Below are 72,089 nucleotides of genomic sequence, written 5' to 3' on the forward strand. Positions count from 1 at the left end.
TCTGTTGGCTTTCTATGGCCATGATTATAAATATATATATAATTACGGTGCAGTTTATGGGTAATATGCAGGCAAAGTTCGAAGTTTGTGGATTAATTACGGCCTTAGCAGTAAACTACGTATGCAAGCGATACGGAGCGTTGCAAATGTGTTTTATGAACGCAGAATTTGTGCCACTGCTCCGGCATAACTTTAAACGCTACAGAGATCAAATTTAGTAAAAGAGTGGTGGTGGTGGTGGTGGGGCATTATGGTCAATGTTATGGTTATGTTATGCAAGCAAGATTTCAAACGATGGATAGATATAAAGCCAGATGATGCAAGACACTATGAGAGGCATTCCACCTAGTGGCAGACATGAAATATGGGTAGCTGACAATGATGAATAAGTGCAATTCATCCCGTTCTGCTTGAACCACCTTGTTCGAATTATTTTTAAGTGACTGTGCAAAAAAAAAAATGGCTTCCTCAAACTGTGGCTTTGCATGAATCATATTCTTAAAATAGTGGTGCGTGTTCCAGCTAGAGCACAAGTCTCAAACTTAAGCCAGTGGCATCAGATAGGAAAAACTGGGAGGAGGAAACAAAAGATAGACCATTGATGCCAACTGTGATCGATGGTAAGAAAGCTTATGTAAAAGGAAAGGGGGGAAAAATATGCAAGCACTCCTGACAAGTCGCCATGTCGAGCTCACAATTTCTCAGAAAATCTGCAAGGTATTCCGACGAGCAAGAACGTTTTCTTTCTTTCTTTCTTTTTCTTTATTCAATACTGCAAACCTTGTACAGGTCCAAGCAGGGTGGGTCAAATGACAACAAAACAATAAACAATAATAACAAAGTTAAAAAAAACAAAACATCAAAGTGTGGCGAAAGGCAATAAGGAATCATTCCAGTCCGTTACCGTGCGAGGGAAAAATGAAAACTTGAATAAATCTGTTTGCGCAAAATACGGTGTCAGGGAATTAGGATGATGGTGGCGTGTATGCCTTGACGTTGAAAGCGACAGATATGGAGAAGGGTTAATAGCTAGATAGTTATTCCAAAGCAAGAAAAGAAATTGCAAACGTAAATTTTTTCTTCGTTGTTCAAGACATTGTATACCGGTAATCTGCATTAATTCAGAGGGTGAGTCATACGGGGAAAATTTAGAGTAAATAAACCTTACAGCTTTTCTCTGTACCTTTTCTAGGCGGGTGATATTGTGTTTATTAAATGGGTCCCAGACAACGCATGCATATTCAAGTTTAGGTCTAATTAGTGAATTGTAAGCAAGTAATTTTACGCTAGGGGGAGAACTTCTTAGCTTATGTCTTAAAAAGTACAGTTTACGGAATGCGGAAGAACAGATGTTATCTATATGTAAATTCCATGATAAAGTATTAGTTAGTGTGACACCCAAATACTTATATTTAGTCTCTTCCAGCAAAGGTGACGAACCAAGTCTGTAGTTAAAAGAAAGAGGAGCTTTTTTGCGCGAGAAGCGAAGAAAGACGGTCTTATCTGTGTTAAGTTTCATGTCCCACATTTCACACCATTCAAAAATCTTAGCAAGAGAGGAGTTCAGATGGATTTTGTCGTTAATTGAAGTTATTTCTTGAAAAAGCACACAATCATCTGCAAACAATCTGATTTGGACATTCGGATCAAGTTCAGCAGCAATGTCATTAATATATAATAAAAACAATAATGGCCTCAGCACACTTCCTTGGGGCACGCCAGAGCCGACCGGAAGGCAACCTGATTGCTGCTCATTAACTGTTACAAATTGGTAGCGATTGGTTAAATAGTTTGAAATCCATATGATTAAAATTTCCGGGAGTCCAATACGTCCGAGTTTTAAAATTAGTTTGTCATGGGGAACTCTATCGAAAGCTTTACTGAAGTCAAGAAATATTGCATCAATCTGCCCGTTCCTATCGAGACATGAAGCGAGTGAATGTATTACTGTCACTAATTGTGTAATTGTTGAGTATCCTTTTCTAAACCCGTGCTGAAAATTAGAGAGGACTGCGTGTGCATCTAAAAATTCATTAATCTGGTTGGCAATAATATGTTCGATTAGTTTACAACATGATGATGTAAGTGATATTGGACGATAATTTTGTAATAATGTGCGGTCACCTTTCTTATGTATTGGCACAACCCTGGCTATCTTCCAGTCGCTCGGTAATTTTCCATGAAGTAATGAAATACGAAATAAAATAACTAGAAACTTTGCAACAGATTCCGCATATCTCTTCAAAAACACGTTAGGAAGGTTGTCGGGACCACATGATGATTTAGTTTTTAAATTTAGTAACATAGAAACTATGCCAGGGTATGAAATAAAATTTACATCACAGGGGTGAAACACTGTGTGATTGGATGGACAAGCACCGGATTTAGAAAACACACTGTGAAAGTAGTTATTGAATTGGTGCGCAATATCCCCGTGATCGGGGATATTGCGGTTTTGATTGTAGACCAAGAATAAATATTCCAGAAACTAAAAATTAAATTCAGGGGCTTTAGGTGTCAAAACCACGGTACGATTACGAGGCACCCTGCAGTGGTGGACTCCGGATTAATTTGGTCCACTTTGGGGTTTTTTGACATGTACGTGTACCTACAAGTACACAAGCGTTGTTGCATTTCGCCCCCGTCGAATTGCAGCCGTAGCAGCCGGGATCAAACCCACGTCTCCTCGAGCTCAGCCGGCAACGGCATAGCCACTGAATTACTGCGGTGGGCATAGTCCAAAAATTGGCCAGTGGTCTATACACCCTTAATGCAGTCACAGGCTGGTCTCACTTGCGAGTAAATTGTACACACAGAGCCAATATTCAATCATCTTTGCCACGTTGCGCTGCTTACAGTTCAGGCTGCCGCAGAGTATAGGTGATGTTGGCTGCCCACACGGCCTAATGCTCCAATATACACTCGTATACAGGGACATTAACACGGCCAAGATGAAACTATTGAAGGACTCCGATGAAACGTTAAAGGGGCCAGTATTGACACAAGGGGAAAATCCATCTCCCCGTTGCAAAGGGAGTGCACCACGTGGCGACGACATTACACTCTCGTTAGACGGCACGGCTTCGTGGGTGTGCGTGTGTGTGGGTGGAGACGTTCGTTCAATGCGCTTTCCCAAACAGCTACAAATCCTCCGTCCCCTTCCACCTACCCTCTGCTATGTAACGACAAGTGCCAAGCCTTCGCACTTTCATCTGCTCAGTGGTGGCGCGAGACCACAGAACACCTAAAACCAACTTGCAGGATCTTATACGGTTGTCACATGGAACATTTTTTATCGCGATCAAGCCCGATCTGGATCGAATTTCTCGGTCGCGATTGGTTCCTTTCCGCAAGCTGCGCGAGGGATTCAATCATGGTCCACAATTTTGATCTGGATCAGGCACGATCGCGATAGAAAGTGGCCGTGTGACACCGGTATTCATCACATTAATACCCCCCCCCCTACGCTTACGTAGGGGGGGGGGGGGGGAGGGTGAGAGATGATCATCCCCGGGAGGAGCCCCCACATGAACACCTCAAGCCTCTGTAATTGTGTGGCTTCTCCTCTCAATGCTGGATGGTACCCGGAATCAAAGCTGTGGTTTGTGTGGCTGGAGTCGGTGATCGCAGTGAGCTCTAGTAACTTACTACACTGAAGCCATACAGTGCACAAATGCCATTTCAGGGGAGGGGTACATAAAATATCAAGGCTTGTGAAGCTAAAAGGTTGAAATGTGCGAAAATTCGAGAGAGCCGTGTGGATGTTCTTGATGTGCTAAGTGGATTTGGGAAGCAATTTTGCACTGGACTAGCGGTACTGAAAAATTGCACTTTATTTCATGCAACATCATAGAATAAGTCTGTCGCGGTCAGTAACTGCTCCTAAAGAGATTTGCAGAATGAATTAGCAAAATTATTGGTACATAAGTTTAGCATTAATGAACAGCAGCATTACACCGAGACTAAGCCACTTGCCGACAATTAATATATTTTTATTCAGAGTACACAATTGTAGTTACAATGGTTCACAAATAATGACTCAAAGATCAGACGCACCATCATTTCAGTGAGCATGTCTTGCGTATTCTTTCTTTTCTTGCAAAACGCACTTACAAAATGCTAGAAAAATGCAAAAATACTTGCAAATATCTTGGTACAATCCTGAAAAATCCTTTGTAGAATGCACTATATAAACAAGCATTTCACAAGCCCCAAAAAGGATGCTTAAAGCAATCTTCCTCTAGCTAAGGTAAAATGCAGTGCTGTACTTGCAATAACAGCAAGCACAAGAGCCATTTGCTAAATTTGAACTATCAAAATGCATACACACCTAGACCCACTAAGTCACTGTGACTTGACGAATAAGTGTCACAGAGGGGCCCAATTTTCTGATAAATTACAGTGTCATATATACACAGAGGCAACCAATTTTTATTACATGAGTATATCCTCGACTAGCCCGTAGAAGGGAATGTGCTTGGCAGAGACACACGAGAAATTAGTGCTTACAACAGCACTACAACAAGTTGGGTAGACTGCAATGTGGTCAGCGAGTGAGCACATGCAACAAGCCCATTTGTGACAGTTTCTCAAAAATTCAGTGCCTGCAACAGACTGCCAGAAATTCAGACTCCACAAGGAATCACATGGTGTACACTTCGCCTGTTACTACTGAAGAACGAACAGCACCAAGGTGTTACAAAAACAGACAAGGCAGGGCCTGGAACATATTGCTAAGTAAGGACTTTCACCCACAAGTGCTAATCAGCTCTCTTAAGTTAAGCCACCAGACAGTGGAAAGCAGACCCCAACACATTCATACAAGCGGCCCCCACCACAAGTCAGATGGCGATGTAAAACATTTAACATACGATTCCGCTTCATGCACATCTGAGTCTTGGCTCAGTTCTGCCATGATCCTTTTGTCAATTACATGGACAGTCGTGTGCAATATAAGTGCCAACATGGTGCGTGTGTTCTAAAGGGCCCCAAGACTGCACAGCAGCATTGATAAACTAAATATTGGTGTAATAAATCCTGGTAACTGTAAAGGTGTTTAGTTCTGCAAGTATTCATGTCAGCGCTGCCTTGTAGCCCTTTTGAACACACACGGGCACCGTGCTGCAGCCTATATTGCACGTGACTGTATTTTCAAGTTTAGGGAAGGCACTGTGCTGCTCACAAGTCTGCCGAAAATTTCTTTCCATGCTTACCTCACTGGCTCACTGCAGTGTGCAGTACTTATCAAGCTAACACCAAAAATTATAACCCTGACTGACTGCTAAACGTGAAGTGCCTTTTTTAATATCCACATGCAGAAAATACGAAGTCATCCACTTGTTCACTGACTTGCTCGCACTTCGATTCATGGTATTAGATCCAGCAAAAGGACTATGGAGGGTCAGTAAGGTTATACTTCAAAAGACCCACTGAACTACAAAGACACCCCCTCGCCAAACAGGACAGGCAAACCCGGCAGAGTAACTGGCCACTACTTACAACATGACCCACACATTTAACGTGTCACTTGAGTGGCTGCACAGCTCGAGCCCCAGATCAAGGTGGCAGTCAGACCTGCTACGTAGCAGAGGGATCCAAGAATCTTCGCACCTGGACAAGTTGCCATTGCAAACTGAGCTTGGAAACATGTCACGCAACCCTAGAGAGTGAAACAAACCTATCAAGACTGAAACATTTCTAGGCATTGCTTGGGATGTCATAGGGCTAAGTCAGGTTAGGAGGAGTGGTAAGGCATACACTGTACTGGGTAATGGTCATGTGTTCTGCTACAGAGGCCTTGCTGGCTGGAGAGAGTACGATGTAGGATCCCGAATTCATAACCAGGAAGCTCAGAAGTGCACAAGGAGTGATGAACAACAACGGCACAACAACTGACATAACACTAAGAGATAGCAATATAACAGTATGAGTTACAGAGCAAATTACATTACTATGTTCTAATGAGATTAAAAATAAAAACTAGCCAGGACATGTACTGTGTAGAGCAGATACAAGGATAACAGAATGAGTGGCAAAGGAGAGAAAATACAGTTGACAAAGGATTAGATGAAGTGAAAAGACTAGCAAATTTAGAGGGTTGGGTTTGGCTGGCTCAGAAAAAAAAAGGAATTGGAGCACTCTGTGAGAGAGCTTTATCCTGCAATAAACATAAACCAGCTGACAGTGATTTTTACATGTTATAAAAACACCAAAGAGAAACATAGGCTGATCTGTATTAGCAAGCTACCCTTCTAGAGTACAAAAGAAGCAACTCTTATCGCGAGAGGAGGATTGGTAAGCCAGATAAGCAAAAGACTGGTGACAACATTGCCTTGAAGTTTTTGCGCCAGCACACCGTAACTACGGATTTTAAAGTTGGCAGCTCAAGCCCAGCTAATTGCTTACCAGTAAAAAATGGACTACACTGTATTTTACAGGAGCCAAGAATTGAACTTTGCAAGTTTAGACAAATTTTACTGCACGACACTGTTTATTTTGATTTATTTATTTGTGATGCATGAATCAGACCACAACGGCTCTAATACGAAAAAATACTTTTAAATTTATGACATGACACTAATGTACCAGTGCTGACGTTTCAGTGTAAAATAAGGAAAAAATGGAAGTTAGATGCTAATTTCTTTTTTCTTCCAGTAATCAATCTCCTACCGTGAAGGAAATGAACAAAAATGGAGTTGCGAAAGAACACCATCTGTTTAGACACACTTGGTTTTTCTCTTTAATGTCATGCCAAATCTCCTAAACGCTAACTGAAGTGGCCACTATGGATATGCATTCAAGGCTAGTGCTCCTTCAGGCTAGCGCAGCCAAATTACGCTTGCAGTGTTTCCCTGCCGTTAGAAGGATATACATGACAAAGCAAAAGCAGCTCTGTACTGAACAATCAAGCACTGGTGCTGCAACACAAAATAAATCTGTCTATCCCCCAACTGTAATGCCTGCATAAACCCTGTGGGTACCACATAAATAAATCATAATAAATATCTATCTCCAGCCTTCATAGCATTGCCTATTACATGTGAAACAGAGTACAGATATCCAAAAACAGGAGGAATAGAGTTCTGCAACAACCTCTTACATTTTCATACAAAACAACGGAACAAGAGAAATCCTTGTGTGATGCGTTAATGAACATTACCACAAAGCGTGAAAGTAGGCCTAAGGCATTGAGTGCAAACAGCACAGAGAGGCTAGTGCACAATTAGTATAAATGTTCCTTAATAAACTGCCACAAAAGAAAAACTATAAGAAATAAAATGTACAGAATGTAGAGAAGTGAAACTCTAACCAGGCACTTCTCATTCATCTGACAAAACCACATAAGGCACCTTCTAATAGAGAAGGTGAGAAGGGGACCTGAAGTGATGAGATCTGAAATGAGATCTAGTAGCCTGCTAGCAAAAAAAGGCAATCACTTCCAGCTTGAAGTGAGTTATTGGCCATAGTGAGCCATGAGTCCTCCAGGATATAGTATGTGTTAAATACCAAGTTATGCACATTAAAGATAATCTTTATGCAGTATACACACTAACTTTAAACACAGGCTCAAGAAAATGTTCGCCACATTTAAGCCGCAAATCTGCTCTAAAGCATGGCCACAACATGGCGAAGCCACACACTATCACTAGATACACAACTAAACTTGCAACAGATTTTGCTTTAGGTTTGTGTCAAACCAGCAGCTTCACTTTCCCTGATAAAAGACCAACCATCTGATTAACATCTCAAGGCATGAAATCAAGTATTCACAGACAATATAAGACAGGCTATCAAACTCTTTAGTTCACCGTGAACCAAGACTGATGCACTTTATGGGCAAAGGAAAACAGGTTGTAATTGCAGTAACTGTTAACTTGAGTGGTTGCATTCTAATCATGCCTATGGACACACACACAAGAAGAGCAATATGGTATTCCCATTTTAGCATTAACTACATTCATTTATAACACACAGTAACTGAAAGACTGAGTGAAATGTCAGCAGCTTGCTCTTCTGTGAGTAGAATGTTTTTGGCTTAAATTTGCTTATTCTTGGCACCAAGAACTTGATTTATCACAAGCACAGACTACCATAGACCAATTGTATGAAAAAGCAAGAGGGGGGGAGGGGGGTTGTAGCAGATGCTTCCTCAGTAAACATACTGCAGATTATACAATAACAGCAAGCAAAACTTGTAATGTCCCAAAGCCCACTGTGTCGACATTTCGTCATGCTTTTAAAAGACAGCATGCATACACAGGTGCACTACACTCAGTAGCAACATCAAAGAATATCAAATGCAAAGCCATTCCAATCGTAACGAAATTTTGGACTGCATAAAAAGCCTAGTTTCAAACAGTGTAGGTATAAAGCAGCCTCCGAGCAAAAGTTTGCTTTTGCAATATCAGTACATGCATCACGAAAACCTTGCAAACACAAACATTTTTCAAATGCAATGTCAACTATATTGTGAGCATAAGACCTCCTGTGTAAGTTCACTATAGCGTCGAGCAGAATTGTTCACTTATTGCTTGCAATATCTTATAGGTACGCTTTAAAATGTGCGACGATTTTCATTTATTTATCACAATGAGCAGAGGAGGGTGCATGAAATTGCTTTCTTACACCTGCTTTTTTGATTATTGTTGGGTTCATATCTTTGTGACAACAATCTTTCTTTTTAATATAATAAACAGAACTTGCTAGATGCTAGGCAATGCCTGTCATTCCTCAACATCTGAGCTAAGATTATTCCTGTACTCATAGACAGAAGCCTACAGTTTTATTCAAAAGACTGCCTGTTATTTTCGCAACTCCAAGCTAACCATTTTCATTTGCATACTCCAAGCACATTAACACGATGGTAGTCAGCTGGAATTTTTTGGATTTTATTCCTATGCCTTATCAGAACACAAACAAAGAAATCACATCACTGATGAGGTGGTAGCAACGTCTAGCGGCAGAGGATGTTACCACAGCACTGATACTATATACAGTGATACCCCAATAATTTGAATTGTCTTAATTTGAATTCACAGATAATTCAAACAGTTCTGTTAATCCTGGCACAGTCCTGTGTATTTGAATAGCGAAACAAAAACTCAAACAACGAAACTCAAAAAACTGTACAACAGTTATTTATAAAATTTCTTGCTCCCACGGGCTGCTTTTCGTAGAAACCCAAGCTAAAGGCGAATGCTCGATGCATCACTAGCTACTTAATGTTACATGCCATAAAAATGAAGAGGAAAGATGCGCGAGAAGCCTAGACTAAACTGGAATAAGCCGAAAGGTGCGCGCTCTCCTTATCTGGCTTAAAAGGAACACCTAGTGTGGACTTGATCACGTTACAGGGCGTGCTACTTTAACAACAAGCTGCCGATGTTTAGTCACTTGACCTAAATTAATAAGACTAAGACGCATGAAATTGAATTCTTAGCTTGTTGATGAAATTATGCTCAAGAGAGTATACAGAGCGAGTAGGTATGCACACACCTTGAAATTTCGTGCTCGTGTTGTCTCCTTTTTATCCTTGTCTTCATTTAGTGCTAAAGGTTTAACATAAAGTTATGCCTGGTTCAGTGCAGAATTTCTAATAAAGTCATTAGTCAACAGTGTGGTGGATTGTTCTGGGCTAAAATTTTGCCTTCTTCGAAAAACAAAAATGAATTTGTAGGGTGTGCCAGGCAGAAGAGTGTTACATTCACTTTTGGCAAGGAAACAATTTTATATGAAGCTACAATCCTTGTCAGGTTGACGCAAAATGTCTTAATCCACAGGTGGATACTGCTGCATAAAAGAACTATAGGGCATCATTGTGTGAGAAAAACATTCAGGTCATTCTGGGGTACTCTTTTACACTTCAACTTAAAGTAATAACCACAACACCAAAATCTCAGAAAAGAACAGGCATTCGCATGCAAAACAAAATAGAATTACAGTGCATGCAAAGCCCTTGTTAAAGGCAAACTATAAAGCAGACAAACGTTTGTAAAATGAGGTATACCGTACTTGGTTATCTTAGTTTATAAATTCAACACACACTTCGTTGCTGCAATTGGGGCGATATGCAAGTGGGCAGGTCAATGCATGGGCTAGTTGTTCAGGAACTAGTTTTCTCACCTGTTTTACATTTTACCGAAGTATTTAAAAAACCCTGGAGAGTGCCATTGGTTTCCCTTGTAGGGTTCTCAATTTGATCTTTATAACATGTATACAGTCAGGTGTACAAATCTGTCATACTTTGTTGCAAAACTATTCTAATAATACTGCTGTAAGAGTGCATTCTGCAGTCAGCCTGGACATAGAAATCACTCACAGGAAAGAGGGGCATACATATTCTGTCGTGACATGAACAAGTTGATGCCTGCCACTTTACATTCATCATCACAGACAGTGTCAATAATAATTATTAACTAAAGCTGAACATGGGCTTAACAACACAACTTCCTAGATTAGGTGCGGCGTCAATTGCCGTCCTCGATGCCGTGAGACTCCAAGAGGCTTGCATGCTTCTCTCGCATCTCCTCGGTAACCTTGAACATGGGCCCGTGGCCGGGTATTATGTAGTCAGCTACGTCTAGGATCATCTGGCGGCTCCTGCACTGCTGTTGCGGGTCCTCGCTGCCACCTACCTCCTTCCACAGCTTGGGGTTGTCAATGTCTTCCTCCTTCTCAAACAGGTCGCCTGCAATTGAATAGGTGCCAAGGAAAACTCTTGGGAAACGCTCAAAGTCATCATGCCACTTTCATGGCTGTAAGGCTTTCGTACTAGGACCACTCTAGAAACTGCTTTGTCTATTATGTGCTTTGTACCATTACGTCCTGTGGCCTTCACGGTCACCCCCATGGTTAACATCAGAGCCAATTTCTGGCTTTACGCTTCCGTCTTGTCTACTGCAGAGTGTACATGCCTGAGCTGGTGCACTTTAGATTTCATATTGTTGCATGCTGTTTTGAATTGTGGCCACTGCGAAAATTGGTTTGCATCTAAGTGGTGGTCCAGCCAGTTTAGTATTTGGAGCAATTTTTGGAGCAGGAAAAATGTCGTCATGGAGCAGTTTAGGTGCAGCCACACCAGCATTTTGGAGCAGTTTCGGGGCAGAAAAACTTGTCTTTTTTGAACATTTGGAGCAGAACAGCAGTAATCTGTACCCATTTGGTGAAGCTTGTTATTGGGACACAAACTGATGGCAAATGTCTCACGTGCATTCCAACTGACAGATGTGCTTTGATGTGCTTTACCGCACTAGACAAAATGTGTATTACGCCCAATAACAATGCTAGAAGCTCGACAAGACACTATGCGTCTATGAATGGTGCCAAGACGAGATGCCTCCATACGGTGTGTCGCAGAGATGGCGATCGAGAACAACATTCGTGCCATCCTGTACACTCACTTTCATTGTGAGGCAGTTTGCCGATTTCCTGTGTGTCATGTGGCCTTTGAAAATAGACACGAGTTGATTAGGCGTAAAACACTTTTGTCACCGATACCTGACCGACCTTTCGAAGCACTACCTTTTACTGCCCCCAAGGGCTCAAATCATAACAGGCACATCCAAAAGGCATGCCAGTACAATTATTAGACATATCGGTGCTCATACTGTGACACGAGACGGTGGGTGCACGCGTCTATAATTAAGGAATACAGTCGCCGACCATTTATTCGGACCTCACGGGGACTGCGGAAATGTCCGAATAAACAGGTGTCCGAAAAAGCAGATTATGAAAAAAAAAAAAATGAAATCCTTTATTTCCACGCACTTATTCGGGCTCGGCAGTAGGCTTGAAGAAATCGCGAATGCGCCGTTGCACGCTGTTCCGTTTACGCGCAATCAGATAAGCCTTAATCTCGGAGAGGGTCGTACGGTCACTATAGGCGGCTGAAAGCACAGTCACTGCTTGTACACGCTCCGCATGCGACGGCAGCGTAGCACATGGTGCGTCAACTTCCAACTCGGTCATCGTCCGGCGGTGCAGCAGAAACCTGACGAATGATCTCGCCATCGTCGAGTTCTGCGCATGTCAGTACAGCAGTGTCAGCACCTGTGAAACTGTCAATGAGACGGTGTCCGGAATCTCAATGCAACCACTGCGCAAGTCTCGGCAGAACATTTTCCGCGTCGGTAGGGAGCACATCGGAAGGCGACAAATCTTGGGCCTCCCGGCACCCGCTTGCCGGCATTCCGCAGCGCAGTATGCGCGGGCACTGTCGGCGCCACTAGACACTTGACGAGATGTTTCCGTATGCCGCATTGGATTGCCGAAACCTCGACACAGCACACAAAGCAAACACCACCGTGCCGACACCAGTCGCACAAACGAAAAAACGCGGCAAGAAACAAATCAGCTGCTGGATTGTCTTGACGTGGCTTACTAAGCTGAAACCGGAACTGCTGCAGAGCCATTCTATTGAACTTATAGGCAAAAACGATGACGATGAGCGGGGATTTCCAGTAGCGCCACTTCGTGGAGCAGCAAGGAAGCTCCGTTCAAAACAAAAATGGCGTTCAGCAAGTCGAACCATGCAGCGGTCAGAGTCGGTGCATGGTGCCCTCGACCGAGTTGGCTCAAGGAGTGTCCGAAAAATCAGACGAGAGGTTGCAAGGTGTCCGAACCTTCGGCAGTTGTTATACATTATGGTCTATGGGGAGAATGGCGGTGCCGCGAGGCTGACCGAATAATCGGGCATGTCCGAATTTTTGGAGTCCAGAAAATCGGTCGGCGACTGTATGTATTGTGTACCGTGACAATTGCACTTTCACACTCTTGGTACGCTTCACCGCAATACTTTGCTTTTGCTTCGCCGCGTAGCACTGCTGTATTGAGGCGAAGCTAGCTTTCGAGAACCGCCATCATGCACCGCATTGTGCTTTCCGAACTTCGAAGCCATTTGCGAGGATTACAAAGGCGGAGTCGGCACCGTTGCTAACAGTGACGAATTGTTTTAATGAGGACCACGACACCGAACAGCAAGAAACGTGTTCGCGAACGTCGATGTAGCTAGGCTTAGTGTTCCCGCTGTGGTGGCTACAGCAACACACGGATCTGTGCGAGAGAGTGCCTGTTTGCGGCGGTGAGGTAATAAAAATGACGGCGGTGGTGGCTTCGATCAATGCCGTTTTGGTCCTGTGGTCATGGCAAAAAGTCCGGAAAATCGGACGGCAAAGGGTTTATGCGTCCGAAATTTCAGACGTTCTTATTTGTTGATTCTATGGGGTACGTGGCGGTGCAGCACAGGCTTCAGAATTATCGCACTTGTACAAAAATTCAGTTGTTGACTGTAATTGAGATGCATAACAACTTTTGGCATGGAAATTTTAGTAATTTGCGTTTTCGCCAAGAAAAAAATTTTTTTTTCAGTCCCTCCATTGCAATATTTTGGTTTACGCTTTGACTTCACCTCACAGCATGTTGGCGAGAAAAACAAACCAATTGATTTTGATGCATAAAAAAATGGGTAATGTATCCGCAGCACGTGATTTTTGGTTCTTTTTTTTCGTACTGTATTCTTTGTATGTTATGTGCAGGGTGTTTCCGCAAACACACAAAAGTTTTTTGAAAATTGCTTGTGGCAGGCAACACAATTCTGGTCCATGAGCTGGTCCACTCGAACAAGCGGATATTACTTGCACAAAAAATTGAAATGCATAGTCGGCTAATCAAGAAAAAGATCATTATGTTTTTAACTAATTACTTTATGGCACGTACTGCAATGTACAAATTCTAGCAGGTGAGACTGCAAGGCACATCCACTTGAAAAGAATTGTGTGCATTACAACATTTACGAGGTATGCGTCATAAAACTTGTGGTAAAATGCACTGTCATTCCACTTACTTTCTCGACAAAACGTCATTTTATGCATTGAAGCAGAAAAGTGACTGGAACGCCAATGCATTTCTCTGAAAAGTTTGGCAATTATTATCTAAAAACTGGTGTCATCCTGAGAATTCGTTCCAAACGGATCCGCCTTGCAAACTCCTTGGCTAGAATTTGTGAATTGCAATATGTGTCGTAAGGTAATTAGTTAAAAACTTAATTCGTTAATTTTTGTTGGTTAGTCGATCATGCATTTCAGTTTTTTGTGCCAGTAATGTCCGCCGGCAAGAGTATCCAGCTCATGGACTAGAGTTGTGCAATCGGCCATAGGCAATTTATAAAAAAAATTTTATGCCCTCAATAATAAACAGCTGTACTTGTTGGTTTCTTCAGGCTTCACATCTCAAATGTACTAGGCTGCGTGTCCCAACGAAAACTTTGCTAACTACTGTCTATGTGGCCCCAAATAGCTGAAATGACACGAGACATATCACGGAACTAGGGATATGCTCAACAAAGGTGCCTATCAACAGTATTCACAAGATGCATTAGTCTTTTTTCGCTGGTTTCCCGGTGACTGAACGCGTGTCATGCAAGTGGTGCTCCTAGTTCACGCTCCTGAATGCGATCAGAGGCCCGCTCTATCACTTCACACATATAGGGCCGCATACGTATACTTTCATATGCACAGAAGTGTGCAATGTCGATCTACCTTGAGTAAGCATACCTTCACGATTTAGGTTCTTACGAACCTATGGTGATCATGGTTTTTATTCCTCTCCAAACACACCATCATCTCTGCCACCATTGTTTGTATTTCCCGACAATATGTTACGGGGTGTAGTTGAAGTGCGAACCAAACTAGTACTGCAAAATGTGGGGCTCAATTTTTTTTTCCTCAGTGAAAATGCAAATTACTTCGATTAAAATTTCCGTGGCAGAAGTTGTCCTTCTCAATTGTATCTACTTTTCTGCATATTTTTTCATAGGCCACCCTAGTGTTTTACCAACATCTAAACATAGGCCAAAATAGCATTTCTGACAAATTTAAGCTTTCACTTCGAGCTTGTGCACAGCACAGAGGCAAAAATAATATTTTAGGAGATAGTGAGTTTTAGGAACAGATCTATGAAAATAGTTCCAGATTTTCTTCCGTGACCATTTCTTGTTGAAAAATTCCTCAAAAGGCTATAATTTGTGCATTTTTACCTCCGTGATCAGGGTTAAATAACACAAAAGTAGTTTGTGAAACTGTTTTCTAATGAAAAAAATGTTCAGACAATGCAGAAATGCAAATTTTGAAGAATGCACGAGACAGTTAATTTCTGGCAGATTTTGCTCTGCACCTGCTTTTCCACCGTTTTGTGAAATTCAAATCGCCCTCATGTACCCAGTAAATTTTGCAACTAATGTGCAACTAATGCTTTATTTTTTCAAGTTTTTGAGGGAAATTAGTATTAGTGTAGTGCCACGGTTGGCGTAGCATGGCCCTGCATGAAGCGTTTTGGTGTTGCTGTCATCCATGTACGATTTCACTGATGACTATCACGATGCAGACTGCGCCGCTTCGTTTCGATTGGAAGCTGGCACTGTTTTTGATCTTTGGGTTGCACATTTGCAATGCCCTGCACTCACCGAGCTCCGAAAGTTGTCAGAAATAGCCGATGTGCAACCAAATACGTCCTAATTAACGAGAGTTTATTGCATTAAATGATGCATACGCCTGTTGGAACCAGAGGGCGAGTCCGAATTATCTGATTTTCCAAACAGCCTTGGAAAAAAAAAGAAGACAAAATGAAAAACTGACCAATAATGAGTTCAGTGTTGTCCCAATAAAATGTCGCACACTGCCACACATGATAATTTTTTTTTTTAGGTGTTCGGTTTGCAGCGAATTATCACCAGTATGAATTTGTCCCTTTGCACCAGAACATGCCTACAATGTCCGAAATTTCTGGAGGGTGTCATGAATTCTGTAGCAAAGGACACATGTCTGATCAGATTGTATGCCCGTCGTAAATGATGTTAATTTTTAAATGTACACGAGCACCAGCGTCTACTCTGGAATGCAAGGCGAGTCGCATAGTGGATGCACTTGACCCACGAGATTAGATTAAAAAATCGACGACTGTGCTCACCACTGTCATGATTTGAATGTTGAGTGCCCTTATCAGCACAAGTTCCCAATACATAGAGACTTAGGTTTAACGCACAGTTTTGGCAACATTTCGTTCTTCATTGTCACTACTATGTGATAATGTGGCATTACTATCGCATACTGACTAATCATGGATCACGGAACTACAATGAGCACTGCAATGTGACAGAACACAGATGAACAGACAAAGCCAACCATGCACAGTTCATGCTCAATACAAGATTCGTATACAACATACTTTCTGATATAACGTACTATTCTTCTTGCTTAGTTTAGTATTCCTATATTATCAACTGACCAACTGGACCTTTAACAAACCTGGCTATAATGGACTATTGGCTAAAACAGACATCTTTTTGGGCAAATTTTGTCTGTGTGGTGTAAATACAACTTCACTACAGCATCACATGCGTGTAGCACACTGCTGCACGCAATTATTTCTGGCTGCTTGCTGAACCTGCGAAAATGCACTCTTGCTTCTCAAGGCACGACTACACTAGAAGCAAGCTTCTGGCAACAGCGTGCCATGCAATGCCCCACTGGCAGAGAATGTGTCAACCGTGCCAACGGACCATCACCGACCACTGCTGTCGGCTTAGTGGTGAGCATCCACTGAAAGTGCAGCTAGGCCTAACCAGCTTCAAGGCGAAGTCGTAGCATATGGTGTTTTAAAAACAATGGCTGACGATCACAAAATGCACGAGTTTGAGAGTCCTTTATTTTTCAGCGCAAGCCATCAGCGGTCGGGCTTTCAGTGGTTGAGCCATCTCGCATGCAGCAGCGACGAGACGCAGCCCCAAGTTGAACTTGTCCTATACTGTGGCTCTCGTTCATGCTACAGATTTGACAGTGGTCGTTGCTTGCCACAAAAGATAAAATGCAGACTTCGGTTTATACTACCAGCCACTGTTTTGCATGCAGAATGAACAGTAGCTAATGTTTGCCATTTGCGGTGGCGACATGCTCAGGCCCGACGGCCGGATGCCTTCCTGCCACTGTGCCAGCAGTTAATCTTGCCATTGTGTGGGGTATGCATGCTCCAGTACAGGGAGACTGCCATTTGTCAGTACGCAGTGACAGGAAACTGGCGGACAGGAAGATCCTGTGCAACATGGTTGTACAATTACCACTGAACTCATTTCAGTGTAGTTATTTACTTTAGTTTCAATGTTCTTATTGATTTTGCAATCGCTTACAGGTTAGACAGTGGTATGTGCACATTTACACCATTTCACAACGTACCGCGACCCTAATTTTGGACAGAACGGACCTCGGATGTAACGAACATTTTTCGCTCGAACATCACGGTCCGCTGTAACGAGCAATGACTGTACTGAGTTCTTAATCGCTGTCACAGTAATATAGCCTAGTATGCGTACCTGTTATGGCCACTGTGCCCAGCTTTGCTGTTTTCACCACGACGCTGACATCAGTCAAGGTGTGGCCTGGTGTGGGAATGATTTGGACATCAGTTGCAATCCTATAAGGTTCGTCCTAAAAAATAAAAAGACATCAGAAGCCAGGTACTATGTTGACTGTGCACTCTTCATTCAGAGCAGAGATTATACTTCTCAAATCATTTCAAAACTGTGACATCACATAACAACATTGCAATGAACACAAAATAACTAAGCCCGTTGAAGGATTAAACAAAAATGCATAACAAGCAAAGGAAATAAACATCTCTGCCCCTTTAAAGATGCACAGTAGTTAATGACAATTGCTACCAAGATAGAAATGTTCTGTCAAAGCAGGTTTGACACCATGTCACTGCACTGGTGTGTCATAGGTGTCGTGATCCCTTGCTCTTTTCAACTTTGAACATTTCACAGCAAGCAGTAATTTTTTACGCACTCAACAGAGATCTTGTCCACTTGCCGTCTACGCCTCAGACGTCATTGTTCTTTACACCTCATGCAAAACCTCGCAGCCCTTGAAAGCCTGGTGTGAGGTCCTCAGCCCCTTTATAAAGAAATAGTTGGGTTTAACATCTGCAAATTACACAGTGAATAATGAGATCAAACGCTGTAGTTGGGGGCTTCAGATTACATTTTTATCCCCGGGGTTTCTTTTATGTGCACCTAAATCAAAGTACATGAGCATTTTTGCATTTTCTCCATTCTAAATGCAGCTGATGCAGCCAAGAATCGACCACGCGATTTTCTGCTTAGCAGGACAACATCAAAGCACAGTACTTGTTGGATTTATAGAACACACAGTGAGTAACAGTACAGTTAAATTTAATTTGAACTCAATTTTAATTTTTTAATATAACTTAGGTAATAGCCCACCTACAGTCAGTACATAAAAATCAATCTCACGCTTCACTTAGAAGTGAAGCGGAAATTGCTTTTTTTTCCCCATGTGGAATTTCAGTACTTCAGTGAGCGCTGGTTTGTCTGGTTCAATAAACTTTAAATCCTCTAAATTTTCCTAACGGACAAACTTCACTAACACTCAAGCTGCAGTAGGTGCTTGGCTTCTGCTGGTGTAATGGTGCCTACACTTGACTATTGGTTGCTAGGCGACCTCAAACTTGGGTCAGGTGTTAAGGATTGACGTAATCTGTAATCTACCAGCTGTTTTTGCCTGTGTTCTTTAGCTTGCCATATTTGAATACGGCTAAACCTCAATTTACCAAAGTTTATGCAGCCCGATAATTATTTACTTAAACTGAGATGCACTACATTGAAAACATTTAATACACTCACATGAATAACATTATACTTCAGCAAACAACAGATGTAATTTTTACCTGCCTCTGCACTTATTGTGCATATCCTAGACAGTGAGCTCATTGAGTGCGCCAAGGCTTTTCTCCATGGCAGCGGCAAACCATAACAGGCCAAAGCTGCCTGTCACTCAAACGGAAATCTGGCATACCTATATCTTCGCTATATTTCCACCCCCAAACATCATTAGTTTAAGCAAGACATTGAGTGAACTTTCCTTTCTTTAGGGTTTTCAACACATAAGGCTCTAAGATCTTGCACAGCCAAACATTGTTACAACAAAGTCCCAATTCCATTGAAAAATATCTGATACCCTTTAAAAGCATATATCAGTTGTCACACACTGCTACTGGCCAAAGAAATGTTCAATTTATTTATATGTATGTACACTGTATGTGTTGAGGAATCCATTGTGGCAATAAAATCAAGTTGAAGCTCATGAGCAGACTCAACATTTATTTTAAGCCATGTGCCTGTGTCATTTCCCTCTGCAACACATATGTGCTACCACATAACCCCCCCCCACTACAGAGGTGGAGACTCGTTTCCTAGTGTACATACTTGCATAGGAACGAACACTGCATTTTGCTAAACCTAGTTTTATAAAATATAGATTAGTTTTTCTTAAATTGAGGTGTGACAGCATGTATGTTGAAAAAAAAAAACATAATACTAAAGACAGCAAGTGAGAGAGGACACTAAAAAGCTTATTTAGCGAACCAAGCACCTTGAACAAGAGTTGCCATTAAGGTCACTAATAGCCAAAAATATTGCCAGCTTTTGCAGCAGCAGCATGGTGAGACTTGGGGCCTTATAACGTAAAACTATTCCATTACGACATTATTCCTATATCAGGACATCAAATTTATGCAACTGTCGATGCAAGCATTGGGCCTTGACCTGCAGCATTGTTTGAACAGCCCAATCAAGTGCTCTCCTCGTTTATAGGTGGTCACTTCTGTTTGCTTTCAAAGCTAACACCATTGCCTACCTTGAGAGGTTTTTTTTATCTAATTGCCTCACAAGAGGTAAGGATAATGCAAAAGTGGAGAGGTTTTCGGTGGGGCCGAGCTAGCATAGAGAAACTAGATAACCGGGTGAGGCAAGAGGTACCAGCATCTGTGGTTGGTCCGCTTCCCCTTGCTTAGCTTGCAGGGACATGTCGAAAATCGCAGCGGTGTGCAATGAGGAGCTAAGGGTGGACCCAGGTCTTTGGGACTGAAAATCGATTCAAATTTGAGTTTTCAATTTTTAACTACTGCGTTCCTGACACGCTTCCACACCTATCTCCGAAATTTGGTTACAAAATGCCGCGTCTAGACAAGAGTCAGCAAGTGCTGCCCTTTAAATTGGAGACAAATTGCGCCCGATCTTTGTCACGCATAATTCGATAACCATAATTCGAAAGCTCACATTCCTGGCTTTCTTCATTTGTTGGTCGGCAACATTGCAGGCACTACTATTGGCCAGTTTGAGGATGTAACCAAGATGGTGAGCGATGATCGGCTCCAAGGACCATGAGCGCCCAAACGACGAAAGCAGCCGACACCTTGTTTCAAATCTTGCAACTGCGACGCTAGATATGCTGGAGGTCCGACAAAGCTTACTCCGTGAATCGTTCGAAGCCGAAACGTACAAGATGCAAGAAATTTCTGAAAGCGATTCCATTGTCGCAGTCAGCACACGATACCCGGCAGCTTGCCGCTGAAGTTGTACCGCCGCTGAAAATCTACACCTCAGCTGCTCTGCTGAATCACGCATCTCCGCACGCCGGTTCCACTCACGTAAGAATTGACAGGGATGTCGTAACTGAAGAGGAAGTGGATAAGATGAGACACAAGAGCAAGCTAAGCTTGACAAGACCGTGCCTGTGCCAACCACTGAGCGAAAGATTTGGCGTTTTGTTGAAGATCCGACCGCTAATAGTGTATCAGCCTTGGTCGCGGAGCCCGCTGCTCTGTACATTGTAATCGAACTTTCAGCTGTGAACAATCTTCTCGGCGTTCTCTCATGCAATACTTGCCAGTGGTAGCATAGCAATCAGGATTACGGTCCCGCCACAAAACTGACTACAGTTTGCAAGATCTGTGGTGAAGTTGCATTGGGATGGAGCTGGCAGGAAATTGAGGGCCCGGATACATGCAATCCTTTTGAAGTGAATGCACTCGCAGTGCGTGCTATGTTGTCGACTGGCAACAGCTATGACACCTGGTGTCGACTGATGGCTTTTGATGCAGTTTTCTTAAACTTTATTTCAATGTATCAGATGTGAAATATTTCTTTTGTTTCCTCAAAACTACAATTTTGATGACAATGCCGTATCTCTAGTGCATTATTTCTGCTTGTACTTGCGCTATCACTGTAAATTTTTTTTACCAGAAAGGCATAGCTGTGTAGAGTGTAAATTTACAAATTAACTCTGTTGCATTTATTATAAAATTTTTTGATAATATCTCTTTTAGTAGTTAGATGGATTGTTGCTTCTGAAGTTTCAATGTTTTCATTGCACTCTTGGTTAGTTCCTGATAATTTTCATATAGGAATTTTTATTATGCCATATAAAGTTTTGTAAATAGCTCATCTACAAGCAAATTATGCAAAAAAAGCTGAATTTCTTCAATTTCTATAAAGTTATTTACTCTGCAGGAAAACTGATTGTATATTTAAATTTAGCATCCACCCCCGCATCCCCAGATGACAAGAGAAGAGGTGGTGATCTTCCGAAAACTAGACCGGCACATTCCCGCACGGCACCCTGCTACACGCCACGTATCCTACGAGCTATACACACTAATGCGCCTTCTGCTCTACGCCCAATACCCTCTACCACATGGTATGGGAATGTCAACAAAACGCATCGACACCGCCCATCACCGGACCAACCGTCGAGCAGTGGGAGGCCCAGCTGACAAGCTCGAGCCCTGAAGACCAGCATCGCCTGGTGAGCAGGGCCAAGCTATCAGCTCAGGCCCACGGCATCCTGGACTAGGGACGCCGCCCACCTCGGACGATTTTACCGTCGGCTCATTTCTACTAATAAAGTTTATTCCTCCTCCTAGCACGTTGAAATACATAAACTTAGCAAGTTTCATCAAAATAGATGAAGAATTAAAAAAAAAAGATTATAGTGCAGGGTCCCCCATAAAAATGTCACTACAATGAATCCACAGCGAAGAAGACTTAGCATAGCACAAGGGATCGGCAAAGCTATACTGCCATATAAAAATTCTTATAATGCAGAAAGATTTTGAATCTTCCCAACAGCTCGAGTTAGCCAGTGCAAGAGCAATTGGCATTCAGCCTTCTTCTATTCTTTTCAGAACAGAACACTCTCCGGCTATCCCCCCCCCCAAATTCAGTTGGGTATATTAATGAATCTAAAGTGCTTACGCATCACTTTAACATGATGAGCCTTTATGGGTTTGTGACCACCCATGACAGCCAGGCGAGGTGGGCAGAGTCTGAAAATGTTTTACAAACAGCAGAAGGCTAATCAGAAGAAAGGTGTAAAAGCAGAAATAATTTTTTCTTTCATTTGATCTCATCATGCATTAACAGTGTGCACATGCTGTATCAGATGGGGGAGTTTCTTGCAGCTTTAGTGACATGATATGACAGACAGGCAAGGGTGATGACGAATGTGGTGTTTTGTGGCGCAAGGGCCAAATATGACAAAAGAGCACCAGGCCGGTGTTAATGAGTTCGCAGTGGAGTTATGAATAACGAGAGGTAGATGTTACGTGACTGTAAAGGGGCCTAAAAAACAGCTGCTGTAAACTGCATAAAACTTATACGAGATAAAATTATGCCAATGGTTAATGAGCTGTACAATGGACACGAAAGATCATTGCGAAATAATGATGATATAGTAAAAATATGTCAGCGATAAACATTTGCAAGAAGCGCTACTGCCTTAACAGAGCCCTTGAGATGCAAGGGCCTGGAGGCATGTGGTATACAAAACTACTACGACAGCGGCATCCTCCGGAAGGAAGATGTGCCATGAATTTATGGGGCTAAAAACATGCAAGTCGACATCATTCAAGAATCCTACAACTGTTTTGGTGTCAAAGAATGGTTCTGCACCAAGAAACATTACAGGATGGAGAGGGGTGTGCTGGCGGTATACAAGAGGGAAATCTTTCTTTCGCTCAGCTTCGGCTTCCCTACACTCCAGGAGGACGTGGACAACAGTCAGCCTCTCACCACATCTACCACAGGTTGGAGGCTTATTTCCAGTCAGTAAAAAATTATGGGTGCCATAGGTGTGTCCTATTCTTAGTCGACAGAATAGGAAATCAGTATGTTGCGTTTTCGTTTAGGGGGGACAGAAACCTAACTGTGGCTTAATGAAGTGAAGCGTATTCTTTGTTTCCACGTCCCAGAAGCGTTGCCAGTCGCTTCACAGTTTCTTTCGCAAGAAAGGCTTCAAATCTGCGACAGGGACAGCAGCGGTAGGAATAATAGCTTGCAATGTGAGTGGTGGGGCCATTTGGTCTGCTAGCACATTACCCTCGATGCCTCTATGACCAAGCACCCAGCATATAAGGGCATGCTGGTTAGATATATATTACAACGTCTCTGTAGGAGTGACGTTTATTTAGCCCGAGTACTCGGTGTCGAACCAGCAAAGGCACACACCCGATGGTGATGATCACACACGGAACTGAAGATGAGAATCGATCAACGTGGGATTATGATGATAATATACAGATGAAGAAAAGTGTAATAAATGCCCATAATATATGCTCTACAGAGAACGGAATAGAGCTCAGTAAGTAGTGGGTTTTTGTGTTTACAGAGTGACTTCAAGGCTTTTACGACGCTTACCGAGTCTGTAAATATAATTGTTTTTTGAAGTTTTGATTTCCTTATTGGCGGCGAGGAGTTACGGAGTCGCCATCTATCGGAAGCGCCCCGCTGGCGTAGTATGAGGGATCACGTGGCGCGTTCCTCGTAGGTTTTGCTGTCAGCGCTCACTGAAAACACCTACGCGAGCTCTCCCGGACATTTCTCTAGTACTTTCGAAACGAGAGAAGTTTCTTACTGTCTAAATAATAATCTTGGGCAAACTGAAAGCACACAATCGTTTACAGATGGTATCTCTTTACCGTATACATACAGTGAAGGCCACTGCGCGCGGTTGCCGCGATGGAGTCTCCTGAACCGGCTTCTTGCGTGAAAGGTAGGTAAACGCTGAGAGCAAACTATGTGAAATATGTTCTTATAGTGTTTGTATAACTAAATGGAGTGTAATAGAACGAAGCCTCAATGCAGCGATCGCGCAGATTCACAGCGACCGACTGCGCGTCTGCATGCTTGTCCGCGCACTGTTTCGCTTTCCCTGCGCGCGCGTTTTCGCACCGTGCCACGAGCTTTAGGTCGCAGAATATGAGCATTTGACAGTATACAAGCAACCATTGTTGCGTGGGCACTATCACAGCTGTTCAAAAATGATTTCATTGTAGAGACTTCGACGCCTATGGGGACTGTGATGTGCCGTCGCGACGATTCAATCTTTTTTTTTCTTCTAAATTCTTTGACCTTTCAATACTATTTCTCGAGTTGCGTCGCACTGTATGTTTATCGGCGTTCTCAGCGTGCAATTTCCCGCTGCTTCTTTTTTGTAATCCAGTGCATTAATTCATAACACAAACATGACCATATGCCATGCTTTTTTTTAAATGTGCTTCTTACCACTGCCTTTCCACTCCACTGAACTTCCCAGTATCTATAGCATCGACAAGTTCATAGACCAAACCGTCACGGCATTAGTCGGGCAGCGGACTCGGGCGAGCGTCTCAGTGCGCGTTTTCAGAACATCGCAGATTGGGCGCCGTAGCAGAAATCTTCCTCGCGTCTGTGCTTGCTGCATACCCAAGTTGTAGCCGATGACTGTTTGCCGGTTTTATGTTTCACGAGCCAAGCTTCACGCAGCTTCTTGTCCTGCGGCTACGTGTGAATAACGGTGACACCGGCCTCCGTTACATGCGTCCGGCCCTGCGGCACCGAGCAGTAGCCTACCATGTTGCGCGCCTTCAAAGGCAGTCACTACCTATTGTAGTGCTTTCAAGCATTGTAAAGGAGACACTCGAAGCGGGAAAATTTCGCCACTAAATGAGGACCGCAGCATACGAGATAATTTAAACTCGTTTTCAGCTTGCTTTGGCGTGCCCGAAGCAGCCGATGCGGCCACTATGTCCAGGTGATCCCTCCTAGCACGTCACGCCGACGGTGGCGCCAGCTTTTCCAGTGGTGGAGCTCGAGGCCAATATGCTTCACAGTCAACAACAGTGCCTAGGCCGCAGCCACAAAGATACTTGTTCCCATGTGCATTACACCAGATTCTGAGAAGGATAGACCAACGGCTGCATAAGACACCCCGGCATGCGACTTAGAAGCATCTGTGTAAAACTCCGAGCAGAACTACTTGTACAGGAGTTCTAGGAAATGCATTTTAATATGTGCCCCTGGAGCATGCTTAGTGACCTCTACAAGGGATGTAACACATTTTATAAGCTGCCATTGCCACAGCAGTAACAGATTCGCTGGAGCCAAAGGACAATGTTCAAGCACTGGAACACCCATTTCCTCACTAAGGTTCCTCACACGCAAAGAGAACAGCCTTCTTGCTGCAGGTCATTATAGAAGAGTGTGGAAGCGGTCATATCATTTATGGACGAATGAGCGCAGCTCGGACTGCAACTTCCTCAAGGGAAGTTCGTAATTTTATTTGCCGGCATGCAACGCCCTTATCAACACTATATGGCTAAGCCGTGCATGGCTACACGCGGGAGGGTCCAACCCTCGGGTGCTAGGGTTTGTGGTGCGCAACACACCAAACGCCTGCTGATGCAGACGTCTCTGGGGGACTGGCAAGGTCGGCATGGCCCAAAACGTTTTGACTAATCATGGACGGCTAATGGAAGAAATGGAATAGAAACAGATTGCCACAGCTTTACATTATAGCCACAGCTTTACATTAGAGCACCTTTGCAGTAAAACTATAGTAGTCTGTTTCTCTCACAACCTGAGCAAGTCAGCTGACTCAAGGTGAAGAAGGATGAATATATTACGTTTTCAAATGTGCACAGCTGGTACACGTCTCCACTGGACACTGTGGTGCCAATGATGTGGGTGGCCCTCTGGAACAGATTTAGGTTTCCGACATGGTCCGAATGACCATGGGTGCAGACCACATAGTTGATTTCATCACAGGACACACCGAGCCTTGCGAGACCTGGAAACAAAAGTGACCATGCTCAAAAGTAACCAAGCATGGAAGGTACCAGTCATTAGCAAAACTAAACTTTATAAATTACTGCTGCAGTAGAATACATTCTGACAAGCCATTTGCAAGTCAAACAGGGAACCGGTGAAAAAGCCATAAATTATTTTTGTTGTGTAAAGGCTGCTCTAGATTAAAATGCCAGATTTGTACATAGAAAATGTATGTTTACACTACCAACTGCACTGGCTGTACACATGCATTAACTGTTTATTGAATATCCACACTATATAATCTGGCTGTTGAAATCTGTGCACTCAAGTAAGCACACCAAGAAATATTTCATTTTAAGCACAAGCAGGTTCTGCAGCAACAATTTCTTAGCCAATGTCTGCTGCTTAAACAGTGGAAATGAACATGAGTGTCCTTCTGTGGTTAAAAAAGTTTTCATTAAATTCTGGGGTTTTGCATGCCAAAACCATGATGCGATTGTCAGGCACGTCGTAGTGAGGGACTGCGGATTAATTTTGGCCACCTGGGATTTTTAATACACCCAATGCACTCCCTATGTAGCGTTGCCTTGGTGAGGGCATAGTCTGAAATTGCAAACATACTCATTTCAAACAGTACACACGTGTTAAAGTCAGCATGAATTTGGCAATATTTTTAAAGGAACCCTGAAGTGAATTTGAATTACAGATGCGTGTCTCAGACCATCTCACAGAGGCCCCCACTGTTCTATAAAGCCACATTACAGAGGCAGTTTACACATAAAATGCAGAAACAGAGCGGATACACGACAAGTGGAGTGACTAGATCTGTGCTTGTGTAAAGTGCCGAGTGTGACAAGCTAATAACATGTATGTGCTTGACTGATGCCCTTAGAGCTATATTGACTTCATTGAAATTGAACTGACTAGTTTAATGAGAGTTTATCAGGTACACGAGGTGCCACAGTTGACAACTGTGGGTTAATTTTAACCGGTTAGTATTTCTTAACATGCACCTATAAACTTGAGCACATCAGTGGTTCTGCATTGCATATTTGAAAGCAAAAGCCCGGGCTGGGAACAGAACCCAAAGCCTCACGTTCTGAAGTATAATGCCACATCTGCCAAGTCACCAATAATGGAGGCATACATGGTGAAATACACAGCAATTGTGTTTCGTTACCTATTTCATAGAAAGCGTGCTTATGCTGCTACCTGTATGAGCGATGTCGAAAAAGAAAGGCAGTTTAGTAGGCGCACAAGTCCTATTAAGTAGCTTGCCAACAGGCCTCTTTATGAGGAACTACCCTTGGGTTACTTTCAGTATTGTCTTTAATGGCTTACAATATGTGCCCTAGAAGGTGCCACAAATGCACCTGCATAAGGCAAGTTAAGCTCAATGTCAAAAGAATCTGGTGATCTTGAAGAAGACCGACATGCACAGAAGTCAGCATCTGAGCAAGCTGGAATACTGAATGCCAGTCCCCTGTGTGCAATCGAGAGACTGAAGCAGAAGCTTGATGTGGGCAAGTTGGTTTAACATACTTGAAGAAAAAATAGTGCTACAAAGACAGGATTTAAAAGAAGAACATGTATGATGGTGCCTGTCTGTTGTACATGTTCTTCTTTTAGTCCGTGTCTTTGTAGAGCTGTTTTTTCTTCAATCAGGAGATTATACACTGAGTGCAAGACCTATATGTCAATTTAACCACAGCACTGCTGTTCAACACAACACAAGCTTGGAAATGTGTGGAATCGCTTGCACATCCTTATCCACCTCAAGCTTGGGTAACACTATATACTTTGTTTCATACTTAGCAGGCAACGCTATGAAAGCTAGAGAGACTTCTCTCACTGCTCGCATTCACAACCAAAAACAGTGCATCACATATGAAAGATATAGGCAAGCATCACATGATTTTAATAATAATAATATTTGGGGTTTTACGTGCCAAAACCACTTTCTGATTATGAGGCACGCCGTAGTGGAAGACTCCGGAAATTTTGACCACCTGGGGTTCTTTAACGTGCACCTAAATCTAAGCACACGGGTGTTTTCGCATTTCGCCCTCATCGAAATGCGGCCGCCGTGGCCGGGATTCGATCCCGCGACCTCGTGCCCAGCAAGCCCAACACCATAGCCACTGAGCAACCACGGCGGGTCATCACATGATTTTATGTAACATTAAGTGCCACACATTTATGCCACAGATCCGAACATACTGTCACAAGACTGAAGGGGCTGGCAGCATCGGTTGAACAATGATGACAGCAATGAAGTGGCCAGAGGCACAAAAGAGCCTTGCATCCGTTGCAGCTACTTGTGGTTACTGTAGAATTGTACATAAGCTAATTGGAATTTCAAAATATACGCTATCCTCATAATTTATTTCTTTGTGAAGGTGCTGGGTAGCACAAGAATATAGCAGGTGATGCGGAGACTCTTCACTTGTTCAAAGCGTTCACAAATTTTAAACAACAGCATTGACCGTGGTACATTCCATGAAGACAAGTAGATTAAACACATTGTCTCGTTCCCTTCCGAGATATGAGAAATCTTGTGGGATTCGGTCATTTCGGTGTCAACTTTTCGACACAGGCTTAGCACATCCTGTATGTAGGAAATGTACGATTCAGTCGACGTCTGGACGTAGGATCTGAGCTTCTCTTCAGCCTGCCAAACTCATGAGGCTTCGCTTTGCAAGTGTGTCAACTGGTCAGATGCTCTTCCTGCATTGAGTACCACACGCGTACCATTCCTTTCAGGTAAAATATCACGTTGGCTAACCTCAGCATGGGGTCCCACCTGCTGTGGTTGCTGAAGCAGTCATGTGTGGCAATCCAGTCTTCAACATCCAAGCCATCTGGACCAGAAAAGGTTCCCGAGTCTCGTGGGTGCGAAAAAATCACAGGTGCCTGTGGCTGTTGTGCCATCATTGCTTCGTCGGTCATCGCGGAACAATCGAGACGGCAACTGCCTTGAAGTTCCATGCGTGGTTGACGGAGTTTGCACAAAGGGCAGGCTTACCCCTAGGAAGGTCAACATGTGGCATCAAACACAATTGCGAGTAGTAAGAACGTTAAAAAAAAAAAGCGATCTAAAACATTCCCTTGTCTTGTGGGCAGACATACATTGGACAGATTGGTCAATGTTTGAATGAAAGTGTACGAGAACACAACCAGTATGCTTGCATAATGTGAACAGCATGTGGAAACTTCACTGCGCGCCGCTCAAGGACTGCTTGCAAGCCAGAACTTGAAATAACTACCGTCAGCAAGTGCCACACACAACAAACAGACAGAGAAATCTTTGAAGCATTTCACATTGTGCCACGATAAAATGGCATATGTTCTAGTGCACTGACCATAGCACTAGATGACAAAGAAATCGCACTTTCAAAAAAGAACTTTACGTGCATGCAACTTGTTGTAAAGAGGAAACACCATGCAGCACCGTGCATTTCGCTTATTCTCACTATTTGTGCTTTTCTGTCACTCATTAAACAGTTGATAGACTGCACTTCATGTGTGTCCAGTGTCCAGGGCTGGGCAAAGATACTTTGCAAATGTATCATGATACGATACAAGATACTACCGCAATTATTGTATCCGACACAGTACTTTTCATTTGTATTGTAAGATACTTCAATAATCGATCCTCTGAGCTCGTGCTGAGTAGCAAAACCCCATAGCCACTTGGCCACCAGGGCGAGTATAATGGTTGTAGTGCAGGCATAGAGTTGCTCACTATAACACCTAGAGGGAAATCTGGCGCCACCATCTATGGGAGTTTCCTTTGGAGTGCTGGGCCGTCATGGGAATGATGGTATAAGTGTCTGCGAGGCTTGTGTTGACTGCTGTTGTAAGAGGTCTCGTTTAAAACGTAGATATGGCTATACAAATAATGCGCTCTTAAAGTAAAATATTCATACAGTGTTTTCATTCACCCATATTACATCTTCCAATGAAGTTCATTTATCTACGATACATAACCAAGCAAAGAAAAGCAAGAACAGACAATGAACTGTTCCAAAGTGAATGCGAATCTCGTCCGTCCTCAAACTTTAGTGGCCTACTGATACCTTTTATGTCTCATATACTGTTGTGCCATTACCACAAGCCCGGATTCCGAATCTGCAAGATGCGGAATCTATCCTGCGAGCGCCATAATTCTCCCTTCACAAGACAAGATGCTGCGCCGTCGTGCGGGAGAAGCCTCGGCGAGCAGCGTGTTTTGACGTGTCCGCGTGTGCCCGACAGCCCGGCGCCGCACCTCCCTTGCCTGGAGGTCACCGCGCGCGCGAACTTTGAACCGGGTGGCCAGCGCGGTCGCTGGTTGGACCCCTCGGACGACCGTCGTGTGCTGACTTTGTATTGGGCCGTTTGAGTGACAATGGGCCTCGGGGATTATAAAAGCAGCGACACGCCGCTCGAAAACAGGATCTGCCGACCCCACCGGGAGAGAGTGTCGCTCCCGACTGGGGTGAGATGTGTAACGCGTTTTCGCCGGACGTCGTCGTGCGAGAACAGTCGCGTTTGTTGTGAGCACTCGGCCCCAGTGCCGACCCGTTCATGTCCTGTATGATAACCTGTATATAATGTATAAAGTCCCTTTTGTTATTCTCATCGACGCCAGGCTCGGAGTCATCGCTACCAACGCTCTGTCACGAAACGGGTGACGAGCGCTACGGGACCACAAAGCCGTAATCGTGGTGCAGCGGTACAAGTTCGTAACACTGGTGGCACCGGTTGGGTGTCGTAACACTGGATGGCAGCTACGGGATTGACCGGCATCAGCTACCTCGGCGCGGTGAGTGCCTGAAGTTTACCTCAAACACCAGACTTTCTCTGACACAGGTTATAGTAGCTTAGGGAAGGATTTGGTGTTGCATTGTGATAACCTTGAGTGTTTCAAGCCTAGTAAGAGTGTTTTGGAAACCAGGGGATGCTGAGGGGGTAAACAGGGCAGTGTGTGAAATACTTGCATATGTCTTACTAGTAGCATTATAGTAGCGTTCGGCAGGTATATTCAAAAAGGGCAAACAGCAGGAGGACAGTGTGAACGATGGAGAAGTACAAGGTGAAGGAACTTCTCGAAATTTGTGAGGAGTTGGGCATTGAGTTGGGCTCAACCAAAAGAAAGAATGCGATCCTTGAGGTCATGAGGACTGGGGACGTAACGGCTGAGGAAGCCGCAGAGGCCTGGGCGGATATCAATGAACGTCGGGAAAGGGAGGAAAGGGAGAAGGAACGTTGCGAGCAGGAAAGGAGAGAACAGCAACGTCGCGAGGAGGAAAAGGAGGAAAGGAGAGAGATTCGTGAGCACGAGCTTAAAATGAAAGAGTTGGAGAACCGAAATAACTCGCCGGCGCCTAGTCTCACTTCTAATGTTCCCAGAATACGCGATCAACTTCCACCCTTTGTCGTCGGAGAGGATATGGCCAAATACCTCGTGAAATTTGAGCACGTGTGCGAACGGAATAGCATTGAGCGATCCCTCTGGGCACAGAATCTGTTAGCGTTGCTTCCTGGGGAGGCATCAGACGTAATAACTTGCTTATCGAAAGAGGCGTTTGAGAGCTACAGTGATGTGAAGGAAGCGCTACTGCGGAAGTACAAATTGTCGCCCGAAGCTTTCCGGCAGAGGTTCCGGTATGCAAAGAAGGGTAAGGAGTCGAATGTTGACTTCGCGTTTCGTCTAAAAGCCGACCTGGTGGAATGGCTGAAGGGCGAAGAGGTTTTCGACGACCGCGACAAAATTGTCGAATGCATCGCGTTGGAGCAGTTCTACCGTTGCATTGATGAGGATGTCCGGCTCTGGCTGCAAGATAGGCTAAAGGAGGTTAAGCTAAACAAGGCAGCAGAGTTAGCGGAAGAGTATTATACCCGCCGCAGCTTGCACAGCAAGGCAGTGCGCATAGAAAAAGCAGATAGAAGAGATGGGTTTTACGGGAAGCCCGACGAACGGAAGGAAATCACGCGTGGCGAGTTTCGGGACGACGAGTCCCTTCCCAAAGAAACTGTAAGGGTTGGACAGAATGCATCTCAGAATGATGACGATGGTCCGAAACAGCGAAACGAAATGACGCGTTCTTTTAAAAAACGGAAACCGTTAACCTGCTACAATTGCAAAAAGCAAGGGCACATCGCTGCAAGCTGCCCAGAGAGAATTGCTTTTGCAACGATACAGGAAACTCGCAAAAACATACGTCTATTGGAGCCCTATGTGCAGGAAATTAAGGTAAACGGCAAGAAGTGCCGAGCACTGCGGGACTCTGCAGCAACTATGGACGTTGTTCACCCGTCTTTCGTCTCCTCGAGTGATTTTACGGGAGAGTGCGTTAGGATACGGCAAGTGGCCGAGAAGGAGAGTGTCTGTTTACCGATCGCAACGGTTATCATTGAAGGAGAGTTTGGGAAACTTAACACCGAAGCCGCTGTGTCAGCCGCCCTCCCGGAGCAATTTTCCTACCTCTTCTCAAATAGCTCGGAGCAGCTGCTGAGGGATCAGGGCAAATCATTCTTTGCCGACGTGGCGTACATGGCCCCCACGCGATCCAAAGCGCGCCCGCTGTCGAGGGAACTTGACTTAGCGTCGGTGAGCGAAAGGCGGTGCGGCACACGGACTGATCAGGGTAACTTGAGTGGCGAACAGTCACGGGAGAGGCAGAGCTCGGAGGCTGGCCTAGACGAGCGGGTCCTGGAAGTGAGTGGGAGTGACGCGTGCAGTGCTAGCCGCGATATAGACTCGACGCCGCAATTAGGCGACGCGGGCTCCACACTCGCTCCGGTTTCCGCCAGCTGGCAGGAGCAGGCTGCAGTTGAAAGGGAAACTCGGATTCGCGAACAACAAGAAGATTGTTCACTAGCCGATCTGAGGAAGAGCGTCAAACGGGGAGTGAAAAAAAAGGAGGTTTCATTTGGCAAGGAATCTGGCTTATTGTACCGCCGCTACATGGATAAGCAGGGTCGCAAATATAAGCAGCTTCGGATTCCGCGAAAATATCGCCGGGAAAAATGAATGGCCTCATTTGCTTCCTCAGAAGTATGTTTTCGGTCCAAGTGATTTCAAGGGGACCATTCTATTTGTAATTATTATTGATGATTAATAATTGTTTCTATTTTGTTGCGTTGATAATTTGAAAACTGGTTGTTTGAGCCTTGTGTACTGGATCGTACACCTGCCTCCTGTTGCAGCGGGAGCAAAAGGGGGATAGCTATTTAGTTAGGTTGATTTGAATTATGGCCTTGTCTGGTGTTTGACGGGAGACAGAGGGCACTTGTTCGTGTTGGGTGTTGCCTTTTGCCGGTCGGTTTTGCAAGCTGCAGAACGACCAAGCGGGACCAGTGGCGAGAAGCAAGGTCTTAGGAACGACCCGAGCGGAGCTGGTCAAGGTGCCTTGGCGACGACGTGGTGAGCAGAGCTCCTGTCCTGGCGAGTCGGACCTGGGCACGTGATGTTCCCTGGCGTCCCGACACTGGACGTGAACTTGGACGAGCCTGACGAACGTGCGCGCCTGGCATCCGAGCCACGTGGAGGCAGCTCGTCTTCCCGGCGCCTTATCTGAGGGCGGGGATGCTGTTGTGCCATTACCACAAGCCCGGATTCCGAATCTGCAAGATGCGGAATCTATCCTGCGAGCGCCATAATTCTCCCTTCACAAGACAAGATGCTGCGCCGTCGTGCGGGAGAAGCCTCGGCGAGCAGCGTGTTTTGACGTGTCCGCGTGTGCCCGACAGCCCGGCGCCGCACCTCCCTTGCCTGGAGGTCACCGCGCGCGCGAACTTTGAACCGGGTGGCCAGCGCGGTCGCTGGTTGGACCCCTCGGACGACCGTCGTGTGCTGACTTTGTATTGGGCCGTTTGAGTGACAATGGGCCTCGGGGATTATAAAAGCAGCGACACGCCGCTCGAAAACAGGATCTGCCGACCCCACCGGGAGAGAGTGTCGCTCCCGACTGGGGTGAGATGTGTAACGCGTTTTCGCCGGACGTCGTCGTGCGAGAACAGTCGCGTTTGTTGTGAGCACTCGGCCCCAGTGCCGACCCGTTCATGTCCTGTATGATAACCTGTATATAATGTATAAAGTCCCTTTTGTTATTCTCATCGACGCCAGGCTCGGAGTCATCGCTACCAACGCTCTGTCACGAAACGGGTGACGAGCGCTACGGGACCACAAAGCCGTAATCGTGGTGCAGCGGTACAAGTTCGTAACAATACTTGTACATGCAATAACAAGATCTCATAATTAAACCTGTTTTTGTGTTATAATGGAGCTAACACAGCTTTTTAGGTGCTGTTTTTGTAGAGAATGAGTCAGACGGATCAGTGACAGACAGAACGGCGCTTGCCAGGCATGTCTACAAGGTTTCCTGGCTCTCCTACAACAATGCTAATCCAAACTCACAATATACCTGCATTCCCATGCATACTACAGTGCAGCAGCGCCAAATTTCCTTCTAGGTAATAAGGTTAGAAACTCTATGAGTGCTGGTTTGTTAATCATGGCTTTCCAATGTTCTAAGTGGAGAAACGCAGACTTGGCAAATAAATGCAAGGCACATATTCCTGATAGATTCTCCTGCAAGCACAAACATCTGTACAAAAGACGACAGCAAAGTACCCAGATAATGCACTGATAATTCCCTCACCACAGATGCGGCAGAATGGTACTTACTTTCCACAAGGAAGTCCTTGTCCCAAGCAGACAGTGTATCCACAATGATATTGAAGCCAGGTCCACGTACGAGGGTGGATGTCCCATTAGCTACCATGGTGCGTCTATCATTGCTCAACAACGAGTATCCTTCCTTTATGACGTTTATGTCATAGTCCATTTTCTGTGAACATGAAAAAAGGAAAAAGACAAAAAAAAGATTACTATTGATGTGCACCAAGTTGCAGAACTATTACCGTACTTGAAATCTTAAGTTATACTGCACTTGTGTAAAGCCAAACGAGATGCGCGCAATAAGCATGAACTGTAGAACTGCTGTTGCCAGCGAAACTGACTGGTCGACAGCTCCTTTCCACCGTCCTGCGGGTATTAAGCAAAAGTTTTGGCTGCTGACACACAGTTGATTGGCAGACTGAATCTTCCAGTAAGGCGCTTTAAAACTTGGCATCGGCTGGTAACTAACATGAATGTGCTGTCGCCGAGTGTAAAGCTCACCGGCTGTCTCTCCCAAGCAGAGACGAAAAAATCGACGACGGGAGATCTTCCGCAACTCCCAGACTCGCTCACTAACGCTTCCTTGACAGGATCCTTGATAGCGATCGCGGGGTGAGCCGCTTCTTTACGGCAGGCGCTTCGCATCTCTCGTCTCCGCTCGGTCGCCTGCGAATGAATGAAATAGTTACATATGCGCTTATCAAGTGCTGCCGCGTGCTGTACCAGCAGAAACAGTCACAGCAATCAGCGTCACACGCCACGATTGCGGTCAACAGCGCGCAATCACGCCATCGACGGTTCGAGTAAACAATCAACAACAAAAACCCGCCAGTAGTTACAAGGGAAGAGAACAATGCATGCAGAGGCATTGGCAGGGGACCATCATTCTAGGTCCATTTGGAGGTTTAAAATATATATGCCTGGTGCATGGACTTACTTGACTGCTATGGACGCTCAAAGGCTATTTGAATCGAGGTCAGCGATGTTAATAGAGTTCAACGCAGCAACGCGAACTTGTCTCGCGGTTCACAAAAGGAGCAGACCGTGCAGGGTACACGCGGCCACTAGTAATACATTCGTTGTGGTTTCGGCCTAACCCTTTCCGAACAAGACAGGCGAGATTGACGCGTCGTTGGCGTCGCGGCGACCGTGTTTTGACAGGATTTTATTTTACGTTGCGGATTATAATTGCCCAATATTATAATCTAAACATCACGTCACGTGCGAATTATTTTAAATGCTGATTGCAAGCAATGTTTTAAACGTGTTCAAAACATTTAGAGTTTTCCCATTGGCTAAGCATGCCGCCACACTCAAAACAAAAACCATTTTATGAAAATATATGATAAAAATATTTTAGTAGTTATTGCAAAACTTGTCAAAATTGAATACTTTTACTTTCTGCGTTTTTAAGGCCTTATCTATGGCCTTACTAAAATTTAAGAAACGAACTAAACGATCGCCCGAGGTCCTTCGGTCGGTCCCGCCCATAGTCCCGTCGGTCCAATCTCGTTCGTTCTTTTTCTTTTTCTTTTCTTTAAATGCGCTGTGCGGCGAATCGAAGCCGGCGTCGCTAAAACCGCGTGAGCGTCTGAGCCCGTTTTTCTTCGAACAGCACTGTCGTATTCTGTTTTAAAGTCACATTTATAACAATGTGGTACGAAATACTGCCCTCCATGGGTATCATCGTCGCTCTGATGTCAATTCCAAATCTGACCGCTAAGCCAATATCGTGGCTTTACGACGGCAAGGTTAGTACACCGATGACCTTCGGGTTACAATTACGGAACTTGGCGCAAGTGTTCAGCCTATGAGTGCTCTCATTTTTACGTAGCTTGCAGCATTCACCTTTGTGAGAAGTTCGTCCTGAGAACAAAATCTAGAAGCACAATTGCTTTGCATCTTCGAGCGCATCATGCAGCAAACTTCCGCTACCATCGAATATGTTGCAGTGAGACATGTGGTTTCAGCGCTTGCACGTTTCAAACTCCTTGGAAGAACAGTCGTTAAAGAATCTGTGGCGAACGTCAAACGCATGGTTGTGCGCCTGTGGGAGCTTTCAGCGACGAGGACCTCAGCTCTTGCCTATGCGGAACGTCATACCAAGTATACTTGCATGCTACCCTGTAGGACAGCTCAGGTGCCTTCATTTTATGTCTACTTCACCATTCAAGTAGACATAAAATAGGATCAGTGGCCGTTTCTGTGGTTCGTGTCATGTTGAAAGCGTATCATGTAAACAACTTCACAGGATGGTTGCCTGAAGCGTGCCTTAAAAATGAGGGTTCAGATCTGAGGGTGCTGAGCGTTGGCAGACGTGCTTTTTTCTTGGGAGCAAATGTGATGTCATAAACTTTGAAGAATTGTAGTTTCCCATACCATGTGTTCCAGAAGCTGGCGCTGGCATTGAATTCAGGTAGCCCACCAATATCGGGTGTTGCGACGCGCCATTTCGTGCCTGCTGCTTGTAGTTGAAAGCAGTGAATTGCCTAGGTACCCAGCAGCCGAGTCCCGAATCGTCGTCATTGCTGATTGTTGTCTCCTCATAGACATCAGTGGATGCTAGCAATATTTTTGGTTTAACAAGCAAGACCCATAGCTGCGGGTAGCAGCCCAGGCGTGGGAGTAACTTGAGTAGTTCATGCTAATCATGCTGCTACAAATGATAGCGCCAGGAAATCGGGAGAGATTCCAAGAATTCACTGTTGTTTGGTTCCACTAGTGACGAAAGTGAGAAACAAACGTGCTCGGACACCGCCAGATGATTACAACGCACTCCCTATTATTTATCAAATTGTGTGTTTCGTCGTGCTTAGTTCAGACTATTCCTGCTTAGACACCAAGACATTGCAAACCCTGCCTTTTTGTTGCAAGGTGGCAACGACATGGGACTACAGTTTTGATATGGTCCATTCTAACACATCTGGTTTTTCGCTACTGTTGCCAGTTGAGCCTCATGATTTGCAAGAATTTGTCAGTTTTCAAGTCTTGTCTGGATGAATCATTCAACAGCCACATCATCGGAACACCGATAGGGTAAAGAGAGTGAATTTAAAGATGGAGCAATCAGAGTGTATTAAACTTTTGAGCTCTCTAACATGGATTTAAGTAAGAGTACAAGAACTACTTGTTTCTTCATAGCACCCACTGCAGTAGCCCAGTGGCTATGGTATTGAGCTGCTGAGTTTGAAATTATTGGTTTGATCACGCCTGCAGCGGCCACATTTTGATAAGGGAAAAGTGCAAGACCACTCATGTACTTAGGTTTAGGTGCGTGTTTTGTAACCACAGGTGGCCAGAGTTAATCCGGAGTTCCACAGTATGGCATCTCATAATCGGAATGTTTTGGCACAACCCCGGAAAGTTAAAGTGAGGTTTTTTGTTACATGCATTGCATGATGTACCTATTTCTTATGCATACAGCCTCTTCAAATTGTTGCAGGTTAAAAGAGAAAGATGGACACGTTGGGAGAGTGGGGGAAGATGAAGACAAAATGCAGGAAGCTAGATTAGAAGCAATGGCAGAAAATATAGTCCGCACGCGCTAGCCACGGGGGCGCACGCGCTCACGTGCCGGCCTAGTCTTTTGCCGCAGTGACAAGTGCTCACTACAATATGCTACAAATATATAATGTTGGTTTCTTTTTAGTTGTGTTACACACACCGTCTGTTGAATGCAGCTTCTTTTTTTTTCATTTGAATGCACTATAAACAAATTCAAATGTGAATAATGTGAAAACAGCTAAAATACATTGTTGCACCAGCAGCTTTGCTTCCACAGTTGTAACACGGGCTTAATTCAAGTTCATCCATGGATTTGCCTAAACTTCGTTCTTCGAGCTTCAAACAGCTTTGTGACTTTGTAAATTCATCAATTTCCACCAAGTACTGTGTTATAAATAATTAAATAAACATTAAGATTTTCCGACGGCAGGATTCGAACATAGGAGCTGTAGCAGAGAAGCCCAATATTGAAATCATTATGCCACGTACAAATGCATTGACATGCGGCATATAACATCCTTATGACTTTCTCATGGGCAAGCCAGCGCGTTGAGACGCTTAATGTGTTTCGATTTGGCCACCTCAAAATGCTGAACTACTACAATTAGCAAGAATGCGCATTTGCAGAGTCTTCTACATTGAGAGAAGTGTAGATTGCTTTGAAAGTTAGCACAATGAAGGCACATAAAGTATAACAAAAGCCATAAGAATGTCTGAATTCGAAAGCACGAAGATCAGACAAATCCATGTACTAACCATCATTCCCATGACGGCTAAACCATTGCAGCACCAGAGTTCCCTTTGCTAACTACTGTAGAAAACTATGACTTTAGGTACTCCAAGTGGTGAAAATTAATTTGGAGCTTTCCATGATGGCACCTGTTATAAGCAACTTTGCAGATTCTGGGCATAAGAACCCACAATTTAATTTTCCACTAACCTAGGTATTGCAATCTAATCCAATTTCGCTTAGCAAAGCAGAACGGCCTGCAGAGTGTCAACACCATTTTATGACATTTAGAAATATATTGAACTGCAGATTGTATGTTTTGTGACTGTGCTTGGTGAAGTGATTCACCATGTTTATTCTATTGTGGCATTTTGAATATGTTCATGCCTGGCACATAAGATGATGTTTTGCTACATTATATGTCTCACCATTGCAGCCTTACAGGCGGATCCTGCATGATTACAGATACCGGGAGGATGCCATGCGGGACGAGCGGCTGAGTGGTCATATATACACGACCATCGTAAGTCTTTCATCTTGCCTATAGATCTATGTTTCTAGTGGAACTAAGCAGACGAGCTGTGTACATAGTGAGGTCGGGAGGATTTATCTGTTACTTTGTCCAATACTGAAATAGCTGATGGTGATTCAAGCAGTGTTGGATTAGATGTAGAGGTAGATGATTACCATGTCTTCTCCTGTAATGTAAGCTCAAATGGTGTGGCACCTTGGACTTTGAAGTACAGCGCTCAGCGACTGAAACATGATAATCATACCGCATAGTGGCCGGTGTGTTTTGTGCCACCGGAGAGCATTGGGTGATTGCTGGGGAACCAGATGCAGTCACAATGCATCACAAAGGTTCTCACTTTGATTTTGCACTGCAATGCATCATTTTGGTGCCCACAGCACCCTTACGTGACGTAAAAAACGCAAAAAATGACGTCTGCCATGCACTTCAAGTATCGCACTTCATTTGCTGAGTACTGTACATGTTCCAATACAGATGCAACACTTCTTAAAAGTAACAAATGAATGTAAATAATATCTTTACATCCAGTACCTGTTGTGCTTTCATGATACTCACCCCTTATAAAATATTACTTGCCTAGATACATCATGGAGCACACAGTGTCATTCTGAAGGTAGTTGATACATTAATGTAACTTGAATATCTGCTTACCTGGTGTTCCAATTGTGGCATGCTGGTTTAGTTAGCAGTAGAGCTGTGTCACGTCTTCTTGCACTGCTAAAATTCTGACTGTGTTAGCTAACATAGTTATAAATTAGTAGTATATACTGTTAAATCAAACTTTGGAAAGCTGCAGGGCTGGTAACTGTCTAATTTTTATAATAATAGCCTTTACAAAGCACTTTAGCAGACTATGCATGCAGCTGATGGTTAGCGGATATTATACAAAATAATACAAATAGAAAATGGCCTCCGAGATTTTCAGCACACTGCCACCACCATCAGATCTTCGAAGTCATGCTCAGGCACTGATCTGGTTCTCAACAATCTGGTTTCTGCGTCATTTCTGGTGAGCCATAATGGCGCCACATTCTTTTTTTTTTTTAAGACAAGCTTTCCTTGCCTCTTCCGCCTGCTTTGTGAGTGCTAGCTGCTGTATTGCGCTATGGACTTGTCCCAGATATAATGCAAACCAAGTCGTCCCTAGGCAGTGGTCGATGTATGGAAGTGTAAATGTGAGCTCCCCTACAGACTTGCCACCATTATCATTTCATTGCCTTCATTCCATTGTTGTCACTCTCTTGCTGTGCTGTCATGTTCTGCCATTATTGCATCAACATCATCAATCTATCATCATCGTGCATGAATTCCATTGTTGTCACGCATTGTGCTACTAAGCCTGAAGATGCAAGATTGAATCCCGGCCACGGCGACTGCATTTCAATGGGGGCGAAATGTGAAAACGCCCGTGTACCGTGCTTTGTGTGCACGTTGAAGAACCCCAGATGGTCAGGGCTAATCTAGGCTTCCACACTGTGGCGTCCCTCATTATCAGAGTGTGGTTTTGGCACAACCCTCAAAATTAGGTTTTTTATTTCATCAGTGTCCTCGTCTGCTGTGTACATGCATGCTTTGCGTATGGTACTTCTTATGCATATAGCGTCTTCAAATCGTTATGGGCTAAAAGAGAAAGATGAGAGGCTGGGTGAGTGAAGGAGTTTGATGGTAAAATGCAGGAAGAAGCTAGATTAGAAGCAATGGGGGCATAATAATGTAGTCTTTTGCCCCAGTGGGAAGTGCTCACTACAATGTGCTACAATATGTACAGTGTTGCCTTCTTTTTAATTGTGTTCCCCACACTGTCCAATACTATGTTGTTAATGGCAGCCCTCTCTCTCTTTCTTCTGCTTTTTTTTAAACACTTACAGCTTTGTTTGCACAATTACAGCACTGGCTTAACTCAAGTTCTAGAGCATACATTTGTGGACTACATCGCAGTTAAGAAATGGCTATGGAGCGAGTGCATGTTACACTTTTATGTATATTCTGCATAAGTGGTACACCCCATTTCTCACAAATTTTAAAGGGAATATTATGTGAGTTGTGCAGTTGTATAGAACACATCGCTTTTTAAATCTAAGTATGGTGAGGCGTGATTGTGCGCACTTGTGCAATCATCCCAAAATGCCGTACTTACACATTTTGGGGCACTAAATTTTCGTAAAGGACATTTTTATGAGCTGCAAATCCTAGCAAAAAGAAAACTTGTAACGAAAACTCTTCATTGGCGCCGAAAAGCAACATTTATGGCTCTTCACTCGAAGCCATCAAAGGCTTCGTCCTCCGAAAGTTCAGCAATTTTGGCCTGCAGCATCTCTGAGTCACCTTCATGAGCCTCTAAATAGCTTTTGCAAGGCATTGTATGGACATTGCTGGCATTGCTTCTGTGGCACGGCGTGCTCAGAAAAAGTGAGACAGAAGCGGAACTGCACCATGTCGTTAACAGGTGTGAAAAAAGGTAATATGAGAACCACTTGCAGGGCGAGTTCAATTTGATGTGTAATGTGTGTGATAGACTCAGGTTCTTGTTGGATATGCACGCAGCGTTAGAGCACAATAAGTTTATGTTGAGCAAGGCATTTCCTGGTGAAAGGGAGTCCAATTAGGTCATGTGCTTTAGTTACTTGCAAATGGTGGCTAAACAGGAACAGCACTTCATGTAGATGCCAACGAAAGCTTCACTTAAACACATTACCACAGTGTGTTGGGTCTACATAACTAACTTTTTTCAGTTTTGGTCTGTAAAATGCCTTTTGCTAGTTTTATGTGATGCAGCCACTCATATTTCAAACTGGGAAAAACCTGGAAGTTTACGCAGCACCTACATTATATCTACACTATCTGAAATTAGGTTTCTTGCATGATCCAAAATTTCATTGCACTTGGCCTTTTATCATGACCCTGATGTTACATGACAAAAAATTTAATTGTAGTATGCCTTTAATTATGATTCTGGTGTTGCTTGAGAAAACATTTTATTGTAGTAGGCTTTTAATCATGGCCCCAAGGCCATCAGTAGCCGTTGGCTGAATAAGCCCTGTACTTGTTACAACCAACTACTGTCAGGTCACAAAGAGCAGAAGCAACGTTCGGCAAGTTAAAAGGCAAAAAAAAAAAGGAAATCAGACACTGAAGAAGAAAGAAAAGAAACATGCGTACAATGATGGGACTCGGTAGGTCAAGTGGTCCTTGTATGCCTTGCCATGCTAATGCTACAATGCAAGAAGGAGTGCAAGCATTTGGACATGTTCATGCATGTTCTACTGAAAACTCTGCAGTGTTATGAACTACAAAGGATTCTGAATCATTTGGTAAATTGGTGCAAAAATGGTGATCGGCAGCGCTCAGTGGATATTGTGAATATTCAAACATTCTGCATAATGTTTGAGGTCGGAAGCATAGTGAACCAATCCCTTCCATGTGCGGTGTGCACAATAGTGCGTACCAAGATAGGGCATCAGAAGCAAAAACATTGGTGGAAATAATTGTGCATTTAAAATGTGTCGTATACATCTTGAAACACTCCTGATTGGACCTGTGCCGCAATATTGAAGAGCATGTCTAAAAATGTTGTAGTAACATGGGTTGGGATGTGCAGCTTTGTCAAAAGTGCACGGGCCACTCTGCACGTTCACCATATATGTACGTGGTTCAGCTGTGTGGCGTGGTTCCCGTGCTGCTCCTCACACTTCGCATCTCTGGATACTGAGTTTTTTCATCCTCCAGTGTGTGTGATGTTGTGGAACACCACAGTAGCTCCCTTAAAACATTCTGTAGACAGCCTAGCGGTCGCAGGATGCAGACACTTTCAACAAAGACTGTCCGTGACTAGGTGTTTGCTATTGGTGTCAATATGTCATCATGTAGCTACTGCTTTTGCTGTTTTTCACAGTGTGTTTTCGCATCGGGCATGTTTTTCAAAGGACTGAACAGGTGCTTTTCAAGTATGATAGACATAATATAGTTGGTGTTCTCATAACTGATCTATTGTAGAGGGCTCTCATATAAAGTCCCCATTCTGTAAACTTGGTGGAACTCGCTGAAGAACTGAAAGTTCCTAATCTGTTCTGCAGCTATATGCTTTTGATTCTGAAGGTGTGACAAATGTCATGAAGCTGAATTTTCACTGTAAAGAATTAATTGGCAGCTCTAGGGGCTATACTGCTCGATACCAGGCAAGATAAGGAATTAATACACGTGCTGTCTTCTGTTTCACTTCAGTTGCTTCTAACTTCTTCATTACTGCATTTTTTTTTACTTAAAGTAAGAAAAGCTGTGTGATGTGCAGTATAATAAGCATAAAATAAAAACTAAAGCGCACCACAGTCAAGCTGCAGTGGGCAGAACATTTCCACTTCCAGAGAAAAACTAAGAGAACATGAAAGCTTCTGTGGAGAATATTGCTCTTTTTGGCCATGCTAATGCAAAACACTGTTGAAAAGTTATTTAATGAAGAGATTTCTGAAGCTTTGTCCCCTCATGTCTGTAGGGTTTTGGAGCTTCATTAGAAGGTCTCAGGACCATTTAGGATGCTGTTTTATGCAACACTAAAATAATGTTTGAACTCTAAAAGGTCCTGTGCCAGCTGGTACAGTATTTCACTGCTGAAATTGAGATTGGAAATACACTGTGCTCTGGGTGTACCCCTGCAGTCTGTCCTGAATCTTATTTGTACGAATATCATCAGTATTGAAATATTTTTGTCTAACTTCCAGGCCAAAATTGTCCCTCAGGCCATTTTAAGAATCATGCTGTGATTCTTAAAATTTGACATGACTTTTTCTCTGGTTTTTCCTTTTTGTTTCTTTTCCGTGTGCTAAGTTAGTCTACCAAGCGCTTGAGCAGGAACCTTAGAACACATGCAATAATCTATAAGTGGGCTTCCCACACACACAAGGTGCTGATTGGCCCAGTATATTGCCTCTGCTTAAACTGCTGCATTGCATTTTAGAGCGTAGCTCTTGGGCACGCGTTCCTGTGGCGAATGCCAGCGTCACTTGTAACTGAGTGAACGAGCACTGTGAAAGACTAGAGCAAACATGGCGCGCATCGGGGGATGAAAAAATGCAGAGCAAAGAGGCACGAGGAAAGTGGAGATGAAGGTGCAGTGGAACCAGGAGGCTGAAGGGGGAGGAGGGTATGGTGAAAGGGTGAGGAGGAAAGCGGAGTGCTGGCGGCAACCAGGCATGCGGCAAGCGCAGAAACAAAGCGCTGGCATGGGCTTCGGACCCACTGTGCATGTGCTATACCGCCGCCGCTAGAGAATGCGCTCTACGCGAGCCACGTGTTCCTATGTTCACGCTTTCTGTTTGAACAGTGAGCGATGCAGCCGATTAAAATGCTTCGTCGGGGGCTGCTGCTAAACAAGTTGGCCAAGCAGAGGCTCAGCGCCACTGCCGAAAGCACCCCGTCGTTCAGAATCACTCTTTGACACAATATACTGCGAATTCAAAACACCTAAACAGCTGCACTCAAAATTCGCATTGGGGAGCATCGTAATCGTCGTTGAAATTTTTTTGTCACTGGTGTTACAATAGCATAAACATTATGTTGTATTTGTCATCTTACACAAACATTTGTGTGACTAGCATTATGTTTGCATAGTATTTCACTTTGAAAACATTTGCATAAAAATCAAAGAAAGCTTTCCTGAATGCCGATAGCATTAAATCCACAGATTATCTATTTTTTTCATTTAAAGCCTTTAGCTGCGTTTGTACGCTGCTGTGTCAGGTTGCATAATAATCATGGTAATCTTGTTGCATCTTGTTTACCTCAATAACACTGTCCCCAGAATATATTTGTTGTCATGTTCCATTCTCATATACATCGTTTCATATTTGTGCGCGTTTTATGCCCATGTACTTTCTTCTCATTGTGTTGTTTAAAACTAATTTCTATACCATATTGTCATGGGTTTGTTGGGGGTAATCATATTCAATTGTGCAAAGCATTTCCTGAGGCCAGATATGGCTTTGCAGCAGAACTGGAGTAATAGCGTAGTATGGTAGTATGGTAGCAGTGGCGTAGCCAGGGGGAGCCACATTGGGCACGTACTCACCCCCCACCCTCCATAATAAAATTCTGGCTACCTCACTGTAATGTAATATGGTAGAAAGCTGGAAAGGTCAACAAGAAAGCCCATTTGTATCCAGCCTTCCATATGTCCTCATCTGGTATCACTGCAGTCGTGTAGTCATTGTTCGTGGCATTTGTTTTCTTTATTCTTTCACATTCCAAGGTGCAAAGAGGTGATTCTTGTGATAGGTTAGTTTAAAACTTGTTTGTGCGTGTGGCTTATTTGATTCCTTATGCATTCACCGCCTTACATCTACTTGCTGTTTTTGTTTGTTTTAGGGACTTGAAGGAATCCCTGATGAGGAGGAGGAGAAGAAATGAAGAAGCAAGCAATAAATTTTATGTCAAACATTGTAGTCATAAAGTCATATAAATGACATTTGTACAGTGAAATTTGCCTGCTTGTCAGGTTTCCGAATCTGCTTACTGCATTAAGTAGGCATCTCATGAGCATCCATTCCATATAAATACCGGTAGATGGCCATCTTATGTTTCTTTTCCTCATGCACATCATGTCTGCAACTGATCTAACTTATGCAGGAAGTTTGAACAATTATGCAGAAGGTGTTGATCTGATAGCACATCTGTGGTTCAAGTTTGCACTGTATATATCACTTTCATTGCTGGTTAAAGCTAGATTTGCAGCAATCTGTATGTTTATATTTTATTTAGGGGTGGGCAACCTGAAGGTGTAGTAAACAAAAAAAAAGCTAAAGATGAACGTAACCCTGCATCGTCCAGAAGTCCAGTAAAGCTCTGTAATGACCGTTGTCTTGAGTCCACAGGCTAAAGTAAGCATGCCAGTCACTTAGGAGGCCAGACCATCTTAGCAAAGGCTCCCGGGTATGTTGCATGCGGGTATGTAGCACAGTTCGACCCAGGGGGCATCGTCCTTGATGAAGCCCTTCCACTTGCTCGTAGGGGTGAGGACTTTCCACGAAGGATGGGTCTACCCCAGCCTGTATCCTAGTCGGGAAAGCTTCCTCTACCTCAGTCAGGTTGCGGGGGAGGGAGCAAGGCACACGGGTAATAAGAGCATGCATGTCATGTTGGAGAGAATTTTAGGCTTGGAGATTGGAAAATGAGTCCCGTACAAGATTTATCGGCGGATCTGTGACCGTGTTGTCGTGGGCTTTATTTGCCATGGTGAAAGGGTCAGAACTGTTCTAAAGTGAAGCTTTCTTTGCCTTTTCCTTTGACTTTCCCGCTGCTGCTGTGGCTGCTGCTGTCCGGCACATCGCGCCAGCGGGTGGTTCAGAGCATGCATATACATAGGAGCGTGGCAGAAAGAAAAGAGATGCGAGGAACTCGTTTAGACCGCACCGCGTCGGATGCGGACAATGCCGTCTGGAGCTCCCGGGTCATCGTCACATTAGCCTCTTGACAGCTGTAATTACCCTTGATACCCCACAAGCGCCTGCCCTTTTACCAACGTGCAAGTCCAGAGGGAAGCTAGATAGAATGGAAGAGAGGAAGCAGAGAATAGGTAGCACCGACGCAGTCGCTAAACGAGTGAATACAGCCTTGCCACTCTTCGCTTGCAGTTCCCATACAAATACAAGGGGGAGGTGACGTGAGAAGGCAAGACTGGATAAACTTAAGTTCAAGGTACGGTACACTGTTTCTGCTAGTTATGAAAAATAAAACCATGCAAATATGTCTAGCGGACAACTTACGCAGGGCGTGCAGAAGCAGAGCCGCCCGCATTGATTAAAGCACACTGCAGGGTCTAGGCGACATGATGGAAGCGGTCACATGTCAAATCAACACTTCTGTGCCCGCCGCAATAGCTTTACGGCTATGGCATTGCTCGAGGTCGCAGATTTGACCAAGACAGCCGCATTTCAACGGGGGCGAAGTAAAAAACGCTCGTGCACTTAGATTTAGGGACACATTAAAGAACACCACAGTGCCAAAATTAATCCAGAGTGCGCTCCTATGGCCTGCCTGATAATCCAATTGTGGTTTTGGCACGTACAGCCTCATAATCCAATTCAAGTTTAATGCTCCTGCCACAATGCGATGTGCCATGTCAGACAATGCTCAACCCTCTCAGAGGTTATGAAATGCGGCGCACAACACCACCTCAAGCAAACGCCACTCCCTTTGTGTTTTGTGTACTATGCAGACAAACAGCAGCGGTGCACGCAAGGTAATGTTTTAACATCAACTCCACTCTTATGTTGGACAAAACATTGAGGAAATTAAACATTTGCCGTTAATCACCACTGATCAATCAAAGCAAACAGCACAGAAATCTTTGCTTACATTGATTCCCACAGTGTGTGGGATCTGCATAATTTTTTGTACCCAGTGTAGAATAATATTAAAAGTCGAGGTATTGTGAAGCTTGTGTGTCTTCTGACGGAGTGGTGTAGCTTTACTGACTTGCTTTAGCTGTTGAATGGCACTCGAGAAATCGGAGCATGTGTGTAATTGTGCGATCCTCGGTAAACATGAAGCTGCCTTAATGCTCAAGTAAATGCTCAAAGCTTAAGTAGAAGAATCGTAGAGACCCGACCTTGTTGCCTGGTGGCTACGGCTTTGGGCTGCTTTGCCCAAAACCGTAGGATACGTAGATTGGTGGGATCGAATCCCGGTCACGGCGGCTACATTTCGATATGCCGTGAAGCGCGTCTCCGCCCCGATCCAGTTCGATCGCAGCGCCTTCGCACAATTTTCAGCAAAATGAATCCATTGGAGAGGCTACTGCTCGAAGCCGGCTGGCCAAGCTTTTCGATTGTTACGAGTGCTCTCCGCTTTATCAGAGTTCATGGAACACCCACGGCTTGAACGGTTCGCGCGCCGATCCAGGCGGTCGTGGAACGCCGCCAGCAGTGCTCCGTGGACGCACCAGGTGTCGCCAGGTCCCCGCCCGCCATATGTTTCATGACTTCCTTTAGGCGTTCAATCGTGCGCGCGTGAGTCGGATGGCATGTCTAAGCCTCACGCTCACGTACTTTAAAGAAAAAGTTATAGTAAGAGAGAGAGAGAAAGAAAACCGTTTTTCACTTTACTTTTTGTCATCCTTGTGATGGTGTGCCAAAACCTTTTTTGTCAGAACAACTAAGCACTTGGCACGTAGCTGTTTCAATTATTTTTTGCGAAACACTTAACTGTCATAGAATTCACTTCAGCATTTAAGAGGAAGCTTTAGCTCGGGCTCAACTCCGGCGCTGCCTATTCAAGTACGTGTAAAACGCAACAAACGTTTTTCCGAGTTAACCCCTGGAGCGATCTTAATCAAATTTGTTGCATTTGAGAGAGAAAGCTAAATTCTAGAGACTGTTGGATGCGGAATTTCTATTTAGGATCCGAAAATTTTGAAGAAGATTTTCAAAAATTCGACAGTTTGAAATAAATAGAAGCACGAAGTTTACAAATTACTTGCTCTGCATCAAGAACAGATATCGCGGTTCTGTAAACGGCATCCATTAGATCATTCAAAGCGCACAAATTCGATATGTCAATTTATACATTACGTTAATTCGTTACGTTGTGTACAAGGGTGTGCAAAGGCTGTATTTCCGTGTTGCTAAATTTTAAAGATTCATGAGTAACGTATCAATTTTGTCCGTTTTAGACTTACTATGATATGCAATTCACAGAATTGTGATATCGGTTTTCATTGCTGACTTAGTGTTGTAAACTTGATAGTTTCGTTTTCTGAAAATTTTAAATTTTTGCCAATTTTCAATAAAAATTCACGATCTAAATCAAAAATTCGAAACCAACAGTCATTAGATTTTAAGTTTTTCTTTTAAGTGCAACAGAGTTCGTCAAATTTGGTGCAGTGGTTGCAGAGAAAAACGAATTCTGCTTTTACATGTATTTAGATTGCAGCACCCGAGCTTCCTCTTAAGGGGAAGTTTTAGCTCGGGCCCAACTCCGACGCGGCCTATTCAAATACATGTAAAATGCAATAACGTTTTTCTGAGATAACCGTGGACAGATTTTAATGAAATTTGTTGCATGTGAGAGAGAAAGTTAAATTCTAGTGACTGTTGGAAGCGGAATTTCGATTTAGGTCCTGAATTTTGTTAAAAGAATTTTCAAATATTTGAAAGTTTGAAAAATATAGAAGCACGAAGTTTACAAATTCATAGCTCTGGATCAAGAACAGATATCGCGGTTCTGTAAGCGGCATCCATTAGGCCATTGAACGCGGACAAATTCGATAGGTCATTTTACAGCTTACGTGAAATGGTTACGTTGTGTACGAAGGTTCTGCAAACGCTGTATTTACATATTACTAATTTTTTGAGATTCATGTGTAACATATCAATTTTGTCCGATTTAAATGTATTATTAGATTCAATTCACAGAATTGTATTATCATTTTTCGTTGCTGAGTTAGAGTTGTAAACTTTATAGTTTCGTTTTTGAAAATTTTCGAGTTTTGCCAATTTATAATAAAAAATAAGGATCTAAATAAAAATTTCGGAACCAGCAGTGACTAGATATTAAGTTTTTCTTTTAAGTGCAATAAACTTCGTCAAATTTGGCGCAGTGGTTGCAGAGAAAAGCGAATTCTGCTTTTACGTATATTTAATTAGATACCAGCACCCGAGCTAAAGCTTCCTCTTAAGCACGGTGGTCGACATATGGAGCAAGTACAAATATGTCCTTCTGACGGGCCATAATGTAAATTTCCTTTATCATCGTCCTAATTAAAAGTAAGCTTTAGGTCGCGGCCAACTTCGACGCCGCCCATTCAAATACATGTAATACGCACAAATGCATCTATGACAGAACCCCTGGACCGATGTGAATAAAATTTGTGGCATTTGAGAGAAAAAATGTAAGTTCTGTTGACGGTGTCAAACATAATTTTGATTTAATTCACTGAACGTTTTTACAAAAAGTCTCTCATTGGCAAGTTGAAAAAAAATTAAGCGTGAAGTTTACAAGCCCGTAACTATATGCACCAAAAACATATCGCAGTGTTGCAAAGTGCACCTGTTAAGAATATCAAGCGAAAGAAGTTGATATGTGAATTAACAGATTATGTAAAATTGTCATTACTATGCATTTACGAGGGTTTTGCACTCTTGCCCACAAATTAGTGCATGTTATATTTCAAAGTGGTGTCTGATACGCCAATTTTGCCCGCTATAAACGTGTTATTATGTGCAGTGTAAAGAATTAAGTGATGTCATTTTTCATTGCTGAGGTGCCGAGTTGTGAACGTGATAGTCTACTGAAAATTTTCAGTTTTCCAGGATCTTTCTAGAAAAATTGATGGTCTAAATAAGGAATTCGTTTCCTACATTCAATAGATTTTAACTTCTTTCTTTTACATGAAATAACCGTTATCAAATTCGGTGCAGCCGTTGCCGAGAAAGAAAACGATCTATCCGATCCCACGTATCTAGATAGGAGCCCCAACGCTAAACGAAGAGAGCACGGACTCAAGAGGTCTTGGCTGTTCTGCGCCAAGCCAGCTCACATTGTGCCACTTCGTGCATTTGTATTTCCTAATTGACGTGATTGGTGTAAAATTGTAACATTCGTTCGTTGATGGGGCGGATTAATTAATCATTTCGATTATTTCATTACGAAAAAGAAAAGAAAAGCGTCACAATCGCACGTATATACTTATGTTGTGTCGACGCTAACTGTAGCTTTTCCAGATGATCGCCGCGATTCGCACTTCGTGTAGCACGGGCGCGCGAGAAAACATGTCCCCGCGCCAGTTTCCCTTACGCCAAGCACGCGGGAATGAAGCGGGCAAATTTATAGCATTTGATAAATCGATTCGCGAAGGCTTCGCGTCACACAGATTCACAGATTGGCATTTGATCTGCGTAAATTTTTTGATGTCGACGTCCTCGCTCTATTGGAAAATTCTGTTTAATTTCAGGCGGGTTTAGAATGCTTTAAACGTGACCTGTCTGGCACTCAAATAGCGCTTAACGGGACCTATTTGGCACGCAAACGAGTTTAAACAGGACCCGCTGACAGACAAACAAGTATTAACGGGTGCCTTCTCTTGCACTGGAACATGTTTAAAACGGGACCCATTTGGCAGCCATGCAGGGCCACACCAGCTTAATGCTTGATCAGCTTTGAATAGAAACTGGTATTATAGCTTGACATAGCACACAGTAAGGTGCGCACGGGGGCCAGTCCTATAAGCAGTACATATGAATCGCATTACCATTAGCTTTACCATTACCGTTACCAATGGGCTTTTAATAGAGCTGTGCATGTAGTACAAAACAAACTGTAGTCACGTCCTTCATTAACCCTTTCAGCCCTGATTTTTTTATTTTCTTTGCAGATTTTTTTCGATGCATTTATTTTCTTGTTTAGGACATAAATAACATCACCAAAAAATTTCAACTTCCTAATGTCGGTACTTACAGAGTTACAAGCATGGTGTCAAAACCGTACATCAGGGCTCAATGGTTGCAAAGTGAAATATGTGGCAGCTTTATTCAAAAGGACATAGGGCAACTCCAAATCGTCAAAGTGATCAAAGAAATGTTATACACGCGTATGGAGAGCCCTGAAGCAGTTTCGCAACACTGTTAGGCACAAGTGAACCTTGCATTTCTCGCACATTATGCGGGTTCTTCCTGTGCAGCCTTCCATCTTGCTTCTTCTTTCCCTCGTGTCAGCGTGAAGTTTGCAATGTCCGAGCTGATCAAAGCTTACATCCTGGACAGGTCTGTTTTCTGCCATTCTTGGGTGTTTTGAAGCCTGCAATGGTGAGTGAAGGCCTTCCCCTCTGGGGTGCCACATGTTTCGACCCAGCTGCTGACAGTGCCTCAATGACTCTTACAATGAAGTCAAGGAGATCAAACTGCTTAGGGATGCTCTGTTTGTCTGCGTCACGCCTGTACTCAAACCAAGCGTTGACCACTGGAGGTTCATAAAATGAAACGTCATTCTCAAGGTCCACTTTCGCCAGTGAATGGTAGTTCGATTCTGAAGAACCACGGCCACTTTTTTCAGTACTTTTTTAGTCTTCTAAGGGCACTTTTCACACCTGTTCCATCTTACAGTGCCGGCATCAAATATTTTACACAATATTTCACTGAGCAGTGGCAGAACATGAAACAGTTGTCGAAAATTGCTTGTGTCCCACACCAGATGGAATTCTGTCAGCTAAATGCAAAGCTATCGTGCCTGTAACACCATAGTGCTGTTTGACGTGGACTTCAACCTTTCTTGTGGACCCCTGATAGGGTAGAAAGTCATATACAAGGCCAGATTCGCCACAGAGCATAAATATTTCCATGCCCGATGGGTGCGACTTGCCTTTGACATACCGTTTTATGTCAAGCCACCCTTTGAAAGGCACCATCTGCTCTGCTATGCAGAGGCGCTCCTCTGCTACGAGTGATTTACACTTGCTTTGGAAAACATCAAGCAGTGGCCCACATTACAGAGGTGGTCGGTAGAGTCCGCATGATACACGGTTGCGCGACATGCCTGCAGACGCCACATGATCGCACTTCATGTTCAGCTTCCAATAAAGTCCCAGCCTCGGGTAGTGGAAAACATCCATCGTGATATGTAATGCAACTATACGCCATATCTCCGCCGCGTTGGTGTTGACGGAGCTGTCTTCGTGAATCACCGAGCACTGGTTTGTTTTTTCAGCCAGCTCCAGAAATACAATATTCGGCACATTCCCTTCGAAATACTCGGTGACAGCAGCTCTCCGAGTTCCGGTGCTTCGTCGACATCACCTACATGTGTATGTTGAGTCCGGTGCCTTGAACAATTCTCGTCTCCAGCCGCCAGATGTGTCCTGTGCACTCTCGTCATCAGAGCTTTCACTGTCGCTCTCCATTTGAGCTTCATCAGAAGCAGAATGCCGCACGCCCTTGTCGTCAGAGTCATCAAAATTTGCCGTCTACGTCGGACAAGTTGCCGTTGTCGAGCTCCTCGAACAGCGCGTCTATTGTTGCTTGTAGCCGTGCGGAACGGATTCGGTGGCACGGATAAAATGAAGTCACAGGTATACCCGCACCTGTAAACAAAAAGAAACGTGGTAATTGATATACCGCGTCAGCATTCATTCAGATATCGCGCATCTAAAACAGGCGCCACAATCGACTCGCACACCGCAATTGGCAACCGTTGAGCCCTGATGGTGTCAAAATCGTACATGACAAAAGCATGCCACTGCGACAAAGCTGCACGTGCAAACAAAATATCTCAAATGCCTTCTCACTAATGCACTACTAAGGCACAGCATACAAAAAACTGGGCACATAATGCAAGGCGATTAGGTAACTACAGCTGCAGAAAGTCAGAACTCACCCGGCTCCGCGTTCGCCATGATGTCGCCACTTCTTCTTCTTCGTCGTGAATTCAGCGTTCAAGAAAACGCGGCGATACTGATGTCCATGGCAGTAGGTGGGCCCTGACTTCTTTTCGGGTGAATAATTGCAAGTTCTTGTTTTGTTTTCTTTGCGTGGAGGTACCATTTCTCTTGTGGTGTCAATTGACACCGCCAGGGCCGAAAGGGTTAACGTTTCTTATTACACCCATGAATGTAGAAATGCTCTGTGTGCAGCCATACATAGGATCCCACAAAAATATCATTAACATAGTTGCACCACAACTTCCACACATCGTTACAATACCTTATAATCCTGAAACATGCGGACGTACACATGTTAACTGTCAAATTAATAATACCTTCCTTATTAACTACAGTGCGACGGAAAGACAACGGCCAACGGACAAGAACAAAGTGAACACACAGGGCCGCTGACTCTCAACTGCATTTATTTGAAAAAGCAACCACGAGGTAGAAAACAAAATAATAATAATACGCCTGCGTAGATTTCACGCTTAAATACACGCTTTCTGGGCTCAGGCTGCACATGCTTATGCAAACATTCCTGCCCCTTGGTTGTTTCTTCAAATAAATGCTGTTGAGTGTCAGCGCTGTGTGTGTCTCCTTAGTCCTTGTCCGTTGCCTTTGTGCAGCACTGTTGTTAATGATGAATTCACGCCCACGCACCCGGCTGTCACTTCTCATATTAATAACATTGTGCCACAAAGCAGTGCAATCAATCTACAGTCACATACCATATGTTTATTAAGCAACTAAAATATCAAACAAAGGGCCACAGATCTCTTGTAAGCAGCGCAATATAAACATAATCTAATCAAGTTCCAATATCGACTGGAAGCATCCAACGCTGTATCAGCGGGACCACTTGATCGTGAATAGACTGCTCGCTGATGTCGACGGCATGGAGTGACATCAATCTGACGACGGACGTGCCTGCTATGTATGTTTCCCTTCTAAGTTTCCGCAAGGCCTCGTGGAATGACCTGCGATTCTCCAGTCACGAGGAAGACCCAGTAAGATGCGGTAAATATATTCACCCGAAAAGGTTTATATAGGCAGCATATAGATATACATCGCAAAAATTATCTGCACGTGCAGAATACGATTTCTTTGCATACCTCTCCCCTATCCCCTCGTAAACATCGCACACGACATCCTCATGGAATGCGTACGAAAGGCCCCACAAAACGTATTCCAAAATTTGGAACGATGTCTCCGGTGCATGTGCGTTTTCGCCTGCAAAGCAGAACATTGATCTTGGGATATATATTACGTTTAAGACTTGGACGCACTTTGGACAATGCGTGTCACTGTGGATGTATACCAGAAACAAAATGTGTAGCATGTCCTCACGTATACGAAGCTCCAAGTGCGGTGAAGGACTACATAGCACTTGCTATAGAATCGAGGTTCACCGCGTTTTCGCAGTGGAGGACTCGCCTTATTATACAGCATTTGTGCAGGCCGCGAACCACAGCGTATTTTTTTTTTTTCATAGGTCGAGTGGTCCCACTGCAACATACGCGAGCCAAAAGAATCCCGAGCGCAGCATACCAGCACGCACCAGTTTCGCGTAAGCGTAAGCCTCGGACGCTGTACGCCGAGTTGCCCTTGCAATGTGTACGCAGGTTACGCGTTGCAACAGTGGCGTTTGTCCGCAACAACGCGCTCAGCGAATGAAGGCGAGCCCCCTTTGTAAATGAAAGAACAATTGTGTTGGGGGCGCCGGCGCCCTCTGAGAAGTTGTTGTCAGAAACAACGGAGAGAGAGAGAGAGAGAGAGAGACATTCACAGCAAGATGGAGCAGTTGAAGTGATTAACAGTAGCAGAGCTGGGAATGTCGCTGCCAGCGGCATACCTTGTTCTACACTGTCAACCACTTTGCTGTCAGGTCACTCAGGGTGTGCCGTCTGATTTCACGTCGAGCATGCTTCTTCGAGGCACGGAGATGCGTCAACGGTCGTCCTTGGATGTGTCAACAGCCGTCCCTGGAAAAAGATGCTGCCCCCCCCCCCCCCCCTATTTTTCTTAAATAAAGCCGACCTCCAATGCTCAAGCTCAACGAACTACATAAAGTGAGCCGCAATGACATATATACTTACAACTAAATGTTTTGGCTTTTACGTCCCAAAACCACGACATGATTATGAGACACTTTGGGGATTCCATATTAATTTTGTCCACGCGGGGCTCTTCAACGTGCACCCAACGCGCGATACACGAAGGTCTTTCCTTTTTTTTTCTTTTTTTTTTTGCTTTTTGCCTTTTCATTTTGCCCCCATCGAAATGCGGCCGCCGCGGCCTGGATTCGATCCCGCACCCTCGGACTTAGCAGCGCAACGCCAACGCCACAGCGGGTGACGTATATACTCCATGAACGCAGGTGCCTACGTCTGCGAGTTAACCACGAAGTCGACGGGTTCGATTCCCGGAGGCGCGGCCGCATTGCTATACGGGTACGAAATGGAGAAACGCTCGAGTAACGAACATTGGCTGAGTGTGCGTTAAAGAACCCAACGTGATCAAAATTATTACGCAGCCCACCGATCGCGGCGCCTCTCATAGTCCTACCAAATATATTATTAATCATGGCTAGGTGGCGTGTGCCGTCGCCCGATTTAAATTATCTAGCCTTATTCATCCATCCATCGTCTAGGATCCCTCGATCGATGTCCTCCTCCAATGCACCTATCGACGCACCCTATCCCTGTGTAGAGTTTCTGTGTATGGCTTGAGGATCCATATAAGGTAACTCTATCCCTGTATTGCCTTAGGGCTCTAAGCGACATCAACGAACTAACGGACGTTTTTACACGTCCACGTGTATGAGGTATTCGCGTTACGTACCTGAATAGAGCCGTAAGTAGTCCGCCCGTAATACCTGCATGTTTCGTGCGCGTTAAAGGTCAGGACAGAGATCTTAATTCAGAAGCGCTGGGCTGAAGCAAGGATAGCGTGCCAGTTCGAATCGATGTCAGTCTATTCGGTTCTATTAGCGGAGACACAGTGGATATGTTGCACGGGGTAACCGTACAGCTTGTTATGGGTAATGTGCGATAACTTATTTGTCTGCTCAAATAAACGGGCAAATAAACACGAAAAAATGTCTGAGCGACCTCATGTGTATAGCTTTGTCTGCACAAAGCAGTTCGAAAGGATTAAGGGGTAAGAAAATTAATGAAACGATAAGAGATCGACAGTAATTATGATAGTGACGTAATGCCTTCGACCACTTGGCAAAAATTCTAGACTTGTTTCTCCAATATAAGTAAAGTCACAAAGAAAAGCATATAAATTAACCAGCCCCAAGGATGGTTAGCTGTATGTACTGAAGTCACTCGTGAGTTTGCCTTGTGACAGGTAAGAGCGCGGGACATTTTTTTAATCTGTCACAGGACCTTCATATATTACCCAAGGGCCATATACCAGAGGTCACGTCAGCACTTCGTAATCAGTGCGTTGCAGTGTACGCGTAAATATATAGCGTACACGGCGCAGGCACAGTGCAGAAGCGGATAGATGCATATCAGGAAGGACGGGCATGACGGCGAGACACAATCTTCCTTGTTTTTCAATCGGCACACCCGAGAGCTGTGTCGAGAACACCGCTACACGAAGAAAAAGAAAATAAAGAAAGAAAGGAAGGAAGAAAGAAAGCCCGTAAATGAACGGGAAATATGTCTCAGCAACCTGCAATTCGCAGATGACGTGATTGCCCCGGTAAACAACTCGGCGTGTGGCTCACTGCAGATAAATACGACGATACGCGAAGTACAGCAGCACTCTGGCAGGGGTCTCAAACTTACACCAAGAATATACTCGAGCCGCATACATAGGGGAAGGCCATATCTCTCATGCGCAGCGTCTATCGTTGGGAGGGCCGGCTTTCAGAAGGCTTTGTCAACTTTGAGGGGTCACGAGACGCGTGGTGAATACAGAAGGTCCCGGCTGACCGCGTTGCATGATGGCTCTGCACAGACATGGGCTTAAAGAATGATAATAACTAGTAAAAGGTTAGTTTCTATGGCTTGGCGAGCTTCGATTGTCGAGAAGAGTCGATGGTAAATAGTGCAACTGTTGCAGTTGGAATTGTATAGCGAGCGGGTGCCATTATCTCGCTCAAACGTTTCACCCGCAGATCACGAGAAGGAAATTTGTTGGTTGGCCAGTGAAGGGGCACGAATGAAAAGAAATTCGCTGTTCGCAACTGTATATCCAGAGCATGACAGCTGAGCGCTGGTAAGCAGCTAGAGGGGATCAAGGCAGAGAGTAAAAAAAAAAAAAACGTATAGTAGGAAGAGGACTGAATGGAATGGACAGTCAATTAAGTGTGATAAATGATACGTGCAGCATTTGTACAAAAATATGCCAGACGTGGCTGACAATACCCGTCTCTTCTAAATACGCGGAGATAGCCACACGAGCTGCGCCGTATGCATGATCGTGCGTACCGGTGTTGTCAGCTGGCAACCGTGAGCAGCGGTAGCAATTTAAAACACCCGCCCGCTGCGAGGCGATAGCCGTGCAGCGTAGCCATAACAGGGTGTTCCACGTAACTTGAGCCAAACTTTAAGAATATGAAAATGCCCCGTAGCTGGACCGAACCAAGGTAATGGTGTTTGCAGTTGCTTGGAGATACTTAGATTGTTATATTTTTTTGCATTTTGTTAATTAGACAATTAGTATTTGATAATTAATAAGCTTCTAATTATTCTAATTAGATGAAATACGTCAATGAGAACACTGCAGAGCAACATGAAAAACTTCCGATATAGCTTTCTGTTGCTCAATACGTGCTACATAAAGGTTTTTCCGAGCGTGAAAGAAGCCCGCGAATACGCGCAAGGTATTTAGAGCGGCCAGCCGCGCGGCAATTTTACGCTTAGTCATGTCCGACTTTGCAAACTTTTGGCATCTCGGGATACAAATGTGCAGAGTCTCTTAATCCCTTCAGTCAGCGAATCACTATGCTTTATCAATAAATACGTCATAGTAACACAATTTTACTTGAAAGTGATGTAGACTCCATCCATTAAACGATGGTCGATATAATATGACCTTTTGTGTATATTCTGGTAGAACCTTGTAATAGGATCTGTACGTTGTAATAATAACAGAAGTAAGTTGTTAGTTGTTAATTTACATTGAGTGTGCAGTCAGTCACGTCACGCTCCCCCCCCCCCCCCCCCCCGCCCCTACCCCTTATCAAGCCATGTGAATCATTCGCTCTAATCACACACACAAGTTAATTATTGGCTGCAGGTATTACAGGGAAGGAAAACTAATCCTATGGACCATTGCTAATCCTTCACCATCCCGTGAAACATCGTACAGTGTCACTAGTAGGGTGTTTGTGCAGCTATACTTTGCAGTCTAAAGTAAACTGAACCACACTGGGAAATAAGGAGAGGGATCAGTAGACCCACGTACGGCATGACGTTCGTAGCTTTTTTTCTTTCTTTTTTTTCCTTCCCCACAAATCGTGTGAACGAACATGTACATTTTAACTGAAGGTTCTAAAGTGCTGCTAAAGCGGTGCCCAAGTGGAGCAAGCTTAGCACTTTATCATCTTTTTTTGTGTGTTTTTTTTTAAGTGTTCATGTTTGACGTACACAATCCGATAACTTGTTTCTGTTTGAACAGGCTGGGCAGAAGCTGCCGTGCTAGTGCGCCTTTTTTCCTCATTTCAATGCGAAGCGCGAACTCAGTCGGGCCAAAGACTTTGCCCTGTCATTGCGCATTCAAGGCCTGCGCCACCAGGAAAGGAAGCGCGCACCAACCTTGCTGCGGTGAGGGCGAACGCTGCTCCGACGACGCAGGTGGGTCTTGCACTACATAGTGATTTCACCACAAGGAACACGTTCGTTTTAATTGAGCGAGATGGCGAGCCCGAGATAACGAGTGCATCGAGTATACTGCATGCAATATTTCAAGTAGCTGCTCGACTCGCACATGTCGCATTGCGAGGCGAGTCAGGGAGGGTGCAGAAGAGTGGACCGATGTTCTCGGGGATGACGGGAACGGAGGCCGGTTTAGCGACATGTCATCTTCTTACTACTATTTGGGCCTTGATGACGCATTTCCTGCATGCCAGAAACTAAGCTTCTGTAAAATTTGATCTCTTCTGTTTCGGAGTTATGCTTCCTGCAACGAACGTCACTTTATTCATTGGCCTCGTTTTTTTTCGTTTTTTTTCTTCTTGCTTTCGAGTGCATGGCAGTTTCAAGTAAGGAGACAAGAAAAGAAAAAAGATGGCCGCCCCTTCCAGTCCGTGAAGAATGTCGAACAACGAAGCTGTGTCAGTTATAGATAAACACCGAGTCTTACACTATGCAAATCAAACTTCGCAAGCCGTCTATATTGTACATCTTTAACGAGCCAACTCTTGCTGACACTCGTGGTATAAAGCAGCTTCTTCCTAAGAAGTACGCACTACTCGTGGTCTTCCCATAGCTGCGATGGAATGTGCGGAACCACTAATCCAAAGCTTCGTGTATTGGGCGCAAGGCCCACCACTGGAGATGCAGGCGCTGCAATCGTTTTGGCGATTGCTTGGATTGGTTTGACGATTGACGTCTTTGGTGTTTCTTAATGAGGTTACACACACGTTCGGCTGCGGCGGAGAGAATGACGTCAGTGACGGTATGCCCGCAGTCCGCCATTTGTCGCTTGCGTTCGATGTCTCGAGTTTGCTTGGTGGCGTGGTTAGCAGCATCCGCCCGGCATTGCCGCTTGCGATTCTTCAAAATTAAATTGTTTAAATTAAATCTGCCCGTCACGTAAGACAAAGAATGGCTTATGCCCCCGTAAACGCGCCCTCCCCATTACGACGACAGAAGAGAAGTGAAATTCTATGCTGGAATGACGAGCGGCAGCGGAGCCATTTGTGGAAGAAGACGACGAGGCTCGAGCCATGGCTGATGATTATAATTTTAGCGAAGTTCGACAACGACGGCACAATTCCCGCATAAGCAGCTTCACTGTAAAAAAAAAAAGAAATCCGACAGAAGGAAATACGAAGGAAGAAAGCTTGCTTTAAATTAAAATCCGCGCACGCTGATCAAAGCTTCCGAGCACGGCAAAGAAGTTCGGGTGGTCAAAGGTGTAATTAAATCCGTTGTATTCATTTCAAGTAACGTGTGCGTATGGCTTCGGAATAAAGACCAGTATAGACGCGCAGAAAACCGTGGACGTAAACACTGAAGGTGGCATACTAACAGCTTCTCTAGAAATTGGGCCGTTATTCTACAAAATTGCACCGAGTCTAGTGGCTTTATTTCTTTTTTCCTTTCTACTTCTGCTCATTAGGAGAGGTAGCAGAACACTTAGTCATCACTGAATATACATATACATGCCTGGCCACGTTCAATACGCTTCTGCGGGTAAAACGATGGAAAGTTGTTGGGCAGCACAGTGGCTGTATGACGTCTATGTGGTGAAGTACACGCGGCGGCCGCTATTAGGACATCGCAACTGAATGGAACATTGGCGGGAAAGCGATGCCGAAAATACCAATTTCTGCCGTCCTGTGCTTTTCACTCCTATGGGGGCGTTCCTTTATCACGTTAGACTCAGTTGATCTATGTTAGATATAAAAGAATATTACAGAAGTCACAGCACGTTTGGGGGCAAGTCGGATACTGTCTATAACCATCTGCGAATAATTTTCGCTTATGATATAACTTGTGTTTTCGGTTTTGTGGCTGCAAAATATGATTTCTTCCACTTGCACTGAAAAAAAAAAAGAATGCGTGTGAGCGCGTATGTTCTGTGCCCTGTTAGTTTCTCTGGGTTCTTTGTTTCTAAATAGGAATATTACATTAGTTTTCTAGGAGGCAAGCTCATACGCATGCGTAATGGAGAATACCGTTGTGGAGGCGTCGGAGCTATGCTGTTGATCAGGTGGAAGGGTTAGCACTGGCCTTCACGGTACAATTTGGCGCCTCTAAAGCGAACGCCTCTATACGACGAAATGACCTGTATAACGAAGAAATAATTATATCCCAGTTCTATTGTGACCTACAACGAAGTTACCCGTATAACGAACGATTTCGGAGGCCCCAAGCACTTCGTTATAAAGGCGTTCGACTGTACAAGTGTGCTTACATAACTTGTAAAACGTAGAAATGCGCTCACGTGAAAATTACAGGACGAAACTCAAAAACAATTGGGACATTTAAGAGAAAAAAAGGTTGAATTATAACGACTTTTGAGCGCACGAATTTGACCCTCATCCTATGCTAAAGGAAGGCGGACAAAAAGTCTGCAAATTTAAAAGAACGTAAGTTCAAGTTTGAGACTTTGAGAGTCCACGAAAAAAAAATAGAGAATATATATTCGCGAACTGCCGCTGCTGGAGCATTAGACAAAATTATTATATTTTGTGCATGACTATATACATTCAAGGTGTCAATCTTTTGCAAGCAAGACTTTTACAAAACTCTCGAATATGTTTTTTCCTATAAGTTGTTAAAAGGTAAAAGTTGTTGATCAGTCTGCTGAGTTTGGCAGTATTTTAAAAGCCCTCTGTTGATTGCTGCTTGCAGAATTGCGATATCTGAATTTATCGTGAGCAACGGAAGTGTAAACCTGAAGCTCAAAGTTATTTTGAAAACTTCCCATGTTCATCAATATATTTTATTGGGGGTTCTTATTGAAAATCCACTGCAAACGGTCACTGTAGGACGTAGTTCTTCCTTTTGCACAAGTCTCACTCAAATTGATTCACTAGTTGCCTATGAAGTAAACAAGAATAACAAGGCGATCCGATGGGCTCGATTTTATGTCAGTCATAAGCACACTCTGTGAGAGAATATGAAGGACCCAGAAAGCGTATGGAAAGCTAATTGTTATATTTAACTAAAATCTAGCAACAACAAGGTAAATGGCAATAAAAGTGGACGTAAAGGTAACTTTCCGCAGGTCGGGACCGAACCCGCAGCATCCACATTGCGCGTGCGATGCATTGCTACCGCGGCGTCATCGCTCCGGATACTTTCTTCGGTATTTGCGTGTTACTGGACTAGCCCTGGGGGTGTCAGCCAGCGCCGCTCGTGGAACCTTCGTTTAACAGCAGAAGTCACGTAGTATGTGACCTTGGGAGCACATAACTGACCAATAAACTCTATACTACCACACGACACCAAGACCGCCTGATTCGAGGTCATCGCTATGCAATGAACGGGAAGAACGAATGCACATGAATGCACGTACGCGTTTTACATCTATTTGAATCAGAGTATGACTCGAGCTGAAGCTACGTACTGAACTTAACGTCAGCTCCCCCCTTTCCACTTTTCTATAGCGAGGTTTCACTGTGTACGCTTGTCCTCGCGTACGTTGCGTCTTCCTTTGAAGAACGAAAATACTGCTGCGTTTCGTGTTGTCACTGCATGCCGCCGTGTTAATGGCTGCACCGTCACATCGCGCGACACTGCGTGAAGTATGTGCCTGGGCCGAAGTGCCAGCCGCACGGCTACTGCAGAGAGATATTACAGCCATTTGAACCTATTTCCGACATGACTTCCAAGCTACATTTGCACAAGCTGGCGCCATAATGTCCCAAAGAACTCCGCGTCGATAATCTTTATAAACTGAGTGGGAATGAACGCAGAAGTTGTAGCGTTGGGTTCTCTGCACTGCCACGAGTCGTATTGCTGATCGTCCACATTGCGCCGTTCTCTGGAGAAGTACTTGTACAATAAACTGCAAAAGAAACCGGTTTCTTTTTTTTTTTTAATGCTGTGTGTTTAAGAAGCAGGCTGTACAAGCAGGCTACCCGCTGTGGTCGTGGTTCAGCGTATAGTATGTGTACACACTTAAGGCTCGCATTGCGACGTGAAATAAAGATCACAAAAGTCTGACGCCCCGACCCTACAAAGCTGCGTGAGACAATACTGCTCAAACAATGCAGCAATACATTCAAACAATACTGCCTTATTGAAAAATATTCGTACGGGAATTGTAGAAGAATTTCTGTACGCGATTATTGTTTCGTAGACTGAACGCGTTCTCGTACGTCCCTTGTGTATATGAGCGGACCTCGTTGTCATTGAACGAAATTCTCGCATGGATACGTTAAGGTCCACTGGGTGGTGGTACGACGGCAGCCATCCTGCGAGTAGTTCATATACTCCCACCAGGCTACGCCACTCAGTCATGACTGAATTACGACGGAAATACGGAAAGAGAAGCAACATTTTCGTTGGAAAGGCAAAAAAAGAAAGAAAGAAAGAAAACCGGAAACCTGGTGGAACAGGGAGATGCGAGAACGACAGAAAGCATCACGAGAGCGCAGGCAGGCAAAAAAAAGAAAAGAAAAGAAGCGCAGTTGCCGCAGGATGAAGTAGCCAGAAATGGAAAATATACCGGCAGAAAAAAACATATGGTTCAAATACTGGTTCAAGCAAAGGTAAAAGGTGAAAATGAACGTTGGTCATCACAGAAATACGTGAGAGAAAGAAGGCCGCACCTAGAAAATTTTGGAATCACGTAATGTTATTAGGCAGGAAGTCTGGAACAATACAACATATCCTAGACGAAGATGGAACCAAACTGCAAGGGGAAGCGGCATTTAATTAAATCTGAAAAATAACAGCCGAATCTTTCTAAGGCAATGACGAGGTTGTATTTGAGAGAAAAAAAAGGAGCATGAAAGAGAACCAGACGGAAAAGGAGCTGGTGCTGTCAAATTTAAACTGGAAGAAAGCCGAAGAGACAATTCTTAAGCCAGCCACAGGGTTAAACGAGGTTCCCGTTAAGCTGATTAATGAACTAGGAACAAAAAGTAAGGAAGCTCTGTTGAAAGCAGTAGAAAAGAACCTCAAAAGATACACGAATACCACACAGTTGGCGACAAAGTAGAATGAACTTAATTTATAAAGATAAGGGGGAAAGAGATGGAATTCACTCATATAGACCGTTGAAAATTACATCTGTAATATAAAGGTTAGCAATGCAGGCGAATAAATTAAAGCTGCAAGCGTGGCCAGATAAAAATGGCACATTGTGAGAACTTCAGAATGGCGTCAGAATCGGTAGGCGTCTGGATAATAACTTATTTGTCCTTACTGTACGAGCCTCAGGGTATCGTCTTCTCGCATGCCCATCTTAGTAATAAGTAATTAGTCGAACCACGTATGGCGCACCTTACCAAATCTTGAACAGGGCAGAGGAAAGGCACGACAACACTATAATTCGAACCGCTTTCAAGGCGGCTCTGGGCCTGTCTAAATGTACCTCCACGGAGCCCATGCTAGCTTTGGGAGTACGTAATACTTTCGATAAACTCAGGCAGGCCACTCTGAAGCGGCAGAGGAAACGTCTTAGCTTCGCAAAAACTGGCAGGACAATATTGGCTCGATTCGATATGCCAGCATACCTCGTTTATCTCACCGAACAGACCGTACCTCTCCCTTTTTCAGTGAGATCCAAAATTACAGTAGCTCCAAATCCCAAGAACGTGCATCTCGAGTACAACAAGGAAAGGCGCAAAGCACGCGCAGATGTTCAATCTACGTACTCTAATAACCCTAGGTACTATACGTACTACACGGACGCAGCTGCGTATGCAGAGGCGACCGGCCAGCGCTACTAACAGAGATCCGCCCTGGCAGTCGTGAACGTGATCTGCCAGCAGCAAATAACCGCGTCGGCCACGGCGGGGTCCCCCACCTCGGCCGAAATGCTAGCAGTGGCGATCGCCCTCGCTCACGCAGAGCGCTCGCAAGGAGACTCGGTTGTAGTCACGGACTACCGGAAGACACATCACATGTTTCTCAAGGGGCACGTGACTGCGGCTATAGCTTTGCGGTAATTCCCAAATCTTTCAACCACCGTCAACGCCTACTACTCTGGTGCCCGGGGCACGCGGAGGTACAAGGGAACGAACAGGCCAACGCGCTAGCTCGAGGGCGTACCAACCGAGCGACGGCAGCCTCTTCTACCCCCAACCACTCGCGCTATCCCTCGCAAAATCCCATCAATTTAAATGTCAAAGACATCCTTGATCATCAGCGCGGAGTACGCTGAAAATACCCGCCGCCTAACCCACAACTTAGCGGGGAAGAGGCCGCCGATTGGCGCAAAATGCAGACTGGGGTATTCCCCCGTATAAAATTGCCAAACGCCATGTATCCCACTCGCTGTAGGACCAACTGCCCTTGGTGCGGTGGCATGACCACCCCAATACATTTTACCTGGGAATGCACTAAGCGCTCTCATAGGCCAAATAGCAATGACACAATGGAGCAGTGGGAGGCACAGCTCGCCCGCTCCGACTTGGCAGGACAAAAGACCTTAATTAGTCAGGTCACGCAGGCGGCAGAGGCCCGTGGAACCCTGGACTGGGGGGCTCCGACCACCCCTGTTATATGTGGCTATTTTTTAGACACATCAGGAACATGTGTCAAAGTACACCGCAACATTTTGTGGGATATTCTGGAAGCAGAAGGCTTAGGCGACGATTGTATACAGTGTTTGAGATAGATTTACCTGGAAAAGGCCGTTTGCGGTGAATGAATGGGAAGGGGTGAGGAACGAGGAGAAAGCTGAGATCAACAAGGGACTGAGGCCAGAGGTGCCCTTTATCCCCACTGCTGTTTATGATGTACACGGTAAGGATGGTAAGGGTGCTAGACGAAAGTAATATCGGGTTCAATCTCTCACAAAAACAGGCGGATACAAAGCAGCAGCCTCCAGGTTTGTTTTATGCAGACGACATTGTGTTGCTAGCTAACAAGCAAAGAGATATGCAACGTCTGGCTAATATCCGTGGACAGGAAAACGAAAACTTAGTTCTGAAATTTTGCGTTAAAAAATTAGGTGTTATAGTCAGTGTCAGTACAGGGCCAGGAAATAACTCGGGTAAAATAATATAGATACCTTGATATATGGATAAAAGAAGGCGACAGACATATGGAAACACAGGAAAAAGCAATAACAGCAAAGCGAAGAGAAATGCGGCCATGATGAAATACAGAGCGCTATGGGGATACAATAGGTACGAGGTGCTCCGAGGTATGTGGAAATGCGTAGTGGTTCCAGGAATTACTTTTGGAAATGCCGTTGTTTGCTTGAAATCAAGGCTACAATCAGGACTCGATGGCAACCAAAGGTCAGTGGGACGCCTCGCATTGGGCGCTCACGGAAAGACTACAAGTGAACCTGTGCAGGGTGATATGGGCTGGACTAGTTCTGAAGTGAGGGAAGCTCAGAGTAAAATTGATTATGAAGAACGACTGAGGAATATGGAAGAAAGTAAATGGGCTGGGAGAGTGCTCTGATTTTTGTAAAGAAAAAAAAAATAATGATTCGCAGTGGACAAAAAGAACTAGGAAACTTACCAGCAAGTATGCGGCCTTTAAGGTGATCGAGCAACACAGCAACAAACAACGTTGAGCGGAAAGTCAGAGAGGCTGAAATAATCTCATGGGTGGCGGCAATGGAAAAGAAACCTGCCATGAGTAACTACATAAGAGAAAAAAACGAAATCAGCAAAGAAACAATTTACGATAACTCAAAGGGAAGCTCATTACGTTTCGTAGCGAGATCAGGATGCCTTAGAACACGCACTTAATTATAAAGCGAGATACAACAACCAAGAAGAAGCATGCGCTTGCTGCTGTAAAGCTAAGGAAACGATGGAGCATATTTTAATATAATGTGAAAATACCTGCCCGGCGATCCATTTAGGCACCTGTGGCCACATTGAAGCCCTTGGGTTCAGCGATGGCAGGGAGAAAGTATCTATGTCTGCAGTAGAGATTAGTAAGAGGCGATTCGAAGACTGGTAGAAGAAAAGTAGGGAAACGACAAACAACGGAGGCGTACAAAAACAAAGTTCCCAATGGGGGTTCAGAAAGCTTCGTGATGGGAATTCTTCGTGGGCTTTCTCTTTCCTTTTCATTTTTTCTCCCTTCTTTAACATAGGTAGGACATTAGGCAACATTAGGCCCAAGAGCATGGTGGTGCAACCCACCACCCCGTTCCAAAGGGGACGCTCACAGCATCCGTTCATGCATCCATGCGTGAAAGAGAAATGTTCTTAGCCGATGCAGCACATGCATGACACTTGGCGACAGGGGACCTGCCTTGGTTGAAAAAAAAAACACCTGCTCCTCTTCGCCCCGCACACAGCTTTTGCGATGACTGCTGCCTGACACGCGAATTGTGATTTTGTTGCTTCGCGCGGTTTGAGTACGAATAGCTACTGAGAGAGAGAGAGAGAGAGAGAGAGAGAGAGAGAGAGAGAGAGAGAGAACTTTATTTGGTCCATTAAGGGTTTAGCGTTCGGTCTTCGTCTTCATCGCTGCAGACGCTTGACCTTCTTAGCAGGGTTGGGCCCCTAGTCCAGGGCTCCACTGAGCCGCGAAATTACTTCTCATCTTGAAGCTTACTGCAGGTTGCGTTTGCAACCCAGTCAATTAGTTAGAGAATCAAAGTAGCATGAGGGAACACGACAAAAAAAAAAAAAAAAAGGCGCCGTCGTCGTCTGCCCACCTGAGTATTTCCGCGACAGTGAGACATGCTCCGAAAAGAGCGATGCATTCACATTCACTCAGAGGATTCACAAAATTTAATCCCATAGTCAGCGACAGGCACCTCGTGTAAGGGATATATTAATTTTTTCTCGGATTTGAGAAAAAGTTGAGGAAATCAGCTGGGAAGACAAGGCGGCAGCTAGCAGAGACCAAACAGTATACGGAATTTGTCCCGCAGCTAACACTCTTATTACCCTTAACGGTGTAAAAAAATGTTTGCTGTACCTCTGTAAGCGCAAACGACGCATGCGATAAGAGGAGGCATACAGTGAAACCTCAATTCGGATTTCTTAAGACTGGAAAAAAAGAAATGACCGAATTAACCTACATCGAGTTATTAAGCATATGACAAGAAAAATGAACAAATGCTTACATCACCACATTTTTATACTGAATTACTCCGCCAATCATGTTTTTATTTCGCGCAAAAGCAGGGCGGAATCTGCAATTGTCGCCATCTCATGACTGATTATACATGTATAACGCTCGCAGCGAATATATATATATATATATATATATATATATATATATATATATGTTCGCTGCCCCGCGCACATCCGAATGACATTTTTTGCAACTGCGGCTTCAACAGAGATAAAAACGATTTCTTATCCAAGTTAGAGAAGACTATATTTACGTAACAAAATCGTTCCCTGCTCTTCCAGACGACCTGGCAGAGTGTTCCGAAAACAACCATGTCGAATGTGTCATTTGTCATTTCGGCAGCACTGTCGTGTCTGAACGCGCGATGTGTGACCGTTTTGCATAGCAATGTACTTCCTTTTCTTTTTTCTTTTTTTCGGATCTCGTAACTGGCAGCATCTTGAAGGCTATAGGTTCACGTCCACGAACACTTTCCCGTGTCTCTGCAACTCGCGGGCCAGACTCGGGCCTAAATAACTTCTCGTTGGACGGGCGCTAACACTGACGCAGGGATTGTTTGCAGGCCCCTATTATACGAAACTTTACTGCAAGGTGATAGTGCGCAAAGAACTGCTGGCTCTTCTGTTCGCTTAGCAGCGCTACCGCTGTCGCTATAGCTGCTTCGCAGTTTGGGCTGTAAACTGCAATTTATTCTTCTTCTTGGGCGCGGTCACAAGTATCACTGTGCAGTGATTACGGCCGCAACGGCTTTGGCATCTGTGTATAAGACGCACGAAGAATTCTCGAGTACTCCGAAAGGAAAGTTTAATGAAGGCGGCGGCGGCGCAATTTCCCCCTGTTCAACGACTTGCGCACGCATCCCCCGGGTTTCCGCGACTTCTTGCGCGCGCAACCATTTTTTTTTTCCTCCCAAGGTTGCGAGGCCGCGGTGACGTACAGCGAGTCCGGCGCTTACGTAATGGAATCTGTGTGGCGCGACACTTCTGCCGGGGTGGGCCTTCCAGACGACGCACTGCACAAAATCACAGTGCTGGAACGACACCCAGCAGCACAGCAAGCTCGTTCATCTTAGTACACTTTCATCGAGCCGACCGGTCTGGCCACCACCGTCGACGTCAGAATTGACGTCACTGGGAGTTTCGTGACGTCGTCTTCGGGGGAAGGGCGGGGAAGGGGAGCGATTACAAACAACGTTTGTGAGGAGGGTAATCAGCGTCCGTCGTACCGTCATTATGAGTGCGTGCGTGTGAGCGCGTGAACGTTGGAAATTGGAGTGGCATAATGTATGCTTCTTCGGATACCCCTCCAGTATCTCCACAAGCACCTGCTTCTTCTTTTTCTTTTTGTTTGTTGTTGGCGCGTCTTGGAGAACTGCCCGCTGTGGCGCTCTGACCCGCATGCTTACTTGCGTCTAAACTTACCTACGTCGCCCGCTTATCATGGAAAACGCGGGCGTTCAATGCCAACGACCAGAAGGCTTTCTCTCTCTCCCTTCTTTCTTAAGTAACTCGCTAAGGGGTTTTCTCCAAGGGGGGTTTTCTTTCTGGGAACATCGATGTCTTATCGGCTATCTTTGTTTTCTATTTCCAAATTGTTTCCCGTTGCACTTGTTTGAGGTCCGATTGGAGACGCTTCCGTTACACCGTTAAAAGGTCGACCTGCGGGAATTCCTTCGCGTGATGCGGTTAGTGAGAACCGCTTGCTGACGCGATCCCCGAACGTCAGAGATTGTTATAATACTATACGATGACACAGAGGGTGCGACTTCGCTTTTTCTTTCTTTTCTCACCCTCTATCAATGAAATCGGCGAAGACGACAGCAGGGGATCTAGCTCTACCTTATATTATCTAAAAAATGTAATTAATAACGGACAAACGAACTATTTGAATCCAACGCATACGTCGAGAACAAGGCATTTGTAAAGGTTACTCTTACGACAGCACTCAGACAGGCATACAGACCCCCCACTTGCCCACATACACGCACACAAACATACATATTATGCGAGACGCGTAGATAGACAGACAGACAGACAGACAGACAGACAGACAGACAGACAGACAGACAGACAGACAGACAGACAGACAGACAGACAGACAGACAGACAGACAGACAGACAGACAGACAGACAGACAGACAACAGACAACAGACAGACAGACAGACAGACAGACAGACAGACAGACAGACAGACAGACAGACAGACAGACAGACAGACAGATAGATAGATAGATAGATAGATAGATAGATAGATAGATAGATAGATTTAAACGTCCTATGGTTAATGCGAAACGAAACAGGCAGAACTGCATATGGATGGCTCCGGATTAATTTTGGCCCCCCTGTACGCGTGCCGGCAAAGATCGGGCACACGCGTGATTTTACGTTCCGCGGCTATCGGAAATGCCACCGCTGAGGCAAGGGATCGAGCCCGCGACCTCGTGCACAGCAGCAAGGTACCATTACAGCTGAGTAATCGCGGCTCAATAAGAGAGATTCCTGGACACTATAGCCGCGGTATGTGCACCCTGTATGTGCGCCAACTGGTCGAGTGAATAGACCTTTCCTTCGTCGGTCATTTGTCGGGCGATAGCTCACTTCCAAGAAGGCTATTCAATTTACAAATTGGAGATTGCAAAGAGGGATGGATGGATGGATGGATGGATGGAAAACTTTAATAAGGTCCTGAGGTACGCGACTCAGTGCGCTGCGGGCCGCTCCCACGTTGGGACAGTCAGGCCTTGCCCGACCGCCGCATCGTGGGCCCTCTGGACAGCCCATAGTTGCGCCCCGGCATCAGGGCTCTTGATAGCGGAGAGCCACTTGTCCTCATTGATTTGTGCTGTGCCTCGTAACGAGGGGCAACGCCAGAGCATATGATCTAGGCTAGCGATGTCATTGCAGTGCCTGCAAGAACTAGTGGTATAGGTATCGGGATAAATTTTGTGGAATAAAGCCGGGTTGGGATACGAGCCTGTTTGCAGTAATCCGAGGGTCAATGCCTGCGCTTTATTTAACTTCTTGTGTGGAAGGGGAAAGTCTCTCCTGCCGAGATAAAAGTGCTGCGCAATTTCGTTGTATGGGAGCCACATTTCCCAAGCAGCTCGTACGATATATAGAGAACAGTTGTGCGAACAGGAACCGACTAATCTCGGTGTAGAAGTAACCTATATTTATCGACGGTGCCCGGCCAATCGCGAAGACTTCGTACGAACGATAAAGCATCGGGAATTCGGCACCGCATACGTGTTGAGTGCAGCTGCGCAAAGTTGCCTTATTCGAGCGAATAAAGATTACTTGCCCCGAGCTCCGGGGGTACGGAGTCGGCTCATCGCGAACTTTTTTCTGTAGCTAACCAGAATTACTGTTTAGCGTTAACCAGGCAACCGTGTTGTGAACGA

The 72,089-nt window shown here is 44.5% G+C and overlaps 2 protein-coding genes across 2 annotated transcripts; one reads left to right on the forward strand and one right to left on the reverse strand.

The window, feature by feature from the left end:
- Window positions 1-3,971: 3,971 nt before the first annotated feature.
- Window positions 3,972-35,893, reverse strand: LOC135896733 (metallo-beta-lactamase domain-containing protein 1). The gene is made up of 6 exons (XM_065425233.1): window positions 35,539-35,893; window positions 35,103-35,267; window positions 34,608-34,770; window positions 25,789-25,952; window positions 17,360-17,474; window positions 3,972-10,687 (listed from the first exon to the last, which is right to left on the reverse strand). Exons 2-6 carry the CDS (start codon window positions 35,244-35,246, stop codon window positions 10,467-10,469), a joined length of 807 nt encoding a protein of 268 aa, XP_065281305.1. The 5' UTR covers window positions 35,247-35,267; window positions 35,539-35,893; the 3' UTR covers window positions 3,972-10,466.
- Window positions 35,894-36,117: 224 nt separating this feature from the next.
- Window positions 36,118-45,838, forward strand: ND-MWFE (NADH dehydrogenase (ubiquinone) MWFE subunit). The gene is made up of 3 exons (XM_065425243.1): window positions 36,118-36,352; window positions 39,272-39,358; window positions 45,725-45,838. The coding sequence occupies exons 1-3, from the start codon at window positions 36,254-36,256 to the stop codon at window positions 45,764-45,766; spliced, it is 228 nt and encodes a 75-aa protein (XP_065281315.1). The 5' UTR covers window positions 36,118-36,253; the 3' UTR covers window positions 45,767-45,838.
- Window positions 45,839-72,089: the final 26,251 nt, after the last annotated feature.

This window comes from Dermacentor albipictus, chromosome 1, assembly GCF_038994185.2.
Source record: "Dermacentor albipictus isolate Rhodes 1998 colony chromosome 1, USDA_Dalb.pri_finalv2, whole genome shotgun sequence".
In the NCBI taxonomy this organism is placed as follows: Eukaryota; Metazoa; Arthropoda; class Arachnida; order Ixodida; family Ixodidae; genus Dermacentor; species Dermacentor albipictus.

Excerpts from the sequence above, each read along its gene's own strand:
- LOC135896733 (XM_065425233.1), bottom strand. The coding sequence starts at position 35,246 with ATGCGAAGCGCCTGCCGTAAAGAAGCGGCTCACCCCGCGATCGCTATC. Across the intron at positions 34,771-35,102 it reads CTGCTTGGGAGAGACAGCCG|AAAATGGACTATGACATAAA; the intron begins GTGAGCTTTACA and ends TCATGTTCACAG. Across the intron at positions 10,688-17,359 it reads GGGCACAGTGGCCATAACAG|GCGACCTGTTTGAGAAGGAG; the intron begins GTACGCATACTA and ends ATTCAATTGCAG.
- ND-MWFE (XM_065425243.1), top strand. The coding sequence starts at position 36,254 with ATGTGGTACGAAATACTGCCCTCCATGGGTATCATCGTCGCTCTGATG. Across the intron at positions 36,353-39,271 it reads CGTGGCTTTACGACGGCAAG|CCTTACAGGCGGATCCTGCA; the intron begins GTTAGTACACCG and ends TCACCATTGCAG. Across the intron at positions 39,359-45,724 it reads GTCATATATACACGACCATC|GGACTTGAAGGAATCCCTGA; the intron begins GTAAGTCTTTCA and ends TGTTTGTTTTAG.